A 72,089-nucleotide genomic window follows, 5' to 3' on the forward strand; every position below is an offset into this window, starting at 1 on the left:
CGTTGCCGGTGGCGGTGGGATTTCTCCATATGTAATGAATTCCGCCTGGGCGTGAATGACCGCCTCACTCATGATATGGTCATATGCCGCGTTTGGATGGTTGTAGTTGAGGTGATAGAGGAACGGTCCCTTGAGGAGTCCCTGCTTGAAGGCCGCCGATGCCATCGACTTGTCTAGATCGCGGCACTGAGATGCTGCCGCCCGCCACCTTGTGACGAATGCCTTTAGTGATTCGTCCTCTCCCTGCTTGACGCTGAACAGCTGACTTGTGTTATGATGTCCGGCGGACAATAAGATGAACCGGGAGAGGAAGGTATGTGATAGTGCGTGGAATGAGTCAATGGATCCCGGCGGACACTCGAAGAACCAATTCATTGCCTCTCCGTCCAGTGTTTCGCTGAACAAGTGGCACAGGGTGGGGTCGTCAAATCCCTTGTTGTTGGTGACCTTCTTGAAGGTGTCCATATGGACGAAGGGGACGGACGTACCGCTGTAGTGTGACATCTTTGGAGTTTTTGCGTACGCCGGCCTGATAGCTTGCAGAATTGCAGCGGTGAAGGGCCCTGGTCTGGACGTGAAAAGTGGACTTTGAGTTGGCCCCGGGGCACCCGACTCTGCCCGTACCAACCTCTGTTCCAACTGTTGCATCCTCTCCAGAATTTGGACTGTTGCGTCGCCGGCGGATCCGGCATATGTACTCCGCTGGGCCTGCCTACGCCTTGGCGCAGGCGGATTGCCCTCAGTTCTTGCCCTAGCTTCCGAGCGGTTGGTGCGCGGCACTGACTCTGCCTCCTGCTCCAACATGAGCTGGGGGATGGGTAGTGGTCCCATCCCCAATAGTTCAGGTGGGTCCAGCGGAACCTGCATCTGTATGACTGGTCCTGGTGCTAATGTGCCGGTGTTGGGCTGACTACGCATGGTGCTGTGTGAATTCCCGCTTTGCGCTGGATTGGCGGCTCTTTCCAACGTCCTTTTCAGGTCATCAACACGTGATATCAGCGTAGCCACCTGTTTTTGGGCCTCAGTCTTCTTTCTGCGCTCCTCTTCACGCTCTCTGTTTGCCTTGTGAAGGTCTGCCAGTGCCAGCTCGTACATGGCGGCGAGGTCCTGGCCTGGTGGGCGGCTGCTGCTTGGATTTGCCTCACCGCCGGGGTTGGCCGGGGTGGTGAATAGTGCGCGGTTAACACCTACCGCTGGATTGGAGGGTTGGGGGATGGCGGATTGGTCTGCCTGCTCCTCAGCGTTTCCCCCGCTACCGCTAGTCATGGTAGTTGTGATGGGATGACCTTTTGTTCAAGGATTCCCACAGACGGCGCCAATGTTAATGCTCAAAGTCTGGCGGTAGCCAAACCTCCGTTTAACGCAGGTCCGGTGGGCGGACCGCTACTCTGTATACTTGATGATCTTCACTGGCTACCAAATGAAAGACAGGGCGTCAGAGGGAGACCGCGTTGGGCGGTCTTCACTTCTCCGATGCCTAAGTCAGTTGACACATATAGGCAGCACAATAATAAATGAGTAGTTAATGCGTAATCTTAATGAAGAGAGAGAAGAGGACCTTTATAGGTGAGGAGAGGTCCGATCTTCTCCTTGTTTCCGATGTGGGACTGAAGTGCTTCAGTTCTCAGTTTCAGTAGCTTCTGATGCCGTCTTGGCGCAGCGCGTGGCGGCGCGTCAGCGGTGATCCCGGGGTAATCTTGTGCTCAGGCTGTAGCCCGCCTGGCTGCCTATCCGTGGGTCACTCCCTTGGCGGTAGTTGGTACCTCTGGCGGTACAATGAGCGTGGCTCATTATAGCTAATTATGCTTTGCAAATGTACATGTAGGTACAGTGAGACACTGGAGGTTGGGATGGGTGAATCCCTGGCGGTACAGCTTGCCATTCTGGATGTTGTAGCGGGTTGCTCTCCACTTAAGCTGCCTTGCCTCGACCTTGTCGGTTGGTAGTGTTCCATTGCTCTTGTACTCGATGATTTCATCCTTCCAGCTGGGATTGACCTCAATGTTGAAAATCTCCGCCAGGGTATTTGTGATGCTTGGCTTATCAAGGTATTCCACCCTTGTGTCCGCTGGACTTTGGTGTGGTTAGGCGGTTTCTAGTCTTGCCATTCTTTTCCCTGGGGATCTGTGTGATGGTGTGAAATTTGAATTTTTTGAGGAGCGTCTTGACGTATCCCAAGTACGCTGCTAACTGCTGATCTTTGGCCTGGAAGCTGTCGTTGACCTGGTTAACGACTAGTTGGGAGTCGCTGAATATGTTGACGCTGTCAGCCCCTGAGTCGATGGCGAGGAGTAAGCCTGCAATGAGCGCTTCATACTTCGCCATGTTGTTTGAGGCTGTGAAATTGAACTTTAACGCGTATTCCACGTTTAGTCCCCTTGGTCCCGTCAAGATGACTCCGGCGCCGCAGGCCTTGGAGCAAGCGGAGCCGTCCACATGGAGGTTCCAGTCTGACTGCTGTGGGGCTGGTTCTTCAGCGGTTACCATCTCTACGCTGGCCTCTACCCTTGGGTTGGGTTCATCCTGACACTCGGTGAACTCAGCGATGAAATTTGCGACCGCCTGACCTTTCATGGCGGTCCTTGGTTTGTAGTCAATATCGAACTCGCTGAGCTCGATGGCCCACTTGCTATGGCGCCCAGAGTGCATAGGGTTCTGCATTACCTGCCTCAGCGGTTGATTTGTTAAGACATGAATTGTGTGGGCCTGAAAGTACTAGCGGAGGCGTCTAGCGGCGACAATGAGTGCGAGGGCTAGCTGCTCCAGGGGTATATCTTGTTTCTGCCCCATTCATGCCTCTGCCGGCGTAGAATACTAGGAGCTCTTCCTAGCCCTCCCGTCGAACAATGGCGCAGCTTACCGCTGATGGGGATACCGCTAGGTAAATGTATAGTACCTCACCTTGTACAGGAATGGAAAGAAGTGGGACTGCCGCCAAGTATTCCTTCAGGCTCTGGAATGCCACCTCGCAGTCTTGGGTCCAGTCAATTTCTTTCTTGTGGGTCCTTTTCAGAACTTTGAAAAATGGGAGGCATCTGTCAGTGAGTCTGGAGATGAACCGAGAGAGGGCGGTTAGCTTTCCCTATAGGCTCTGAATGTGCACCTTGTATTCCGGGGCCTTCATGTTGAGGATGGCTTGCACCTTGTCAGGGTTGGCCTCTATTCCCCATTCACTAATGATGTAGCCCAGAAACTTGCTAGCGGTGACCCCAAAGAAGCATTTCTCAGGGTTAAGGCGCATACCATAGGCCAAAAGAATGGCGAATATGATGCGGAGGTTTGCCACGTGTCCACTGGCCTTGATGCTCTTGACCAACATGTCGTCCACGTAGACCTCAATAATTTTGCCAAGGTGCTCCGCAAACATGGCGTTCATCAGTCGCTGGTATGTTGCCCCAGCGTTCTTCAAACCGAAAGGCATGACATTATAGCAGTATAGGCCCTTGTCGGTTGTGAAGGTGGTGCATTCTTGGTCGCCTGGGTGCATCTTGATTTGATTATAGCAGGAGAAGGCGTCCATCATGCTGAGCTGCTCGTGTCCAGCGGTTGCATCGACCAGTTGATCGATGCGGGGTAGCGGGAAGCTATCCTTGGGACATGCCTTGTTGAGGCCCTTAAAGTCTACGCACATCCGCCACTTGCCGCTAGGTTTCTTGACCATGACCAAGTTTGAAATCCACTGAGGATAATTGACTTGGCGGATGAATCTAATGTCCTGGAGCTTGGTGACTTTTTCCCCTATTGCACGATATCTCTCTTCGTCAAAGGCCCTTCGCCGCTGCTTGACCGGATAGAAGGATGGCTTTATGCTCAACTTGTGTGTGATGATTTCAGGGGAGATGCCTGACATATCAGCGTAGGACCATGCAAAGACAGCGGCGTTGTCACGTAGAAATTGAGTGAGCTCTGCCGCTATCTCTGGGGCTAGCTGAGCGCCTATGCGGACTGTCCGCTCAGGGTGGTCGTCGGAGATGCTGATAACCTTCAATGATGTTTCGGGGTTGACAGGCTCCTTTTTTACATATTTCTCCTCGTCATCCCTAGGGTCCTCAAAAAGATCTGGTGTTGGTGCATGGCTTCCATGGCTTCCATGGCTTCCTACTGTTAAGATCTCATGGCGGCGTGTCGACCGTGACACAGTCGTTGAATAACATTCTCGTGCCAGATGTTGACTTCCCTTCACACAACCTGTCCCGTTGGGTGTAGGGAACTTCACGAGAAGCATGTACCTTGCTATGATGCACTTTAGTTTGTTGAGCGTCGATTGACCAATGATGACATTGTATGAACTGAAGCAATCGACAACGATGAACTCTGTATGTATTTCCGCTGTGCATGGGCTAGCACCGATGACCAGGCGCATGTAGTCAGAACCAAGCGGTTGTGTGACGTCACCGGAGAAGCTGAGCAGTGGCTCATGATCCTGGAGCAACTTTCTATTCCGTTGGAGTTGGTTGTAGCAGCCATGGAAGATGACATGGACAGCGGAGCTGCTGTCAACAAGGACCCTTCCCACGGACCATTTATCGAGCATGGCGTCGATCAAGAATGGATCGTCGTGGGGTAGGTGCACTCCGCGCTCTTCTTCCTCCGAGAAGGTGATGGGTTCCCAACCAGATCGTGGGAGTTTAGCGGATCTCTCATAGCGGATGTTGCAAACTTCCTTAGGGTGGTTAGCGCGTGCATAACTCTTTCTTGCCCTATGAGACATGTTGGTGATTGGAGCGCCGCAGTCGATGGTGTTGATGTGGCGCATAGGTCGATGTTGGCGACCACAGGTGGCGGCTGATGCACCTTGAACTGCTCCAACTTACCATCACGATACAAAGTCTCAATTGCTGTTTTGAGAGCGTTGCAGTTATTGGTGTTGTGACCGCTGTCCTCGTGGTACTTACACCACTTGCCAGTGTTTCTTGGTTTTCCCACTCTTGGGCACTTTCTTGGGGGTGGCGGTGGGATCTGGTCTTTGCACTAGTCGTATATCTCTTCGTACGAGGTTGTGAGGACTGTGAACACTTCATACCGCTGGGAGGACTCCGTCTGTTTTTTACGGTTATCCCCCTGGGATGAACGGTTGCCCTTGTTGTAATGTCGGTCATTTTGCCGCTTGCTCTGGTAGTTGCCCTGTTGCCACTCTCTCTTTTTATCAGTTGGCGGCGAAGCAAGGGTCTTGTTAGCAGTCTCCTGATGGCTGGAGGAAGGCTGAGTGGCCTTTGCTGGTGTTGGCGGAGGTGGTGGGGTTTCTCCATATGTGATGAATTCTTCCTGTGCATGGATGACGGCTTCGCCCATGATGTGGTCATATGCAGCATTTGGGTGATTATAATTGAGATGATAGATGAATGGTCCCTTTTGGAGTCCTTGCTTGAAAGCTGCCAGCGCCATTGTTTTATCAAGATCTCGGCACTGAGACGCCGCCGCTCGCCACCTGGTGACGAATGCCTTCAATGTTTCCTCTGCGCCCTATTTGACGTTGAACAACTAACTTGTGTTGTGGTGTCCGGCGGCCAACAGGATGAACCGAGAGAGGAAAGAGTTTGATAGGGCGTGGAATGAGTTGATGGATCCTGGCGGGCACTCAAAGAACCAACTCATTGCCTCGCTATCCAACGTTTCGCTGAATAAGTGGCAGAGGGTGGTGTCATCGAACCCCTTGTTGTTAGTGACTTTTTTGAAGGTGTTTTAAGAGGCACCTTTTGACTGAGTGCTTTTTTAAGAGCATAACACATCTATATTAAACTTGGCCTCTTCTTCCTAGTTATATCTGATTGCCTTGACTAACAACCAAAAGAGGGTCCGTAGATCTAACACAATTAGCTCCATGTACGGCACATATATATGTGTGTGTGTGTGTGTGTATTCTGTCTAGCTCTAGGTGTCATTAGTTGATCGATATACTCTTCTGAATATATATGACTTCAAAAGACTGATGAGAACGAGATTAAGATGGAGGCTAGGGAGTAATAATTGAGCTTTTGTATTATCGATCTGCAAACTAGATATTCATGTATCTTCATTATGTCATCATTCTTTAGCTTAATGTATTGACAGGTGTATAAGTTTACTTTCCAATTTAATTACCATCATTTAGTAACACTTATTTCTCTGACTAACTATATTATCATTTTTTCCTAGGACATTGACTACATTTAACAACTTCAATCCAAAGAACTTGTTGAGTTTGCGTGTTTTTTTAAGGTAAGTTATTCAACATATAAACTACTATGATAAGGCAACTTGTATTTATTTACATATTCATTTAGAAACATATATACAGGTGTTTTATAGTTTACTTAAGAAAACTAATCATGCTTTGCTTGTAACATGAATCTGAAAACTTAGATAAGTGATGCCCTGTAACATGAATTAAAAAAGAAGAAGATAGTAATGCCTCTAATATTTCTGAAAACTTGGATAACTTCTATTACATGAATCTGAAAACTTATTAGACAGGTGAAAAATGTTCTTTAAGATGCATATAATAAACTGTAATATAGATAAGTAATGCCTCTATAATGTTTCTGAAAACTTAAGTAACTTATGTCTATTACATGCATTTGTTCTTATGCCAATTAAACTGCTAAAATGCATATAATAAACTGCATGTTGGTTATTACATATCCATGCATATTGATCATTTCAATCTTGTTTAGATTGGAATTAGGTTAAGATGGATAGGGAATGGATACTTAAGCAGGACAAATTCAGTGAAGAGTATAAAGAAGGGTTTAGATCTTTTATGGAGGTTGCAAAACATCATGTGAATGAGAGGAATGAGACAATATGTCCCTGCATGGAGTGCTTGAATAAACGTTGGCAGCCTCTTCATGCTACTAATGCTCAAAACAGAGATCAACAGGAAAGTACCCATCGGGGTGGTGCACCATTTATTCAGCATGCTTTGATGGGGTGGTGCACCATTTATTCAGCATGCTTTGCAAGCAGCAAAGGTAATTAAATAATAGTCGCTCGTGTGGCATTCTATTACGATAAACTCTTATATATTGAACTGTATGTTTTTTCAAGTGCAGGAAGGTGGTAAGCTTGTATCATTTATAGACAATTATGAAAACATGTATCAGGATGCAGAGCATAAGTGGGTTAGTGAGGCTAAATGAGTGAGACATGTAAGTTATCAATCAATATCTTAGTTCAAATATAAGTTTTATAAAATAGAAATAGAAGATTTAGAATTCAAGTGTGTGATTTGTATCCGTATGTCTACACATGTACAGTTCCACACTGATTGAATTATATGTACAATGTCTTGTATCTAGATTTGTATTTTAGAAAGTGATGTATGTCATATATAGTGCATTATATCTAGTCTGACTTTGTTAATATCTAGGGTGTGTGTGTGTGTAATCATATCATTCTTTTTGTTGCAGGAGAAAATGAAGCAGAAGAGGGAAGATGTCAAGACAAAGTTCATTGAAGAGGCACCAGAAGGTACTCCTATTGAATCAATAGAAGTGGCTTTGAATGACGAGATTGCAATTATGGTTGAGGAGTGTGGGAGAAAAGGTGGCAAGGTTCAAGGTTTAGGTGCTTTCCCTCGCTTGGATATCTCGTCTTCTTCTTCTTCTTCAATGCCAATAAATTCTGAGTGGAATGAGATGAAAGGTAATCTACAAAAGCTTACATCCACTGTAAGTTGCTTGGAGTCTGAAAATGCTAAGTTGAAATCTATGTTGCGAGCAATATTTAGCAAATTGAATGGGAGTGACGACATTAATTGTGTTGTTGATGATAGCTCTGCTCAAGAAACTGATGGTATTGAAGGAATTGATGACTTCTCTAATGACTAGCTTGGTATGGAGGGTTAGAATGCCTTGGGTTTCATGAAATATTTAGGAATTATCTTTCTCATATGTAGTTAAGGAACTATTTAGTCCTGAACAATCGGTCCTAGGTTATTTTATTTTGAATATATCCTTTTGGAATTGCAATTACTGAACAGTAATATGTTGGTGACTAGCCTAAATTTAATATAATTTTGTAGGTTTTGTAAGTCATTTGCATTTTCCCTTTGTCTCTATAATGAACAAGCATAATTTTAACTATGACGAATACACATTCCTTGCAATGTCTAATCTATGAGGAAAATGTGTTCCTCACATTTATTAATTTGCAGGGAATATTTGTCCCTCACAATTATAAATTTGTGAGGAATCTTCATTCCTTGCAATTATTAATCTGTGAGGAATCATCATTCCTTGAGATTAATAATCTGCGAGGAATCTTTGTTCCTTGCGATTATTAATTTGCGAGGAACACATATTCCTCGCAATTAATAATTTGTGAGGAAATCGAAAAGCCTCGCATATAGTAATCCGTGAGGGGGTTTAAGCGAGGAAAATTTGCGACGCACGAGTTTCCTCGCTCATTAGTTTAAACGAGGAATTTGGACATTTTGTGAGGAATTCCATTCGTCACATTTCTTGTTTTTCCTTGTAGTGCTAGATGTAGCCCTGCGCCAACGCTACTCCATTAGACTGGTGTAAAGACAATCTTTTGATACTTAAAAGGTACGATAGATATGGACTTGTTCTATCCCTATAGAGAGAAAAGAATGGACAACAAGATGGAATCTGAATCCATAGGTCCAAGAGACGTCGTCACCGTCGCCATACACGACAACGCCATTGCCACCAAGGGTGGCCGACATCCTCCTTCCCTTCGTCAAAACGATGGTGATGTTTTGATGGGTTTTGCTTATGCAGGGTACCTCTCTGACTCATACAAAGGTCGTTCCTAAACTGGTTATGTCTTTACCATGGGAAGCACCGCGATATCTTGGAGGTCTACAAAGCAGACTCTTGTCGCTACTTCTTCGAATCATGCAGAGATTATTGTTCTTCATGAAGCAGTTCATGAATTCATATGGTTGAGGTCCATAGTTGCACATATTCGAAGAACTTGTGGTTTGAAGTCTATACCACAGATGAACCTACATGCATTTATGAGGATAATGCAGCATGCATTGAACAAATGAAGCAATGTTTCATCAAGGGCGACAACACCAAGCATATATCACCTAAGTTTTTTATAATCAGCAATAACAAACACTTCTAAAGATTGAAGTGAATCAAATCCGATCTGAGGATAATGTAGTAGATTTATTTACTAAGTCGTGTTACCTAAACCCACTTTCGAGAAACATGTGAAGAGCATCGGAATGGGTAAATTATCCGAACTCCCACGATTGTAGCAATTAGAGGGAGGCATGATGTCTACATGTTTGATCTCGAAGAGTGAAGGGCATGTTGTACTCTTTTTCTCCTCCTCGAGGTTATTTTTGTCCTATAGGGTTTTTATTACTCGAGCAAGGTTTTTAAAGAGGCAACATTTAAAGCGCCATGGTGTCACGATGACATCACGTTTGGACGACACAAGGGGGAGTGTTGAAGGATATCAGGATTATGTGTGCCTTACCAAACTAGGAGTACTTTCTATTGTTGTAATAGAAGAAGATTGTTCTAGATTCCTAGTTCAAATTAGAATAGGATTCCATGTACTCAAAGATTATGTACTTGTATATATAGAGGTCCTATTATCAATGAAAGATACAACTATTCTCCCAATTCTCTCACAAATTCTATTTTCCTTAAACATGATTAACATTTTTTTTTTATCGAAGGTGAGAGGCATACAATACCTAATGTGTACCATTTGCTTCACGGAAAATATGTCTAACCCGAAAAAGGTGAAAAAATGTCAAATATGACTTACAATCATCCATAATGCGCCCAATCTCAGATCTATCCTCCATGTTTTGCTGCAAAATCGCAACAACTAGGGAGCAATCACTCTCCAACTCAAGGGCAGTCATGTTCTGATGGATAGCCAACAATAGCCCTGCCCGACATGCCTCCACCTCCATGTGTAAAGCGGAAGAAGCATGCGAGAAATAGCATGCCAAAGCTACCAAACAGTCACCGTGTTCATCACGGATTACTAGCCCCACACCACCGTCACCATGGTCAGCCCTATAACTGCCACCAATATTCACCTTCAGTCGCCCACTAAGGGGGTTTTGCCATTTCGTCTTTTCCCTCCTTGCTTTAGTACCTCCAGCGTTATGAACTGATTGGTATTCCTCAAGGAGCTTAATTACCCATTGAGCTGCACTAGATGCACAAAGAAAGTGCCCTTCCATAGTACATTGTTACGATAACCCAAAGGCCATGTTTGGTAACCAGAAAGGAAAGGAATCAAATTCCTTTCCTTTGGGAAAGTGTTTCCAGAGGGGGAGGGGAGGGAACCAATTTCCCTCACTTTTTCCTTTCCTTTGGGAAAATGTTTCCCTTCCCTGGCTGTCCCAAACGCAGGAAAGGAAACATTTTCCTTTTCCAATACCCACTTTCCGGGAAACAAACATGGCCAAAGAGCCATGAAGAAGATACATCTTTGGCTACAATTGAGTATGTCAATCACATTCAGTACCCAGTCAACCATATTAGCACCAGCCACCTTTTTAGCTTTTAATCCCAAAGTAGTGAGCAGCCAAAAATAGGACGTGACATCACAATCTCTAAACAAATGGAGACCATCTTCAATTGATTGATCGCAAAAGACAATGATTATCAGGGAGACTAACCTTGTGGGAAAAAGCAGCTCTTGTTGGTAATATGCCTTTTAATAGTCTCCAAACGAAGACCCGGACTTTGGGTGGAATATTGGCTCCCCAATCCGAGCGCATGATAGCCACTTCCAACTCCATAATTGCCTCTTTTGTCAAAGTGCCATAGCAAGGTGTCATCAGCTCCTCTAATGCTTAAGGGATACTAGCAATAATTGCAGCCTCATACGGTGTAAACAAGTCCTCTAACAATGGAATATTCCACTCATGCTCTTCTTCCATAATCAAATCACACACTTTCAACTCTTCAAGTCCCACAGCTGGTTTGGAAAATGGTTTGAAGCTGTTAGATAGTTCACTAGCTTGATGTTATCAGTCGTCCGTTCATGTTGATGTTCACTTGAATCTCTTTCTCCCGATCTGTAGCCGACCTTGTTCATTTTTTGAAGTTTCTTAATTGTTGTACAGCAACCTTCATTTCATCTATCTTTTTTGTCCTCTTTACAAAACCTCAGGTTTAACAACACCATAGATCAAAAGCCTCGCAATATTTTTACAGCACATTGTCTCAGTTTCCCACCAGGTCTTTGCCCTATTGGTGGTGCTGAGAGATTGTAGGCAGAGAACGCTACTAAGAAGATTTGGGGTAGAAGTCAATATTCCAAAAAAACTCATTAAAATAGAGACCATAATCCCATGTGATCCCAACACCGCATGACATTTGCATCAGCTCATCAAGGGGACACTAATGCACATTCATGCTTATATAAAGAAACTCGGAAACTAGTCTCATCATTCCTCAACAACACCCAAAGAGACTTGAACAAAGCAGCATGAAGCTTTCAAACTCTCCATTTTTTTCCCTGTTTCTTTTTATATTGTTTTCATCTTCATCGGCAGAACCACCATCTCCAAAACAAAACAGTTTTCTCCAATGCCTCTCATATCATTCTAACGCTTCTATTCCATTCTCTAGTACCTTTTTCACTCCAAACAGTTCTGCATTCACTACCGTCCTAAATTCAACTGCACAAAACCTCAGGTACTTGGTCCCTTCAAAGCCAAAGCCAGAGTTCATTTTCACACCAACGCATGATTCCCAAGTTCAAAATACTGTTATTTGTTCAAAACAGCTTGGGATACATCTCAGGGTCCGAAGTGGAGGGCATGATTATGAAGGTCTCTCGTATGTGTCCAAAATTGAGACACCTTTCATTGTTGTAGACCTTGCCAAGCTTCGATCAGTTAATGTTGATATCCAAGCCAATAATGCATGGATTCAAGCTGGAGCCACTATTGGTGAAGTTTACTACAGAATTGCAGAGAAAAGCAGAACCCACGGCTTCCCAGCTGGTCTTTGCACAAGTTTAGGGGTGGGCGGCCATATAACTGGAGGTGCATATGGTACTATGATGAGGAAATATGGCCTTGCAGCTGATAACGTCCTGGATGCCCGAATAGTTGATGTCAACGGCAGAATTCTTGACCGAAAGACCATGGGAGAAGACCTGTTTTGGGCAATCAGAGGTGGTGGAGGAGCAAGCTTTGGAATCATCCTGTGGTGGAAGATAAAGTTGGTTCCCGTTCCATCAACTGTGACGGTTTTTACAGTTTCCAAGACATTGGAACAGGGTGCCACAAAGCTCCTCCATAGATGGCAACAAGTAGCTGCTACTAAGCTCGACAAAGATCTCAACATTAGAGTTATGATACAACCAACAGTAGCTGACAGCAAAAGTGGCAAGAGAACTGTCACAACTCTTTACCAAGGTCAATTCCTTGGAGGTGTTAAAAGGCTCCTCAATGTTATGCAAACAGGGTTCCCCGAACTGAATTTGACAAGAAAAGATTGTACACAAACGAGTTGGCTCAAGTCTGTGATGTACATAGCAGGTTACGCAACTGGAACTCCGCCCGAGGTTTTGCTACAAGGAAAATCCATATCCAAGATCTACTTCAAAGCCAAATCAGACTTTGTCAAAGACCCGATTCCTGAAACTGGGCTTGAGGGGCTTTGGAAAAGGTTGTTGGAAGAAACCACTCCTGTGATTATTTGGAATCCATATGGGGGAGTGATGAGCGAAATTTCCGAGTCAGCAATACCCTTCCCGCACAGAAATGTTCTCTTCAAAATTCAGTACATCACTGTATGGCTAGCTGAAGATGAAAACGAGGCAAAGCACATAGATTGGATTAGGAAGCTCTACAGCTACATGGCTCCTTATGTTACAAAGTCCCCAAGGCAAGCATATGTGAATTATAGGGATCTTGATTTGGGGATAAACAATAAAAAGAACACTAGCATCACTGAAGCAAGTGCTTGGGGTAACAGGTATTTCAAGAACAACTTTGACAGATTGATAAAGACTAAAACCAAAGTTGATCCTCACAACTTCTTCAGGCACGAACAGAGCATCCCACCTCTTGCGCTCTAGGCAAGAACAACCAGGAACTAGTTATGATGGTAACAGTAAGTCAGCTAAGACTGTTGAGGTTTTTTTTTTTTTTTTTTTTTTTTTTTTTTTTTTTCCACTTTCTTAAATAAAATCTCTTTGCCAAGATAACAAGAGAGTAGCCAAAACATGGGGTGAATAGAGACCAACTACTCACCGAACGGAAGGCCTTAGCATCTAATTTTCGGCTAGTCTTGAAATTTTGTTCAAAAGACTGTTATTTCAAGAGTAAACTTTTGCTAGTTTTGAGAAACCTCAAGGCCTTGATTGGTTTTCAAAGTGCGTACTCTGGTACAGAGATCATAGATGTTTCGCACTTTCACCAAACTTATATGAATGGAAAATAATTCTCAAATAATGTAGAATATTCTGTAAATATTTACTTTCCTTGCAGGTGTAGATTACGTTTTCTGTATAATTGTAGGAGATGTTTTCCTATTAGGACTACTCTTGTATCTCTTTATATACCTCCTATTTTAGAGATCAATAATACAATCGAAACATTCCAAACACATTGAATTCTTATTTTCTACTTGATATCAAAGCCAGGTTCAATCCCTGCATTGTAATCCTCTGAAACCCGAAACCTGAAACCCGAAACTTGAATCTCGAAGTATTTCACGAACAACCCGGTCAAATTTATTTTTCCATCACCCAAGGCTATCTCAAAATTGCCATAGCCAAGTAGCCAACCTTGAAAAATTGCAGCATAGCAAATCATCAAGAAAAAAAGTAGCAGCATAGCATCATACCGTGGGACCACAGCATTGCATAATTTAAAAAGTAGCAGCATAGCATCATACCGTGGGACCACAGCATTGCATAATTGTTTAAGCCTAAAGCATGCTACAGTACATGGATTCTTCTTTCCATCTGCTACAACACATTCACGTGGGTCATCCTGCACAATTGTTTAGGCCTAGCTCGGGTCCCACGCAGACAAGCTCTGCTGCTCTAGTCTGCAATTCTGCTGCAGCCGACAAAGCCAAAACCCAAAAGCCGTTCCCTTCTGCTCAATGGATCCATCCTCAGGCTTCTCAACTCTTCCACCACGCCGTCCTCCAGGTAAAACAAATCCATATGCAAATACAAAGTGTCCGCTTTGTGGAAATTTGGGTCATAGCAAGCAACGGTGTTATGAAATAATTGGCTACCCTGATTGGTGAGATTTCACCAAGAAACCGCTAAAGAACCTTGGAAAAGCTGTCATGGCTGCTGCAGAGGAAGTGCACCTAGACACTACCTCCGCTAATATAGCGCAGTCAGGTGTGAAGGGTAAGGTTACTTTTAATAGTACATGGATAATTGATACAGGTGCATCTGACCATATGACCAATGACCCTAGTCTTGTGAAGAACCTTAGACATTCCCCTCAAAATGTTGTCTCTACTGCTGATGGTACTCCAACTCCGGTCACCGGAGAAGGTTCTATTGCTTTATCTGATACCTTAACCCTTGAATCTGTCTTAATTTTTCCATCACTAGCTTATAATCTCCTGTCTGTTGGTCAAATTATTTTAGCTCTTGCATGTATTGTCACCTTCTATCCTTCTTTCTGTGTGTTTCAGGACATTCTGACTCGGCGGATTCTTGGTTATGGTGTTAGAAGGGGGAAATTATACTACCTGGACTTGACAGAGACTGGAGAGAAACAGAAGCATCTTTTGGGACAAGCTAATCAGATCAACGGGGTAGAAAATGCGAAGGAAGCTATATGGTTATGGCATCGCCGTTTAGGTCATCTATCTTTTAGTTATCTTAAGAAACTACAACCTCATTTGTTTTCAGTTGTCAATGATCTGGATTTCCATTGTGACATTTGTGAACTGGCCAAGAGCCACCGTATTTCATATTCACCAAGTCTTCATAAAAGTCTTGTTCCTTTTATGAAAATTCACTCTGATGTCTGGGGTCCTGCGAAAATTCCTTCTTTTTCTGGAGCTCGATATTTTGTAACATTTATTGATGATTGCACTCGCATGACATGGGTGTCATTACTGAAAAATAAGAGTGATGTATTTGGGATGTTTACTGAATTTCACAAAATGGTGGCAACTCAATATCAACAATCCATCAGAGTGTTTCAGTCTGACAATGGTGGAGAGTTTGTGAATGGCCTTATGATTGAGTTTTGCCGGTCACATGGAATTCATCATCAAACCTCCAATTCTTATACTCCTCAACAAAATGGTTTAGCAGAACAGAAGAACAGGCAGTTGATGGAAGTTGTTCGTGCTTCCTTGTTTGGCATGAATGTACCTCGGTCCTATTGGGGAGAAGCAGTGAAATCAGCAGCATATCTTATCAACCGTACTCCTTCACGGGTGATTGAGTTTCAGAATCCTCATCAGAAGCTTCATACACTTCTGACCATCCCTTCTATGCCTAATTTGGAGCCCCGTGTGTTTGGATGCACAGCTTATGTTCATATTCCCAAGCCTCAACCCAGCAAGCTTGATCCCCGTGCCCGTAAGTGTATATTTGTTGGTTATGCTGAATTCAAAAAGGGTTATCGATGTTATGATCCTCTTACTGGCACTATGTATGTTTCTCTTGATGTTGCGTTTCATGAATCTGAGCCTTATTATTCAGGGGGAGTTTCCGAGTCTTCCCTTCAGGGGGAGAGATATTGTGAAGGAAATTCTCAGGATTTTTTTGCATTTGACGAATTCGAAGAATTAGAAGCTTTGGAGTCAAGATTTGGAGTTGGGACCTCTCCAATATCATTTGAAAACGATGGTGGTGCAGCAGGCAATGAAGGAAATGAAAAAGAAAAAGAAACTGGAAAAGACGGTGGGGCAGTAGGTGACGAAGGAAAAGGAAGAGAAACTGGAGAATTCAGCGCTGGACTTGATGGTGAACTGATGACTGTGGGGTCCTCAGGTGCAAAAGGTAGTGGACTGATGGAAGAGAGACAAGTGGGTGGACCCGTGTTGTTTGAAGAAAGACAAGTGGGTGGACCCGTGGGGCCCTCAAATAGCTAGATTTATGACTCTCCAAGCCAACGGCTTGGCTCTAGCCAAGAACTCGGCTCCAGCCGACAACCTGACAAGCAGAAGATGGCAGATGTACAACGCCAACATGTGCAGCCCCAAAGTGGCCATAACTTGTCAAATATCACACCCCAGGAAACTGATTCACAACTTAAGGGTGATAGTGATGAATTAATGCATTCTGAAAATTATGGAACATCACAGACGAAAGAATTATTCATTGAAAAGCCCAGCTGTGATGCACCTAGTAAACAGAATATTAAGAGCCCTCATCTATTAGAGTTCTTCCCCCTCTCTACATCGTCGACTGAAGAATCCGTTGCGAGTGTTCCTTCTCAGGTACCTTTAATTTCAAATAAATCATCTGGGGTAGGTAATAGTGAGTTTAGAAAATCACAGAGGGCTGCCAAGGGTATTCCTAAGAAGCAATATGAACCAGACATCAAAACCAAAGCTAAGTATCATATAGCTAATTATGTCTAACCATAGGTTGTCTGGGTCACATGCACTTGTTGTTGATCAATTATCCACTGTATCTATCCCTAGTAGTGTACACGATGCTTTGGCGGATCCCAAGTGGACACAAGTGATGAATGAAGAACTAGAGGCATTGCAGAAAAACTTGACCGGGGATATTGTGACTATGTCTGCTGGAAAGAAGACTGTTGGATGTCGATGGGTGTTTACGGTAAAACTTAAAGCTGATGGGAGCATTGATAGGTACAAAGCTAGATTAGTTGCCAAAGGTTACACTCAGCGCTATGGAATTGATTATAAAGAGACGTTTGCCCCTGTAGCAAAGATCAATACTGTTCGAATCTTGATTTCACTTGCAGCAACTAAAGATTGGCCTCTACATCAGTTTGATGTGAAGAATGCGTTCCTCAATAGTAACTTGGAGGAAGAAGTGTATATGGACATGCCACCAGGAGTTAAAAATTTACCTTATGACACTGGCAAGGTTTGTAAGTTGAAAAAGTCTCTTTATGGGTTGAAGCAGTCTCCAAGAGCTTGGTTTGGAAGATTCTCCAAATCCATGAGGGTGTTTGGTTATAAACAAAGCAACTCGGATCACACTTTGTTCATCAAGCGTAGTCAGGGTAGGATTATCGCTCTGATTGTATATGTTGATGATATGATTGTCACAGGGGATGACTTAAAAGAGATGGAGGCTCTACAAAAGTATCTTTCTAAGGAATTCGAGATGAAGGATCTTGGGCAATTAAAGTACTTTCTGGGAATTGAGGTTGCGAGGTCTAAGAAGGGGATTTCACTATCCCAACATAAGTATGTGCTTGACTTGTTAGCTGAAACTGGGATGCTTGACTGTGATCCTATTGAGACGCCGATCGAGATGAATCACAACATTGCCATCTATCCGGATCAAGTTTCAACTGATAAAGGAAGGTACCAACGTATGGTAGGAAGGCTTATTTATCTCTCTCATACTAGGCCTGATATTGCTTATGCTGTGAGTGTGGTTAGTCAGTTTATGCATTGTCCCAGTGAAGAGCATATGGATGCAGTATATCGTATTTTGAGATATCTTAATATGGCACCTGGAAGAGGTTTGTTGTTTGAAAAAAGGGATGAGTTGGAAGTTGTGGGGTACACAGATGCAAACTGGGCTGGTGATAAGACAGATAGACGATCCACATCTGGGTATTTTACATTCGTTGGAGGAAACCTAGTAACTTGGCGCAGCAAGAAACAGAAGGTTGTTGCTAGGTCAAGTGCTGAAGCTGAGTTTCGAGGTATGGCACATGGAGTTTGTGAGATGTTGTGGATTCGTAATGTGTTGAAAGATTTGGGTTTTAAGCTCAAGAAGCCTATGGATTTGCATTGTGATAGCAAGTCTGCTATTGAAATTGCTCATAATCCTGTTCAGCATGACCGGACTAAGCATCTGGAAGTAGATCGACATTTCATTAAGGAAAACCTGGACAGGAAGATCATCCGTTTCCCTTTTGTGTATACAGAAGATCAATTAGCAGATGTTCTTACGAAATGAGTGTCAAGGAAAGTGTTTGACAACTCGATTAACAAGTTGGGCATGATTGACATCTATGCACCAACTTGAGGGGGAGTGTAGAATATTCTGTAAATATTTACTTTCCTTGTAGGTGTAGATTACGTTTTCTGTATAATTGTATGAGATGTTTTCCTATTAGGACTACTCTTGCATCTCTTTATATACCTCCTATTTTGGAGATCAATAATACAATTGAAACATTCCAAACACATTGAATTCTTATTTTCTACTAATAACTGAAGAATGCTTAGACTAACATTCAACTGCAATGATGGGTTATTTCTTATTATAAGAGATAACTTAAAAAACCAAATCACCATTTTTATGAATATGAGTTAAACACAACAGGATAACTCTTTTTTCGGGAATATGAGTTAAACCAAATCACTATTTCTTATTTCGGGAATGTTTTACTCTTTTTTAAATAAGCAACTTAAATTTATACTTCTAACTAATGTATCTTTTTGTGCGTACTAAAAATGTCGAACCAAAAATGTTTTACTCTTTTCCAAATAAACACCCAGTTGTAGTTGTAATATATCTGTGTGTACCAAAAATGTCGAAACAAAACATAAACACAACACACTTCTGACTAATTAGTGTGTGCTCTGCAAGGATATCAAATCTAGCAATGCTATACGACATTCAAACTTGGATATTTCGGCCCAATTTTTTCACTTTGGCTTAAAGAGTTAAATTCAAAATGTTGTTTGAACTATTGAGTCAATTTCAATGTATTCCATCACAATATTGTTACGTACCCATTACGTAAGGGCGAATTTGACGTACATTTTATATCAATGGATCTCAAAGTACAACTTAAAACATATAAGTTGGATCCAAGTTGTGTAAGTGAGTATCAATAAACTAATATACAATGATGATATTACGCCTCAAGAGTGTTGCTATTGGGACCTCCAAATCTGCTTACTTGACCTCACTCAATTATGAATTATTAAATGACATATATAACATACTATAAAATGACTATTAAGGACAATAATTATACCAAAAAATATTACATTAATTTTCTATAGACTTTCCAATTCAATAATATTAGATTGCATTTATTATTTTCCTTATCTATTTTCATTTTCCAATTTCACTATATATTTTTTTTTGAACCAAATCATTCATTCATCTCAAACTAGAATGGCACGGATACATACCTTCCCTTGCCAACTCTAGGACAAGTTTAGGACGTGGTATGCTAGCACCACCCATTAGACAACCAGTGCTCACTTATTCAGCGAGCCTATGAACTATGAACATACATAGTAAATAGGCACAAAAAACAAAACAAAAGTGCATACGTCCCTAAAAAAATAGGGTATAACTTAGAAAGAAAAATCTATCTAATTTGGAGTCCAAACAGACCCAATAGTAGCCCTAGGACCAACACTTAGCCCAAAAGACAAAGTGAAGGTCCGGGCCTATAAACCGCAGCCCTACAGGATATGCAGCCAAGGCCCAACAGTGAAGCTCAGCCCATCATCTCTCCACAGCGCAGAGCCTCCGAGCCTCACGACGCCATCGCCGCCCGATGCCAGCACCGCCCAACGGTCAACTTTTGAAGTGCATCATTTTCTGTAATGGGTTACTTGATTATTCCTAATGGCAGTGCATGGGCGCTAGCACAGATTGAGCTCATATAATCAGTGGTGGACCCAGAATTTTAATCTTCTGGAGGCGAGGTTTTTTTTTTTTGTTTTTTTTTTTGTGGCTAATGAGGGATGTGAAAACACCAAATTAAATTATGTGTATGAATACATATAGAAAAAGTAGAGTTCTGTGTTCATAAGAGACGTGATCGTAGTTATAATTTTTAATTCATATAGAACAAGATTGTAGTTAATTATGACCAATTAATGTATCAAAGCCAGACTAATTTCTTTAAGTGGGAGCTGACCTTGATATTTTCTTATACTTTTCCATAACATGGCAAGTAATTATGTATGTAATTATGGGGGCAGACTAATTCTATATATGTAATTATGTATGCAAACGTTTGGTGAGTGACCGCGGCAGCCCCCATTGGGCACAACGTAGATCCGCCAGTGCATATAATCAATCCAAGGCAAAAACACATAATGATCAACAAATGATTTTTTGTACTTGGTTTACGTTCTTTCGGTAGGAACTGGTTGTTGTTTGTTATTCGCATTCATGGTACTTCTACTTCTGAGTCTCAAAGGGACAGAACGAGAAACTGAAATTAAAAATATACAAGAGACAAACTCACACGTCTGCAAGCAGATGCCTTTCAATAAAAAATAGGTACATACATCGTTGCTAACAAATAGGATGTTGGTAAACGACTCCCATTAGAAAAATATATAGGGGTGTTTTGCTAACTCCCATTAAAAAAAACAGAATACGTACACTTTTCCAACGAAGAGGTCGATAGTAAACACCTTCCTCTGGAAAATATAATGGGGACATACACTTTTGGTGATGAATACGTTGTTGGTAAATGTCTCCCATCAAGGCCAAAGAAAAAAAATTACAAGGACACACTTTGTGAACGAAATTTTTTTTATTAATAGCTAAGGGTGTGTCCTGTAACGTTTTGCAAAACAATTTTTTAAAAACTGTTTTATAAAACAAAAATGGGAAATTAAATTATGTATTTTCTGGATTTGAAAATGCGTTCGGTGGCTAAATTTCAAAATAGTTTTTTGAAAATGAAAAATAGAAAACGCGTCTGGTATATAAATTTTAAGTGTGACAAATTTACTTTAAGAAATAAATGTAACTGATAAATTTAAAATTATTTCCTCAAAATCTTCAAAACAAAGTTGTCATATCATCATATCATCCCAACAAAAATTGAATTAAAAATCTACTATCACCGAACTTCTAAGGGTGAGGAATAAAATCTTGCCACAAGTCTTCTGCAATTTCATTTCTAACATTAGCCATTTGTGCAAGGTTCTCTTGTGACATATCTAAGTTCGCTGGTGTACTGTTTTCCTCCTCAAAAATCATATCTTCTACATCAAAAGCTTCAAACAATCTGTCGCGACGAGCTTCCTTCCGAATAAAATTGTGTAAAACACAACATGCAATAGGGATACGTCGTTGTCTTCTTGGAGGATAATTAGGCATATATTTTAAAATTGGAAAACGTGCTTTCAGTACACCAAAACATCGCTCAATCACATTTCGCAATGAAGAATGTCTGTAATTGAACAACTCCCTAGGGCCTCTTGGTGTATGACGAGGTCCTCTGTAATCACGCAAATGATACCTCTCACCTCGATAAGGAGCTAAGAATCCTGGCATGTTTGTATATCCAGCATCCACCACATAATAATATCCTGTTTTTTATAATTAATTTGTGCATGTCAAAATCAAAGTAAAGCATATGTATTTTTCATTTAATTAGAAAGCTATAGAAAAAAGTAACGTAGTTTTATACCTTCATTTGGAAATGGAAATTTATTCTCTGGCCTGGTCACTGCATCTGCAAAGACCCTAGAATCATTCGCAGTCCCTTCCCATCCAGTGTAAACAAAGGTGAACATCATGTCAAAGGAGCATGCACACATGACATTTTGGGTAACAAGGACCTTCCTACCACGATACGAAGTTTGTTTCTGAGCCGGGGCCCATGCAGCGACATGTGTTCCATCAATTGCCCCAATACATTTCTGTCATAAGATAAATAAATATTAGAGAGAAATCTAAAGAAAAAAAATTTTTCATTCATAATAATTCCTTACCTCGAAATATGGATAAAACTTTGGATTGTTCAAAATTTCTGGAGGTGTTTCTCCTTGACTTTGAGGACGTATGATCTGTGGTGATAACTTACACAAGGCTGCTAATACACGCTTAAATTGTCGATGAATAGTATCTTTTGACCGTTGAAAGCGCTCAGCAGCCATTCTCATGCGCTCACTATGAGATACTATATATAAGAAAATAGCCACGGCCTCTTGAATGCCTACATGCCGATCATCTTTTAATAAATTTAAACTCTCAAGCGTGCAACACAACCTTTGAAATACATGTTTATCCATGCGAAATGAGTTATAAATTCTATCTGGATGTCCATTCAGCAACTCTTGCACATATTCAGCTCCAGATAATATCGATGTATGGCAAGGAACCTTGTCTATGTATGAAGACCAATAATCATAGATGTTCATACATATTATCATATGTTGTGCCATTTCATCTAGTTCTGAAGAACTATCTGAGTCACCATCTTCCATGTCTATAATCATCTTTAGTACCTACCGAAAAAGATTCAAACACATAGTTAATTCAGAATATCCCAATAACACAAAAGATGTAAAATCAATGAATAACATCGATCATTTATTTGATATCAAATAAACATAAACAAGAACCAAAATTTTACCAAAGTAACAAAAATGATTAGGAAATAAAATGATAGTTCATGCAACTAAGACAAGCAACAAGCAAGACAATGTAGAAATTCTAGAGATTAGCTAGCCAAGCTCTCCTTCTTTCATTTGACATGGTAAGGAAAAGCCTCCTCCATTCAACAACTATAAGCTTATCCATCATTTTAATAAATGTGGCATGATCAATGTCTCCCAATGTTTCCACAATTTGCACACACTCTTCAATGGAGTACTTCTCCTTATTCTCTTCAGCATTTTTTTCTTTTCTTTGTTGTAGCTTTTCTTTCATCACTTCACCACAAATTTCTAAGTAGGCTTCCATTTTGTCCCATTTTTTTGTTCGACGCTCTGAAGGTGGAGCCTCTGTCACAGCTTTTCTTTTCCCTCTGATCTCATTTTGAGTATTATTAACATTGAAATCCTCATCAAGATTGATGTGAACTCCATTGTTAAGAAACTTATTCTCTAACTCGCGCTCATCATCTGAATTGGGAGGGAGCTGGCTAGAGGCATAATGTAGTTGACCCGTTGCAGTAGTAGTATTGAATATTTCCCCTAAAGTTTCATACTGTTCCAAGCCTTTCTTACGATAGGGCTTCACTCCCGGTACTCTCTGTAATGAAAAATGCCATATTACATATAGCAAAAAAATTATATATTGAATGCTCAATAAACAAAAATTGGGTTGACACTAAATATACCTTAATATAAGTAGCCCATACTTCCTCTGATGCAGTAACAGTGTTTGCAAAAGTATGAATCGATCATGCCCAATTATTGTGAAACAAGAATAGCAAAGAACAATTCAAGATTTAGGGGAAGAATATCATACCTAGAGCAGTAGATTCCAGATGAAGTGAAGAAGATGAACACGACTTAGATGGATTGTCAAAGAACAATGAATCGATTAATATATAGAGTCTTTGAGCCAAAAATTGCCGCGCTCTCATCCCGTGCGCGCTGCATTTTTTTACTGAAAAAAGATCCCGCTCTTCTCTTCCTCGCATTAGTATCCCGCGTTTCACAAATTTAGGATTATGTTTTCAGAAAAAGAAGGAAACGCTGATATATCGTTTTGGAAAAGATAGACTAAAATTGATTCTGTATTTAAGATAGAGTTTTCATTGAATTAGGAATCTAATGCACCAAACGCGATCTCGGGCTATTTTTGAATTTGCAAAACAGAAAACAGTATTTAAAAACGGTACAGAACGCGCCCTAAATGTCTCCCATTTAAAAAACAAGGAGACTTTCAGCCTCTCATAACAAAATTAAATAAAAACAGACTGTATATTTGTCGACAAATTATTTATTGGTAAAGATCTAACAATCTTACTTTAAAGGTCCAATGGTTTGGTTCGGTTCTACTATTTGATATGCCGCTGTAGGTAGTTATAGAGGGTGTTGGAGCTTGAGCAGCGGCTAGATGGGATCAACTGGAATTTTGAGATTGATTTTATGGCCAGATGTGGCGCAGGGGTGGAAAAAAAAAAATAGGGTCACACGGGTACCCTGCTAGTAGTAGGGGCGGCCCTAAGGGTGTGCAAATGGTGCCGTCGCACAAGGCCTCTAAAAATCGGAGGCCTTCGTGTTTCAAACATATATATATATATATATATTGTTCTACCTATACATGCATGAGAGACTTTGTAATACGGTTGGTTAGGTGACATTACCTGAGAAAAGATATTTGTTTAATGACTTTTGTTTTGTTTTAAAATTATGTGAACAAGAACATAAAGATAAGTTCGGGAAAAATGACTCCAACTCTCTCTCGAGAGAAATATCGCCGGTCTCTTTCTTGGGAAAGCGGCGGCGACAAAACTACTTGTTTGCTTCTCTCTTCGGGTTGCGACGGCGACAAATCTTTTCGTCAGACTCTATCTTCTGTTAGAGGAGGCGTATTTGTTGTATTTGATGGTGAATGGGTTCTTTGAAGGAATGGATGGATTTCAAAACTTTTTAATTAGTGCGGAATTAGTTTAACCATTAAACTACTAACTAAACATAAAATCCATTCCTTTAACCCATGATCTTGGATTATTGTGATATGTATATAAACATAGCATGCATAGTAAGGAAGAACAAAGAGGGAGTTTATGTTCTACTCACCCTTGGAGCGTGATTTTAATCCGATCCAAGTGAACCACCAAAGTTCCTCTCCTTGATCTCTCCTTGTGTGTGTTTCCTCCACCTTGAAGCACCTTGAATTAAGAACTCCTTCTTGTACTCCTTGTGCTTGTAATCTCCTCCTTGATGTAACAAGTAAAGCCACAAAAATATATGGCCTCTAAGGATCTTCACCAAGTGAATCAAGAGATGAAGAAAGATGAAAGAAAAGAAGAAATTATGCAAGTGTTCTTCTTTCCTTTAATTTCTGAAAAATGGACCAAGAGAGAACTCTTTCTCTCTCTCTATCCCAAATCTGAAAATAATAGTGTGGAGACACACTTATTCTCTTTGTCCATGCTTTCACTTTTATATAATAGGAAATAACTCCAATTACTAAAAGAAAATATTGACTTTCATAAAGCCAATATTTTGGCTGGTCCATACTTGTTATTGGGCACTAAAAATGTGTCTTGGGCTTTCATTTAAATCTCATTTAGTGAAGCCCAAGTCCACACGAAAAGCCCGACAATCGTTTAGGCCCAATAGGTTCGGTTTTACCCGAAAAACCTAATTATGTCCAAATAATAAATCTAATTAATTATTTGGTCATAACCAACTCTTGTTTAATCTTCTTCATATACAATCTCAAGGATCCACTTATATGGTGTGCGATCTCTTAGGTTCTAATTAACAAGGCAGTGAAGTTTATAGAAACCATTCTATTTTGTTTACGAATCAAAAACTCCATTTTTGATTCTCCCTTGTTATTAGGATTATAAATGTTTATTAATCCTCGGGGACTTCACAAGTCATGAGTGACGTCTTGCAACATATCATGACTACCCTAGTTAATGTAGAATGACAAAGAACCTATTCAATTGGAATTACAATACAATACGGTCCTTCTCTAACACTATGTTCTAAATCACATCATCGGGGTATGGAATTGATATGTCAATCCCCTAATGTGATTTTCATTCTTATGTGATTCTTAGAATGTGATTAAAAACTCCTTTTTAATCTCATTCAATGCTTTGGCCAAAGACTCATTGAATCACATCTTTGAACATACACCTTATTTACTTAAGGATAGAGATTCCTTATTGTACACTCACATGTCTCTATGACTGAATTGATTATACCAATGAATGCATCTATTATATCCATTAAGGGACACAATGTTATTGCATCATCAAGAGATAATCCATTCACTCATAAGACAACTATGATGTCTCAGGTCAAAGGACTAATTTGTATTATTGCAATTTAGAGTTCAAGTTTGACATGTAAGTAAGACTCCATACAAGAACTCTAATGATCGCGTTCAGTGTACTCTTTAAGTTAAGAGCACCCACATACTTGTATTAGTGTCTCTACACAAATGACAAGAGACATATCATCCTCCATATTGAGCATACATAGTATGTGCTAGTCTTTCCGGATTATCAATGTCCAAGTGATAATCCTATGACTAGGAACCTTTTAGGATAAGAGTGTGAAAGAGTAAAGGTCTCACACATCTAACTCTTTAGATTACTTTCTCTTTAACTCATATTCCTTGGACCTTGTTCAATCAAATATTAAATATAAGCAATGAACAATAAACTTGCCCTTTTGAATAATAATAATTACAATAATAATTACATCAAAATGATTGTTTTAGGACACAATTCCTTCAATCTCCCACTTGTACTAAACCCAATCACCCATGAAACGTACACCCATCTTCTCAAGATGTTGTTCTAGCTTTGCTTGTGATAAAGGCTTAGTGAATGGATCCAATATGTTATCAACAGATGCTACTTTGAGAATGTTAACGTCTCCACGATTAACAATCTCCCTTATGATATGGAAACGTCTTTCGATGTGTTTGGATTTTTGATGAGACCTTGGTTCCTTGGCTTGAGCAATTGCCCCATTGTTGTCACAGTAAAGTGGAATCGGTGACTCAATGGTAGGAACCACATCAAGTTCATTGATGAACTTTTTCATCCAAACTGCTTCCTTTGCAGCCTCTGCAGCTGCAATGTATTCTGCCTCAGTAGTGGAATCTGCAGTAACGCTTTGTTTGCAGTTTCTCCAATTTACTGCACCTCCATTCAAGGTGAAGACAAACCCTGATGTGGATTTTCTGTCATTCACATCAGATTGAAAATCTGAGTCTGTGTATGCTTCCACTTGCAACTCTGATTGCAAATCACCACCTCTATAAACGAGGAATAAATCTTTAGTCATTCTCAAGTACTTAAGGATATTCTTAACAGCATTCCAGTGTTCTAAACCTGGATTGGACTGATATCGACTAGTTATGCTTACTCCATAACTGATATCAGGTCTTGTGCATAGCATCGCATACATGAGGATCCCTATTACAGATGCATATGGGATCTTGCTCATCTTTTGCACTTCCTCAATCGTTTGTGGGCACATTTTCTTAGAAAGGTGAATGCCATGTCTGACAGGCAGAAAACCCTTCTTAGATTGTTCCATGTGAAATCTATTCAGCACTTTGTCTATGTACAAGGATTGAGATAATCCAATTAATCTTTTTGATCTATCTCTATAGATCTTTATTCCTAATACATAGGCAGCTTCTCCAAGATCCTTCATAAGGAAGGTCTTGGACAACCAAACTTTAATTGAAGATAACATTCCTACATCATTCCCAAAGAGTAGGATGTCATTTACATAAAGTACAAGGAACACAACAGCACTCCCACTGACCTTCTTGTAAACACAAGGTTCATCCATGTTTTGTGTGAAATCAAAAGACTTGACTGTATCATCAAAACGGATGTTCCAACTCCTTGAAGCTTGCTTATATCCGAATAGATTTAACCATGGCAACAGGAGAGAACACATCTTCATAGTCAATGCCCTCTCTTTGCTTATAGCCCTTTGCCACCAACCTAGCTTTGTAGGTTTCTATTTTACCATCTGAGCCTATCTTTTTCTTGAAGACCCATTTGTTTCCAATTGGTCTAATACCAGGTGGAGGGTCAACGAGAGTCCAGACTTGATTGGTATACATAGAGTCAATCTCGGATTCCATGGCTTCTTGCCATTTCTTTGAGTCAACGTTTGACATTGCTTCATTATAACTAGAAGGATCATGCAGTTTTTCATTGTCACCAAGGAGATTTAACTCCCCAAGGCTTTCATGACACAAACCATACCTCTTGGGAGGTATCCAGATCCTACTAGATATTCTTGGAGTTTGTGTTATAGTTGGTTCAGGAAGTTGTTCAACGGGAAATGAAGTGTTAGTTTGTGGCTTGTTGGACACTTCCTTGAGTTCTACCATTTGCTCAACATTTCCATCAAGGACGTAGTCCCTTTCAAGGAAAGTGGCATTCCTGCTAACAAACACCTTTTGTTCTTCAGGTTGATAGAAATAATATCCTAAACTATCTTTAGGATATCTCACAAATAAACACTTGCTTGATCTAGCTTCAAGCTTGCCTGCTTCTAGTCTTTTTGACATAAGCTGGACAACCCCAAATCTTAATATGATTAAGACTTGGTTTCTTCCCATGCCACATCTCATATGGTGTAAGAGGGACGGATTTGGAAGGCACTCTATTCAACAAATAAATTGCTGTTTGAAGTGCATATCCCCAAAAGGATATAGGTAAATCAGTATAGCTCATCATGGAACGAACCATGTCCAACAAAGTTCGATTTCTCCTTTCAGAGACACCATTGAGTTGCGGTGTTCCAGGAGGAGCTAGTGAAGAAACAATGCCTTCTTGTTTGAGATAATCAATAAACTCATTGCTTAAGTATTCGCCTCCTCGATCAGATCTTAGAGCCTTAATACTTCTGTCGGTTTGTTTCTCAACTTCATTCTTAAATTCTTTGAACTTTTCAAAGGCTTCAGATTTGTTCTTCATAAGGTATAAATAACCAAACCGAGAATAATCATCGGTAAAGGTTATGAAGTATGAGAATCCACCTCTACTAATAGTGGACATGGGACCACATACATCGGTATGTATTAGGCCTAGGAGTTCTTTAACTCTTGTTCTTTGTCCACCATAATGTGACTTGGCCATTTTTCCTTTTAGACAAGACTCACAAGTAGGCATAGGATCAGATCCTAATGACTCTAAGTATCCATTTTTGGATAATTTGTGAATTCTATCTTGGCTAATATGACCAAGTTTAAGGTGCCACATCTTAATGGGGTTAACCGTTTCTCGAGTTCTCTTAGATCCCAAAGCATTTTCCTTCATACAGTTAATACTACCATCTAAAGCTAGATGAAAGAGACCATCAATAATATTAGCATGACATATCATGCGTTCATTAATAGATACAAAACCACTTAGTTTATCAAAAACTACTCTATAACCATCCTTCAAAAGCATGGAGATGGAGATAAGGTTCTTTATACATATAGGAAGATAAAGACAATTATTTAACTCCAATGTATCTCCTGATGGTAACTTCAAAATATAAGTCCCCACGGCTTTGGCGTCAACTCTTGTGCCATTTCCTACACGTAGGGTGATTTCTCCAGCTTTTAGCTTCCTAGCTCCCACTAGGTTCTGCAACGAAGTGCAAACATGGTTAGATGCACCTGAATCAATTATCCAAGTGGAAGTATTATTAACTGTAAGTATTGATTCAATCACATTGATCATACCTGCTGTTGAAGACTGGTTCTTCAAGGATGCAAGATAAGCTTTGCAATTCCTCTTCCAATGCCCATCCTTGTTGCAAAAGAAACAAACACCTTTTGATTCCTTTTGTTCCTTCTTCTTCTTCTTTTGGACTGCTCCTTTAGGCTTTGCCACTTGTTTCTTCTTCCCTTTTCCCTTGCCTTTGGACTTGGAAGAAGAAGCGACAATGGCCACACTCCCACTCTCTTTCTTGATTTGCTTCTCAGCTGATACCAGCATATTGAGAAGATCAGAAAGAGTATGATCCATTTGTTGCATATTATAGTTCATTATGAACTGAGAAAATGAATCATCTAGGGAGGATAGAAGAAGATCTTGAGCTAGCTCCGCATCAAGTGCAAATCCAAGGTCTTGAATTTGCTCAATAAGGCCTATCATTTTTAGACCATGTTGATGCACAGGAGCACCCCTCACATGCTTTGTCTTAACAAGCTCATTGACAGCTGTGAATCGCACATTTCTATTTCTCTCACCAAACAATTCAATGAGATGGAGTAATATAGAACTGGCGCTATCCATATTCTCATGTTGCGTCTGAAGTTATGAGTTCATGGATGCAAGCATAACACATTTAGCTTGAGTGTCATCATTCTTATGCTTTTGATAAGCAACACGTTGCTCATCGGTTGCATCTTGAGCCAAAGGAGTGTGAGGGGGTGCATTTTGTAAGACATAAGCAATCTTATCGAATGTCAATACAATTTTCAAATTGCGGAGCCAGTCATTGAAGTTTGGGCCCTCAAGACGATTTTCATTGAGAATTTTGGTGATAGGATGTCCTGACATATTGCAGTCTACATAACATAAAATAAAAGAAGTGAGATTGATTTTAAAACCAAGTGACTCGGGTCTTAAGAATCAAATGGCACCCTCTCACTATTTTAACAAATTCCAAATCCCTCAAAGGAATTCGAGAGTATAAATTAAAACTCTTAGTGAGTATGGAAGACTCATTTTCATTAAGCCAACCGCATCATAATAGAACTATAAGTCAACTTAATTTCCATGAGAGGATACTCTTATCCAATCACATCAAATGTGAATATCCATAACTTTGGCTTCTAAAGTAATTAAGTCTCACCATAATAGGATATTGATAAATTACTCTAGTTAAGCTATACCCAACATCTCATGTAAGTATAGAGATCAAAAATTAAATCTCATCATAATAGAATATTGACCAAGATTTGTCCCTACCTTACAACATCAAATGTTGAATAACCTCTCTTTAATGCTCCTAGCAAGAAATACCTCCGTTCGGAATGATATTCACATGCAAGAACATCTACTAGGAGATTACAATGTTGGAAGGCCACAAAGAAGCATTCATAATGACTTCTTCGTTTTTCAACTTAATATCACTTTGAGGGAATTTTAAGGTCTCATCTTTAATAATCTCATTAATAACAATCACATTGCATTTGCTTTGATCCTAATGCAATCACACATTCATTATACTTGATCTATAATAAAATACTCCCACTAATTGTTTTCAGAAAACAATTTGATTTCATCAAAAACATTTTTCAAATGGAATCATGGGAAATATAAAATTACTTGATCAAGTGCAATGAACATGCAATTATAATAGGTCACATAGGATGATTATGGACTTGTTGTTTGATCCAACATGAGCCAATATGTTGGATCAAGGTTATGTTTGGGTGGTTGATTTTAATTACGCGTAACGATTACGAGAATTAAATAACTAAGCTAAGCTATTACACTTTGCACCTGAACTCCTTTCAAGGCTTGATGACTTCAAACTTCTTCTTTGGATCATCCTCATGTGCCTCCATCTTCGATTACAAGAGTGGATGAGGGGCATACAAGCTCCCATTTAATTTAATCAAACTTGAATAAATTAAATAAGCTACTTAGTTACACAACCAAATGAATTAACTACTTTAATTACATAGCCCAAATGAATTAACTACTTTAATTACATAACCACATTCATTCAAAATGAATAGTCGGCCAATCTCATGCTCAATTATATTAGGCCATAGTCCATAATCATCCTTTAATTAACCAAGATTAATAAGGTTAATTAAACAAGCATAATTAACTTATTCAAAATAAATTAACCACTAAATTACTTTAATTTAATGCAAGTAAATTAATTGAGTGATTTAGGGGATGATGTCTTATATCATGCAACACTAACTTTTGGTGAGTAATTTAGGGGATGATGTCTCACATCACTTTTGATGAGTGATTTAGGGAATGATGTTTTACATCATGCATCACCAACTTTTGGTGAGTGATTTAGGGGATGATGTTTTACATCATGATTCACCAACCTTTGGTGAGTGATTTAGGGAGACATGTCTTTTATCTCATAATTTAGGGAGACATGTCTTTTATCTCATTCCAACTTTTGGTGAGTAATTTAGAGAAACTAATAGTAAAGATGACTAACTCTACCAACCTTTTGGTGAGGGAAACATGGAAATGATTTTATGTCATCATTAACTATTAGGTAAATTTGAATTCATGAATTTATGGATCAAAAGTGAAAAACAAACACCATGAAAAATTAGCTAGTTCATAACTAGATTAGACATGTTCCAAAGCTGGAAATAAAATTTCAGCTTTGTGTTCTTCCATTGAACACTTGTTTACTTCATCTTTGAAGCCAAAAATCATGCATACCCTAAAGCATATATAATCTAACATGTTTCTAAGATTAACACCTTAATTAAGAAACATATAGAATCCCTTAATACATATCTCATATGCATCAAAGTTTCATAAAACTTAAACCACTTCTTACATGTAATTTCCAGAAAACTTTTTCTAGCTATCATAAAATCTACCTTACATCACATGCTTCATAACTTTTATGATAAAGCAAATTTTATGATCTAAATTACATATTACTCTAAGCTTAAGAAAATCACATCAACCAACATACTTAGCCATGTTTATAACATATCAAAATTAAGTCAATGGCTCTGATACCAATTGAAGGAATGGATGGATTTCAAAACTTTTTAATTAGTGCGGAATTAGTTTAACCATTAAACTACTAACTAAACATAAAATCCATTCCTTTAACCCATGATCTTGGCTTATTGTGATATGTATATAAACATAGCATGCATAGTAAGGAAGAACAAAGAGGGAGTTTATGTTCTACTCACCCTTGGAGCGTGATTTTAATCCGATCCAAGTGAACCACCAAAGTTCCTCTCCTTGATCTCTCCTTGTTTGTGTTTCCTCCACCTTGAAGCACCTTGAATTAAGAACTCCTTCTTGTACTCCTTGTGCTTGTAATCTCCTCCTTGATGTAACAAGTAAAGCCACAAAAATATATGGCCTCTAAGGATCTTCACCAAGTGAATCAAGAGATGAAGAAAGATGAAAGAAAAGAAGAAATTATGCAAGTGTTCTTCTTTCCTTTAATTTCTGAAAAATGGACCAAGAGAGAACTCTTTCTCTCTCTCTATCTCAAATCTGAAAATAATAGTGTGGAGACACACTTATTCTCTTTGTCCATGCTTTCACTTTTATATAATAGGAAATAACTCCAATTACTAAAAGAAAATATTGACTTTCATAAAGCCAATATTTTGGCTGGTCCATACTTGTTATTGGGCACTAAAAATGTGTCTTGGGCTTTCATTTAAATCTCATTTAGTGAAGCCCAAGTCCACACGAAAAGCCCGACAATCGTTTAGGCCCAATAGGTTCGGTTTTACCCGAAAAACCTAATTATGTCCAAATAATAAATCTAATTAATTATTTGGTCATAACCAACTCTTGTTTAATCTTCTTCATATACAATCTCAAGGATCCACTTATATGGTGTGCGATCTCTTAGGTTCTAATTAACAAGGCAGTGAAGTTTATAGAAACCATTCTATTTTGTTTACGAATCAAAAACTCCATTTTTGATTCTCCCTTGTTATTAGGATTATAAATGTTTATTAATCCTCGGGGACTTCACAAGTCATGAGTGACGTCTTGCAACATATCATGACTACCCTAGTTAATGTAGAATGACAAAGAACCTATTCAATTGGAATTACAATACAATACGGTCCTTCTCTAACACTATGTTCTAAATCACATCATCGGGGTATGGAATTGATATGTCAATCCCCTAATGTGATTTTCATTCTTATGTGATTCTTAGAATGTGATTAAAAACTCCTTTTTAATCTCATTCAATGCTTTGGCCAAAGACTCATTGAATCACATCTTTGAACATACACCTTATTTACTTAAGGATAGAGATTCCTTATTGTACACTCACATGTCTCCATGACTGAATTGATTATACCAATGAATGCATCTATTATATCCATTAAGGGACACAATGTTATTGCATCATCAAGAGATAATCCATTCACTCATAAGACAACTATGGTGTCTCAGGTCAAAGGACTAATTTGTATTATTGCAATTTAGAGTTCAAGTTTGACATGTAAGTAAGACTCCATACAAGAACTCTAATGATCGCGTTCAGTGTACTCTTTAAGTTAAGAGCACCCACATACTTGTATTAGTGTCTCTACACAAATGACAAGAGACATATCATCCTCCATATTGAGCATACATAGTATGTGCTAGTCTTTCCGGATTATCAATGTCCAAGTGATAATCCTATGACTAGGAACCTTTTAGGATAAGAGTGTGAAAGAGTAAAGGTCTCACACATCTAACTCTTTAGATTACTTTCTCTTTAACTCATATTCCTTGGACCTTGTTCAATCAAATATTAAATATAAGCAATGAACAATAAACTTGCCCTTTTGAATAATAATAATTACAATAATAATTACATCAAAATGATTGTTTTAGGACACAATTCCTTCATTCTTGTTCACCGGATCTGGTTTGGTGGAAGATTTCCAATTGGCAGTGATGTCGATCCGACTAATTGTGCTGGAGGTTGGCATGCACAGAGCGATGGATCGACTGATTCCCATATCTGTTGGCGGTGATGATTGCGGAGGCTTCTGTGTCGACGACGGCAATTTGGTGTGGGCTACCAACGACGTGGTGCGATGCCCAGATGGCCTTGCTGGATCGCGATTGGTTTTAGGTCGAGGATGTGACTGGATCTGATTTTGTGGAGACGTAAAGGATCCTGATCTTAGAGGTGGCGCTGGGGTCGCGATTTTGGGATGGTCGGAGATGACAGCTAGGGATTGGGATGAGGAAAGCTTCGTTTCTCTTGCAGATACGGTGATGGCTTGTCCTACTGGATGGCAACTGGCAGAGTCCGTCCATTGTCATGGGTTGGCGGGGAAGCTTCTCACTCCGCGATCAAGCTGGATGGCGAGCGTCGATGTCCGATTTGGCAGGGAAGACGACATTGACCCGTCTGAGTTGGGCAGTAATGAAGTCGGCGGCGGCTGTGGGGTGTTTCCCTCGACTGGCGTCGGCGACGGCGCAGCTGATGGTTGGTGGCTGGAAGTACACTTGTGGGCTCATTGGGCTAGGGCTTTGGTTTACCCTACTCTTTGGGCCTGCTCTTGGTGTTGTTGGGCCTCCTGGGCCTTGGACTGGCTTGGGGCCCTTAGGTTTGGGTACACTGGTCTAGGTTTTCAAGTGAGCTGGATGGATTGGGTCTCTATGGCCCATAGTGCTGTTTAATTTTTGTTTGGGTCGCAAAAACCAGTACTAAGGTTGGAACCTTTTTATATAAGCTTCGAGGTTTCTAGGTTTTTGTTAGAATAAAAGTGCGTGATTTTGCCAAAAGGTGGGTGTACTCGGGATTTTTTGGGATTTTATTCTTCTAGAATAGGGTTTCATGAGGTTCTAAGGAACGATTCTTTCTGTCGACCCCATAAAGGTGTTTCGTTTTTGTACTGCTTGCTGAATTATAATGAAAGGGCTGACCTATTACCATAAAAAAAAAAACTATCTGAAACTTTTTCTCTCTCTACTTCCTTTCCTTTTTCTTTTTTTTTTAGCTTTCTTTTCAGGTCAGTCTTCTTTTCCCTTTTTCTTTGTCTCGTGTTTAACATTATTTGGAATTTTCTTAGTTAATCTTGATTAGCTGTTTGAGGAAAAGTTTTACAGTGTTGAATGATGATCTTGTCATTTCATTTTTTTTAAAGTCATTATCCAATGAACATAAGGCCTTGGTCAAATTTTCGCACTAAATCTCTCAATTCTCAGGACCGGCCCTGCTTGCTAGTGCTTATGCACCATAGGTGCATGAAATAGGCTTCGGAAGAAGTTGAGCTGAACATAAGCTTAAGCAAAAATGACCTATAGTTCAAGTTCCATTGAGCCAACTTTGGGTATTCAAACAGTAATTTTGAGTGCCCAAACAAGCCATATGTCATCGGTGATTATGTTTGGCAGATTTGACCTGGCCTGGGTTTGTGTTAAAGGAATGCCATTCTTATTTGTTGTTCTATGATTTGGATCTAGTACTTCTATGATTTTGTTTATGGCCACAATGATTCTTCTTCGTTGTCACTATATCACAAGCTAAAGATAGTTTTACATTGATTGATTGATATTATCTTCTAACACATACAATCTAGCAGAGTAAATAGTATAATATGTAGTGTGGCTGACAGTGAGATTATTTGTTCAATGTGAATAAGCATAAATTGTCCCATAAGAGAGATTAATTTTTTTTTTTTTAGAAGAAGGTCAGCCATTTTTATTCAATATGGAAAAAAGCAATATTACACATTGACCCGCCCCAGTGGGGCCATCAGAAAGAGACATCGCTAAACGCAATACCACTCTATTTATTGAGTGAAGTTTAGAGGGGAGTAAACTCATAAGAAACTGATAATAAAATTTTTCCACAGAATCTGTCAGTAGACTCGCTGTCTCACTGACAACCTCAGACAAATAATCCCAGCAGCTCTTCGCGGTATTGATCCCAATAAAAATAAAAAGGGGTCGTGACCACTTATCCAATTTTAGCTCAAAAATTGCCAACTTACTCCACCAAGAGTTTTTTAACCCCATTTACCCAATCTAACAGTGTTTGACAGTATTGCCCTCATTTTAATTAACAAATTACACTCATATCTCTCTCTCCTCCCCCTCATCGATCTCTCTCTTTCTCTCTCTTTCTCTAACCTCGTCTCAGGCTCTCTCTCTCTCTCTCTCTCTTAGCCACCACGCCCACCACTCCACCGTCGATGTCGGCCTCCACCGCCGCCGCTCTGTCCCACCGTCGGACCACCAGAGGGTGACGCCATCAAACTCCACGATCCCAACCCCTCTGGGCTTCGCCGGTTTTGTTCGTCAGATGTCCGGGAAGCTCTCCAAGCCGGAATCGGGTCTGGGCTTCGCCGGTTTTGTTTGTCAGATGTCCGGGAAGCTCTGAAGCTCCACGCCGGAATCGGGTCTGGGCTTCGCTTGCAGGTCTCGGACGACGTCAAAACTGTGGTCTATTAGGGGGCAATAGACAGATTATTGCCCCCCAATAATTTCTTAACAGTGGTTAATTAATCACTGTAATTAGAGTTTTGATAAGTTTTATGTTGTTTTGAGTTTATTAAAGTACAATAATCTGTCAATGATAGAAACTGGTGATTTTTGGGGTGGTCTATTGGGAGGCAATAGACAGATTATTGCCCCGCAGTAATGTCTTAACTGTGGTTCATTTATTACAGGTCATTTCAACAAAATGCTGCTAGATTCATTAACCAAAATAATTAGGTTTATTGGGGGGTCATAAAAACTTTATTGCCCCCGAATAATTTTTTTATAGATGGTCAGAAGTAACTCAGTTTGGTTTTAAATTAGTTTACAAAAGTACAGGTACTCAAATTCAATACTTGGTGAATTTAAGTCCACAACGAATTGACTTTTTTTTCACACTCTCCACTTCACTTGAACCGCTTCACCCTAGGCTTCCCGGGTGGCCTCTCAACAAGAATAAATGCACCTAACAACAAAAGGATCACCCATATTCCTCCAAAAAATAACAAAACAAATATATTATTGCTCCCCAATAAACAGATTATTGCCCCCCCCAATAATATATCAGAAATACCAAAACACATTAGAAGCAGTCTTTAAACACAAAGGAAAATATCACTGAACACAATTATAGAGACTTTACAAAAATTAAGACACATTATTGCCCCCCAATAGGAAGATTATTGCCCCCTAATAATCTCGACTCCGGTTGACGATTTTGCCCACAATTCCAGTCATTTTGAAACAATTCCGATTGACCATTTGCCTTCACACTGATTTGACTCCGATTGCAACGACTCCGGTTGCAGCCCGGGACCGGAGATACAATCAAGTTGCGATTTCCGTGATGATCAGTCGCCGGCGAGAGAGACAGAAGCAAATCGAAGACGTACCCGATTCTACTGGCGGTAGTCGATTCCTTCAGAAAGTCCAACCCGGCCTCGCCGAGCTTCTCAGCGACGAGGACCGTCGGCTTGGCATCGAGCCTAGCCGCAGAGAGCACGACGACGAGTTTCGGCGCGGCAATGGCGAGAGCCGGCGTCGTGGGTGACCTGCTGGAGGGATGGAGGGAGGGAGAGAGAGAGAGAGAGAGAGACAGAGAGACAGAGAGAGAGAGAGAGAGAGAGAGAGAGAGAGAGAGACTGAGAGGAGAGAGATTGATCAGGGCAAAACAGTCCAAAAATATGAAGAAAACAGGTCCAACTCATAGAGTTTTGGGTAAGTGGGATTTAAAAATAAAAATTGTTGTGTAAGTGGGCAATCTCTTAGAGTGTTTGGGTAAATGGGGTTAATTAACCCCAAAAATGGGTAAATGATCACTTCCCTGAATAAAAAATTAGGCATTGAAACGAAAATTGTCCTGAATTTTTTTTTAAAATCCACCGAGATCCTAAATCCGGATCCAGAACAAAATAAGCCCAAAAGTTGCAGCCGTAGTCAACCCATTAGGGCCCAAGCCCAAATCCAATTAGGGTTTGCCCTTGTAGCCAACACAATAGTGCCTCTGAGCTTGCTACTGCTACACCAACCCGCAAGCATACCGCCGGCTCACTAGTACAGCCAAACTAGAAAATCCGAGTATTGGATCTTGGCTCTCGTACCACCAGATGATCCAACCAGATAGAGGTCGCCTACATCAACACTATGAGAAGGCACATAGCCCTCGAGAAGCTCAAACTCCTGCAACCCTGCATTTTTCTCACATCTCTGGTAGCCTTGCATCTTCCCCACAACTTGATTCATTTGAAAACTCCCATGCCGCAATCCATGAAGGATGGATTCCATTCGAACCCGATCAAGTCGCTGCCCAGCTGCTGCCGCGAGAAGCCCTGGATCCTAGATCCTCCAGCTACCAACAACCACCAGTTTATCTGGTTGCCGAACCGAATTCAGCCTCAAAGCTTGGTACAGTACACTCTGAGAAGGAGAGAAAGTCCCTGATCTAGACTTCAACATGAAAAACGAAAAAATGGGAAGGAAGGCTTAGATCTTTTTTGGCAGCTGCGACACTAGAGGATGCGCTGTAATTTTTCTCCATCGGAGATGGAGTCAGGTGCAGAGATGCCTAGCTATGATTGCGCTCTCTCCCTAGCAGAGAAACTTCATATTAGAGATAATACAAAAACTTAGATTTGAGTCCACAAAAAACACATAAGCGAGATTAATTAGTTGTTGGTATCAAACCATGGAGTTTGCTGTAAGATGGTTTTATATTAAAACGATCAAAGTATGCTCTCTTACAAAAATTCTAGTAGAATTAAGAAGAGAAAAAAAAAATTAGTCAGTCACAAGTTGCATCTAGAAATAGTACGCGCTACGGTTAGCGACAACTTATCACCGTATTCTTCTGTTCTCGTTTGGTTGGGCTACAGCTTTGGAGCAGGCCTCTGAACTTGCAGGCTTGTGTCATGTGTGCGCTCGAACATGATATGGGCTCAGGAATTTAGTCTGGTGATCGGAGAATGGGGTGGAGTAGGTCCAAGCTATTTGGATTTCAGCTCATGGCGGTGACTGCAAGGGGAGGGGGCACACGGCAGAAAGGGGTGTCCGGCTATGTGGCGTCAGTCAGTCTTTCAGATCTTGCAGTAGGGATTGGGGAGGACGACGGTGGTTTTGGGAAGGATGATAATATGTGTCCAATTTCTTGTGTTTCTCGTCATCAAGGATTTGGGCACTCGAGTTTTGGGGGTGTGGTGGTGGAGGATCGCAGCTGCTGGTTCTCTGTCGGCGGCGTTTGTTTGAAGGCTATCGGGTCCAAGAGCAGCGGCGGAGCGACGATCTGGGAAATGGGAAGGTAGCGGTGGTGCAGCAACTGTTTTGGGCTGGATCTACTAATTGGGCCCTCTTTGCCCTAATTTGGTTGTGGGCCTGTCCTAGGCTTAGTGGTTTTTGGGTCTATGGTTGTGGGCCTGTCCTAGGCTTAGTGGTTTTTGGCTTCACCCTAGGTCCATTAGGGTTTATTTATTTATTTAATGTTATTTTTTATTTATGTTATTTAGTATCTACGCTCTTTTTGCGGGTAATAAGTCCCTACAGTAGTTGTGTAGAGTTAGTCGGGCTATATGCCTGTGTGTATGCACTCAAAGTGTCTTGTCTGCTCTAGGTGAGCGGCGAGTTTCTTGCTTCGTCAAATAGTCGCTACCGCCTAGTGGCATGGTGAAGCTAAGTGTCCTCGGGTCTATTCTCTAGTGGCAACATAGTAGGAAAACTAAGATTATAGTAATTATGCTACGTTGTAATCGGGTTACAGATCGAGTTATCTTTCCGTTATGTCACCGCTATATCAAAGCAAATGGAGTAGCTAGCCAGTAATGCACTCTTTGCTAGTTGATGCTTGTTAGAATACATGTCTTCTGTAGAGATTCCTAATATTATTTCGGAAAATACTCTAGATGCTTATTGTAATGAGGGGTTTAGGCTCAATATCCTCCTCCTTGTATTCAACATTTTAATTAATATAGGCTTGAGGACAGCCGCATCAGCCCTTTATTCAAAAAAATAAAAGCATAAAAAATGTGAAAATTTTATTGCAATTCCAAAGTCACGGTGTCTTATATTCGATTTCTTTTCGATCTCCAATTATTCTTACTATATTCTATGCATAGAATTAATATTAAAATTCTATGAACTACTACAGCAATCAAGACCGAATAATCGGTAACCATATATGTGAACTTTTAAAGTTTTTATATACAATATTTTTATAAGTTGGTTACTTTTTGTTTTCTTTCTATTTCATGTTCTGTTGCTTGTGAGATCGGCAAAACGTTGGCTGATATATTTTAAAAATGAGTTATGGTCATCGGCTTTAACAAGTCTTTTTTTTTTTGGGTACAAAGAAGCAAGTCTTGTTTCTGTTGGATACAAGAGTTAGAGATTTTCACAAATCAGAAGCAAGTCTTACTCTAAGGTCATTTGTGAATACTTTTCTTTTCGATTGTTATAAATTAATATTTTTAACATTCACTTTACGAACGAATTGAATTTTTTATAACTCGGTGTATGAATTTACACGAATTTGCATGTCGCCAACTTGATTGATGTATGTAAAAGCTAATTAATTAAGTAGTGGTCCAACTAATACAGCTATTTTCTTACTCTAAAAAACACTAATGCAGCAATTAACTCGATCTCTATTAACAACTCAAGTAATGTGATAAATAATTAATAAAGAGTAACCTCGTATTCTCACTCGTGTTTCATAGAGAATAACAGCCTTAGCCTTTGATGAGAGAGATTTTTAGGTAGCTAGTGTAAGCGTAACACGTGATGATACACCAAGTCAATTAATGCATATGCAGGGAGGTGTTTTGGGTATTTCATTTTAATCAAATATGAGTAGTTTGGAATATAATTAAAAAATAAAGAAACATGATTGACTGGGCATATCACATAGCTGGTACGTCTACCCAGATACGTCTGCCCTACTTGACAAACTGGTACGGTTTTGGGCTATCAGCGGAGGTGGAGGTGGAAATTTCGGAGCAGTTGTCGAATGGAAGATCAAATTTGTTATGTTCCTAATAAGGTGACGGGGTTGGTTCACAGGTGGCAGCAGATTGCTCACCAATTTGTTTTTTTTTTTTGGCAAAAGATTGCTCACCAATTAAGGCCCCGTTTGGGACAGCTTTGCTTTTAAAAAAATCAGCTTTTATCTAAACTTTCGGATTTTATTGTGTTTGGTAAATTAAAAAAAAAACAGTTTTTTTTGAAAATTACGGGTCACTTACAGCAGATTTTAGAAGCAGCTGAAAGGTTGCTTTTAGAAGCTGCTTTCACTCAAAACACATCTTCATAACTACAACCATGGCACTTCATAACTACATAAGGAGACATGCTGAAAGTGATAAACATTTTGATAAACATGGAAATGAGAATAGCACTATGGCTAATGAGACCACCGATATAGAGGAGGATACACAAGGAGTTCATCGTGGTCGTCATGATGCCAGTGCACAAGAAATGGAAGTATTAAGAAATAATATAGCCACAAGTTTAATGAATGCAATGTAGACATTGGGCTCTATCTGTTTGGTTTTTAATTTATTTTTGTTTTATTTTTTCTAGTTCAGATAGATATTAATTTGATTCTAAAGGTTGGTGATACTCAGATATTTTTTTTTTGATGATCTGCTATATATTATTATCGTAGTGTTTTATTTGTTAAAATAATTATTTACAATTTGTTGAAATAATTATTTAAGTTTTGGAGGGAAAAAAAATAAATGGACATGATCGATTTGTTAAAGAGTGAAAGAAAAAAAAAATTTTAATCATGTCCTTTATGGTCAATAAACATATCTACAGCACTTTTACTTAGAATTTACCAAACGCTTTGAAGTTGTTTTATGTACTGACAGCACTTTTAAAAGTATTGTTTATCAAACACGAAACTATTTTAATTAACAGCTGATTATTTTCACAGTACAGCAACTAACAGTTTTTTTTTTAAGTCACAGCAATCCCAAACTAGCCATAAGTGTAGATTTGCTCTTAAGAATCATGTCTCCGGTAAAAGATTCCAAAGGGGTAACAACATACAATTCAAGACAATATCAATGCATTGTTTCTTGGAACCATTGATCAATTAGTTCCTTTGATTGGCTTAAGCTTTCCAGAGTTTTGTTTGATGCCTGAGGACTGCAAGGAAATGAGCTGGATTCAATCCATTTTGTTCCGTGAAGGTGGAAACCCAAAGCAGCCTTATTCGGGGCTTTTATTAGACCGAAATCATGTTCAAGAGGGCTTTTTCAAATCCAAATCTGATCTTGTGACTGAACCCATTTCAGAAATTGACTTAAGAGTCCCTATGGAAGGTAATGCTGGAAGGTAGTGAAGCAGAAGTAATGCTGTGGGATCCTTTAGGGTGGAAAAATGAGTGAGATATCAGTCTTGAATTCCATTTCCACATAAAGCTGGGGTGTTTGAACAATATTCAATACTTCAGCAAGTGGCAAAAGGGACATGCAAGCTTTGGTTGAGAAGGAAAGATTGGAATGGATTGATAGAGTTTACAACTTCCTGGGTCAATTTGTAACCAAGAACCCAAGAGCTGCATGTCGTGAGTGGTAGAGAGATTAGTGGGAGACACTTTCATTAGTAGAGTTAGCACTATCTTAGTGGAGTTAGCAATATCATTAGTGGAGTTAGCATTTCCTATCTATGATTAGCAACAGATTTTTCTGAAAAACTGTCTATATAATCCTCTGTTATGAGGTGAATATCAATAAGAACAATTCATTCTCTCAAACTTCTTGACTTGTTATCAGAGCATAAGTTCCGAACTTTGCTCTCTTTGTTCGTTTCAGTTTTTCAGAATTTAGAAGTTTGTCTGCATCACTAGGCGTCCGTCAAAGAACGACCAGTGTCTTCTTCTTTGACTTCGGCGACAACATCTCCAGATTGGGTTCGCATCAGATCCGGCATCAAACCCAATCACCTTGGTCATCAGACCCGATCTTTCTGCATCAGACCCGATTATCTTCTGCATCAGAATCGTCGCGCTCCCAGACCCGCCGGTTTCCAGATCACCGTCGGCCTTCCCATTGCTCAGAATCATCACGTGCTCAGACCTGCAGGTTTCCAGGCAGTCTCCTTGTGATCGATCATCCTTGGCCAGCCGCCTTCAACCGACGTTGACCTCGTCAAGCCGACGTCGTCTGCTACTTTCCAACTCGCTTCCCATCTCGGTTCTTCACTCCGGCGTCGCCCAGATCGTTTTCTTCACTCCGGCGACGTTGCCCAGTCCCCGGCTTGTTACCCAGTTCCCGGCGAAGTTGCAAGGCACCTAGATTGCTGGTTCTCTGGTTGCACCCACTGTTTCTGATTCAACCCGTGCAACAGGTTTTAAAAAAAAAAAACCAAAAGAGAGAGAGAGAGAGAGAGAGAAAAAAACATAAAAAAAGGGGTTTCTGTTATTGTTATTTTGGAGCCTTCTGTTCTTCTTATTTCCGCTGCATACTTTGAGATTTGTGTGTTTTTCTTTTGCTACTGTACTATTGCAATGGGTGGTGATGAAAGTGAAGGTCAGAGTTCCAAAATCAGTGAGGTCCAAAAGGTTGAGGTTTCTGTCCGAAATTCAGACGGTGGTTCTTTTGGGGGTAGAAAACTCAATGGTACCAATTTTCGAACATGGAAGAAGATTATGTCTGTCCATCTTCGGGGTATACATAAGATGGGGCATGTGATTGGAACAACTAAAGCTCCTAGTGAGGAGGATGTGGATGCCTATACTAAGTGGGAGGATGATGATGGATCTGTGATGGGAATCTTATTCAAAGCCATGAATGAGGATGTGCTACAGTTGGTGGAAAAGTGTGAGATTGCTGAAACAATATGGAAGACATTGGGGGATCTATATACAAATGAGTCTGATTTTATACAGGTTCATGAATTGATGTGCAAAGCTGCAAGTATGCAACAGAATAGGCAATCAATAGCTGTGTATTTCACCAAGCTGAAGAATGTATGGGCTGAAATTGATCAGAAGCGTCCTTGCAAGATCAAGAATCAGGAAGATCTTGTGTGGTACCAGAAGGAGAAGGAACTTGAAAGAGTTCATGTATTCTTGAGAGGGCTTGATGATAAGCATAGCAATGCTAAGGGAGAATTGCTCAGAATGACAGACCCTCCTAGTCTAAACACAGCTTTTACATACATCTGCAAGGATGAGTCTCAACAGGACAGTATCAAACATGCACAGGTTGTAGTGTCTAGCCTAGCCATTCAAGCAAAATCACCAGCACCATTTCTCCAACAACAAAGATCAGTCCCACTTTATCAGCAAGGACCTCCACCAGGCTTTCCTAATCGCCCTCGTCCGCAATGTACTTATTGGAATGATGTTGGGTATGTTCGAGCGACTTGCTGGAAACTAAACCCACACCTTAAACCTCAAAAGCAAGGCTATCGTCCTAAGGCAAAAACAGCTGCTGTTCAATTGGTCCAATACCCAGATTTCTATGGAGTGGCTGGACAGGATCATCATACAGCAGGTGGGGCTGCTCCTACAACATCTATAGCTGGTCGTGGTAAGATTGGTATGGCTTTAAAGGTTTCTAACTTTGTTGGTTCTGATACATGGATTATTGATTCTGGTGCCTCCGATCATATGACTTATGATAAATCGTATTTTACTGAATTGTCTTCCCCTTCAGTGTCCTATGTCACCAATGCCAATGGTGAAGCTTTTCATGTGTTAGGGTCAGGGTCAGTGCGTATTACTCCCACTTTAGAACTTCATAATGTGTTATATGTGCCTGACTTGTCTCATCACTTGATATCTGTCCCACAATTGAATACTGAGTCTAAATGCTTCGTAACCTTTTATCCTGTGTATGTGATTTTTCAGGATCTTCTCACCAGGGAGTTAATCGGTCGGGGGTATCTGAGGGGCAGGTTGTTCCATCTGGATCAGACATACGCAGGGGAGAAACCAAGAGCACATTCCCGCGCCGCTTTGACTTCGAATTCTGATAAGCTAAGTGAAATTTGGTTGTGGCATCGCCGTTTAGGGCATCCCTCTTTTAGTCTTATGAGAAAAACCATGCCTACTCTGTTTATTGGTGTGGATGAGTCTGCTTTTCATTGTGAAACATGTGTCTTGGCCAAGAGTCATCGTGCTATTTATTCTCCTATTGTTTCTAATAAAAGTGTTATTCCTTTTGAGTTGATTCATTCTGATGTTTGGGGACCTTCTCGAGAACCCACTGTGTCCGGTATAAGATATTTTGTGTTATTTATTGATGATTGTACGAGATTGTCATGGGTTGCTCTTCTTAAAACCAAAGATGAAGTCTTTCCAGCTTTTCAAACTTTTCGTACCCTTGTTCAAACACAATACCATAGCACTATTAAAGTCCTTCGTTCTGACAATGGGGGGGGGGGGAATATGTTAATCATGTTTTCCAAGAGTTTTTCGAAACCCATGGGATTGTTCACCAAACCACATGTCCACAAACACCAGAACAAAATGGAGTGTCTGAAAGGAAAAACGGTCATTTACTTGATATGGCTCGTGCCCTTCTCTTTAGTGCTCATATGCCTAAGTATCTTTGGGGCGATGCTGTACATACTTCCTCCCATCTTATCAATCGTCTTCCATCTAGTGTCCTTCAGGGAAGAATTCCATTTGAGGTTCTTGCATCTCATGTCTCCTTACCTTCATTTCATAATCTTCCAGCTCGTGTCTTTGGTTGTGTTGCGTTTGTCCATATTCCTAAAAACCAGCAGTCTAAGTTGGATGCCCGAGCGCTTAAGTGTGTGTTTGTGGGCTACGGAGGTTATCAGAAAGGGTACAAGTGATATCATCCACCAACCAGAAAATACTATGTCACTATGGATGTTACTTTCTTTGAGGACATGAGTTATTTTCCCCCCTCAGATACAGCTCTTCAGGGGGAGAATTCATATTTTGAAGAGCTGTATCATGAAGAGGGGCAGGAATCAGGAAGCGGAGAAGATGTCGCACAGGCAGGAGGTATTTTGACCGATCCAGTTGAGAGCATTAGCTCATCACCTCCAGAAACAGAAGCTCCTGCCATCACTTCTACCTCTGACCCACAACTCCCTGGTACTGAAGATCACCCATTTGAGGTATGTCCATCCACTGGTACTAGCAATAGTGAGTCTAATGTTGAGAAATATGTGTTACCAAATAGGACCACTCGAGGTCAATCAGCCAAAAGATATGAACCTACTCTTACTGCCAAATCAAAATATCCAGTAGCCAATTATATGTCCACTAGGAGGTTGTCTAGGTCATATGAATCATTTGTGAATCAAATATCTGCTGTATCAATACCTAACAGAGTGCAGGATGCATTGGGGGATTCAAGGTGGAGGAAGGCAATGGAGGAAGAGATGGAGGCATTGCAGAAGAACAATACTTGGCAACTTGTGTCGTCACCACAAGGCAAGAAGGCTGTAGGTTGTCGTTGGGTGTTTACTGTGAAACATAATGCAGATGGATCAGTGAATATCCACTAATAGGATTTTTGCCTTAGACATCGGCCAGAAACCGATGTTAAAAAAAAAACCATCCGATGTCTTAGTGGGTGATGTTAAAGATCAGGAAATCCCAGACATCGGTTTTTAGCCGATGTTAAAAATGACTCTAGACATCAGTTTCTTATAAGCTCCCGATGTATAAAATGACTCTAGACATCGTTTGATTTATACAAAACTGATTTTGTTTCCTACTATGACATCGTTTTACATAAGAAATTGATTTATATATCAGTATTAGACATATGTTTTATAGATAGAACTGATGTCCTTTGTCATTTATAACATCAGTTTGTTATTTCAAATTGTTGTATGTTTTCGTTCTTTTTGCTTCAATTTCTATTTTAGAAGTGATTACTAAATCAGTTTCTTTGCTAGAGAAGTTTCACAATGAGAATACCAGTGGTAAGCAAAAGAAAATTCTCATTAATACTATTGATAAAAAGAGTACAAAGAGTAGGGAGAAGGGGACGTATGGCCTAAACTTCTCCATATACAACAGCAAAAGAAAAGAACAAGATTGAAGTCTTCTAAACTTCTCCATATACAATAGCTAATAATGCCTCTGCTTTGCTCTGTTCTTTTGCAAGTTGATCCTACAAAGAAAATGCAACCCCGATGATACACCTTATCAGCAATATCAGCCTAAGAAATAACAAAGTGAAAAACTAATTGGATTATCATTTTCCTAGATAACTCCTTATGATTATTCTACAACAAGTCGTTATACTGCACTTGCTGTTTCTCTACCTCTTAACAACCCAACATCCATATAGAATAGCTTGAGAAGGAAACTTAAGCTATTCATATAACACAAGGCAGTACATATCATGGTGCTTTTTGTCACATTGCATCATATTGAGGAGGAACAGATGCTTTACCTCTCAATTTGACTAACAAGGGAACTCAAGCAACTGCACGTATGAAGGGCCTTATTCTTCAGGTCGTCAAACTCTATCTTAACCTTAAAATCACCTAGATGACATTTTGTAGATCGAACCTCTTCTGTAAAGTGAAGACTCTGGGCCATTTTTAAAGCTTCTACCTGAAAAGGAAAGCAGAGAAGTATTAATTATATATATATATATATATATATATATATATATATATTCAAGAATAATGAACTGATAAACAGCATGAATTCCTAATAACTCATTTGGGATAACCAATAATAACTCTCATGAGCTACTCACTCTTTTAACCCAAAGCTACTATCATGGGCAGACATCCTTCTCTCTAGGCAAAGAGAATTTTCACAGCATTAGCCTAACAATATGTGTATGATATAGACTTCAAAGACCCTCTTAACATCTATAAAGCTTCAAGTTCCAAACCCAACATGTACACATCAACCAAATTTATTGTATAGACTTCTTTTATACTGTTGAAGTTTGAAAACCTGCAACTAAAAACAGCATCTCGATATCAGTTGAAGAAACCACCAAAACGGTAGACAACAAGTATCTCTTTTTATTTGGGCAAAGTATGGGAATAAATGAGAGAAAGATCCCAAATTTAAGTTTATTATAGTTATGGACAACCAAACATCAACTACCAACAAAAAAATTATTACAAAATTGAACTGAAATCTGAGGAATCTACCAGAATATATTGCAGAAAATCTAATAAAATACTGAAGCAAAGATCATATTGTGCTATTCCCTTTAAGAGAATCACACATGTTGTGCTGCATAAATGAAAATTTCTAAGACCCCACATGAAGAAAATATGCCCATAATATATAGACAAGCCCCAAAAGCCACTCTCCGTGTCAACCCCACAAAACCAAAGACCCCATTCATCAAACCTAAAGAGATATGCAACTATATCATACACTTGCAATTTGAATAAAAGAAACCCAGTTCCAAACTGGGAGCAATCAGCCAAAACTAAGCCTAGAAATCAAAACCCATATAGTATAACTGAGCAAGAGACCAATAAAGACACAAACTTGCCAAGCACAACTCACCAAAGTATGTGAAGCTTTAATCTAGTAGAAGTACTGCACAGCTTGGGACATTAAAGCTGTAAAAGAAAGAATCAAAATCCAGTTATTCGAATTACCAAATACATAGACATGAACTGTCTAGTTTATCTAAGAGAAATCAAACAAAGTTGGATACAAGCATTAACATCGTGAATGCAAACAATTTATTGACATGGACAAACACTAAATAATAAGCCAAGTACTCTGCCTGACTAGCTTACTCGACAACAACTTCCATTTATAAATTCTCATTTGGAGATGCCAACAATTTCCAAAACCTTTTGCTGCACCTCACGTTTATAAATTCTCAGACTTCCGCCACCAATCTAATGGTACCATAGGAAACAGCATAGCATATCAATTTTATTATCTAGGTGTGTATACTACCAAATGCATTAAACTTGAAACTGCTAGAGAAGAAACTAACAAATGATAGTATATACCTCAACTCCATTGTAAACCAAATGCAGTCTTTGATTGCGCAGGCTCACTTCACTGCATATTGCACATTGCACACACAACCAACCAGTTCAATATCAAGATTACCAAAACCCAACCAACATTTACACTCAAACAACAAAGAAATCCAATTTAGGGTGGATATGTGAATATACTCTGCAAGGGCTTTAATTATGATGTTGAGCGAACTGATTGAGCTTCCTCCCAGTTCCGAACTAACCAATCAAACAACAAAGCTGAAAATTGATAAAGGCCCAGAGATTTAACTGGATAGATTAGCTGAAATTTTTACCTCAATCAAAGTTAGGTTTCCGGAGAGGACCAGAGGACTAGACCAGAGAAAAGCACAGACAAGAGAGAGATGGAGGAGAGAGAAAGTGGATCTGGAGGACTCTCTCTCCCCCGTCACCGATCTCCGACCACCAGTGTGGACTCACCGCAGCCACCATCGTCTTCGCCTTCCTTCGACAAGTCAAGGCCAAGTTGCACGTCCTCTTGCGATGACTAGAAGCACGGCCACACATCTCCGTCCAGTCCACCTCCAAGAGGAGCTACAACGAAATCTCTCCGAATTCGTTCTAGGGTTTTGTGGTTTTGGCTCGATTAGGACGGGGAGAGAGAGATAGAGAGAGAGAGAGAGAGGGGTGAGGTGAAGGACGAGAGGGATAGGGTATCGGGGAAGAGTGAGAGTATGCGTGTGAATGTTGGAGATAAAGTGAGTGAGGTAAAGTAGGAAAATTTTGTTTGCCGCCTAGTCTTTCTGCGTTTTTGAAAATTTTGGAATCAAAATATAGACATCGGTCAACAGTAATAAACGATGTTAATTATATATATAGAAATCGGTTTTTCAGAAATCGATGTTAGAATATATTTTTCACATCACGTGTTTTCTGAACCGATTTAAATGACGTGATGTCTAAGGCCAAAATTCTAGTAGTGATCGGTACAAAGCACGCCTTGTAGCAAAGGGGTTTACTCAGACGTATGGTATAGACTATGATGAAACGTTTGCTCATGTTGCCAAGATGAACACTATTCGGGTTCTGCTCTCATTTGCTGCTAGTTTAAACTGGCCACTCCGACAGTTTGATGTCAAGAATGCATTTCTTCAAGGAGAGTTAACCGAGGAAGTGTACATGAGCCTTCCACCTGGGTATGTAGTTGCTTCTCCTGGTGATTTTGTATGCAAATTGAGAAAGTCTCTGTATGGTCTCAAACAATCGCCTCGTGCTTGGTTTGGGAGATTTTCACAATTCATGCGGAAGGTTGGTTACAAACAGAGCAACTCAGATCATACCTTGTTCCTCAAGCATCAACAAGGGAAGGTAACAGCTCTAATTATTTATGTGGATGATATGGTAATCACCGGCAATGATACTGTTGAGATGGATAGACTGCAGAGACAGCTAGCCTCTAAGTTTGAGATGAAGGACTTGGGTGAACTTAAGTACTTCTTAGGAATTGAGGTAGCCAGGGGAAGTACGTTCTTGACTTGCTAACAGAAACAGGTTTGTTGGATTGTAGACCTATTGATACTCCTATTGAGCAGAATCATTGTTTAGCTGAGTATCCAGATCAGGTACCTACTGATCGAGCTCGCTATCAGAGGTTAGTTGGGCGCTTGATTTATTTGGCTCATACTAGACCAGATGTTGCATATGTAGTGAGTATGGTGAGTCAATTCATGCATAACCCAAGTGAGAGTCACATGGATGCTGTTATGAGAATTTTAAAGTACTTGAAGTCAGCTCCAGGAAGGGGAGTATTGTTTTCTAAACACAACAACATCCTTGAGGTTTGTGGCTTTACAGATGCAGATTGGGCTGGAAATATTACAGACATGAGGTCAACATCAGGTTACTTTACCTTTGTGGGAGGTAATTTGGTTACATGGAAGAGTAAGAAACAGAAAGTTGTGGCACGATCTAGAGCTGAGGCCGAGTATAGAGGTATGGCTCACGGAGTGTGTGAATTACTGTGGCTGAGAAATCTGTTAAGTGATCTGGGTTTCAAACTCAAAAGTTCTATGCAGTTGTATTGTGACAACAAGACAACCATTGACATATCACAGAATCCAATACAACATGATCGTACTAAGCATGTGGAGATTGATCGTCACTTTATAAAGGAGAAGCTGGATGCCAAAATTATTAGCTTTCCTTTTGTTCCAACTGAAGAGCAACTTGCAGATATACTTACCAAAGGAGTTTCCAGGAAGGCGTTTTATGACTCACTAAGCAAGTTGGGCATGGTTGATGTGTATGCGCCAACTTGAGGAGGAGTGTCATGAGTGGTAGAGAGATTAGTGGTAGACACTTTCATTAGTAGAGTTAGCACTATCTTAGTGGAGTTAGCAATATCATTGGTGGAGTTAGCAATATCATTAGTGGAGTTAGCATTTCCTATCTATGATTAGCAACAGATTTTTCTGAAAAACTGTCTATATAATCCTCAGTTATGAGGTGAATATCAATAAGAACAATTCATTCTCTCAAACTTCTTGACTCTGCATATGTCAATTATAGGGATTTGGACATTGGGAGAAATGTGAATTGGACTCGCTTGGAATCCAAGGTTTGGGGTGAAAAATACTTCAAGGGAAATTTTGAGGAACTGGCAAATATCTAAGGTGAGGTTGATTATAAAAACTTCTTCAAGAATTAGCAAAGCATTGTACCATTTTTTCTTTGAGACTAGAGAGTGAACATCTTCGGTACGTTGTAGCAAAATTGGTACTCTACAAATGCTACATATAAAGACGGTACATGACAGAGGACATGTTTAATTTTTATTGTATTAATCTTCATGTAATAGCTTGTTTGGATTTGGACCTCATGACTCATGAGATAGAGGAATTTCTACTGCACTCAATCTTCACGTAATAATTACATTTGATTTGGAATCAATGATTTCGTTCTTTTTTTTTTTCCCTTTCTTACATAGGAGAGAATCAAATTTTTACTTAATCTCAAACCAATTTACTATTTTACGTCATGAAGAACATCAATGCTTATGCAAATCCATTAACGCACAGCAATGAATGGGCAATTACCGCACCTTGATTATCATCTTCATTTCTCTGATTATCAACTATTAATATTTATGTTCCTTAGTTGTCAATTGCTTGATCTTAGGATTTTTTTTTTTTTTTTTTTTAAATAGGGCTGGTGCGGCTGCCCTCAAGCCTTGATTAATGAAATTGCAGAATACAAGGGGGGGACGTAAAGCCTAAACCCCATATTACAATAAGCATAAAGAGAATATCCTGAAATAATCTCAGGACTCTCCACAAAATCTATGTATTCTAACAAACACCAATTAGCAAAGAGTGCACGAATGGCTACTCCATTTGCTTGATCTTAGGATCTTAATTGTATTGATTGTAATTGCTGACCTATAAGATCTAAACTGATCATCAGTCATATACTGTACTTATTGTAATAGTAGATCCTTAGGATCCAAATTGATCCTCAGTCCTGTATATAATTTGAAACACATCAATGAAAAATAATGAACATTTTCTCCCAGTCTTCTTTATGAAAAATCAGAGCCTCTGTCTAGCAACACCCTCTTACACTTTTTTTATTTCCCTTCCTCTAGATCAAATGGCCGCTCCAAACACCACCACCTCCAATTTCCTCACCATCAAGCTCCATCGGACTAACTATTCACTATGGGTAGCTCAAATCTTGTCTTGTGCCTTTCTCCAGAATGAAGTTAAGAGCCGCAACCTCGTGGGTTTTGTTGATGGCTCAAAACCTTGTCTTGATGCCTTTCTCTAGAATGAAGTTGGTGATTTAACTGAGGCCGTCAATCTGACGTACGAAGAGTGGATGACTACTGACCAAATACTGGATCAATGGCCCCCTCACACCCTCTGTTCTTGTCGCCGTCTCCTTCACACACCACCTGGACGTCACTAGCAAAACGCTATGCTTCTCAACATCACAATCTAATTCTCCAATTTCATAGCAATCTGCTCATCACAACCGGAGGTGATTTGTCCATGTCTGATTATTAATTTAGACAAAATTAATCAAATTACTAATACTATTTCCTTATCTGGCCATTCTTTTAATGATTCTGATTTATTCTCCATTATTATGAATAATGTGGACCATTATATGAGAATACTATAAGCTCTACTCAGGCACGTGAAACTCCCATTACTTATGATGCTCTTGAGGCATTGCTATTGAGTGCTGAAAGCCGCTCAAAGAATCAGGCTCTTGTAAATGGGCTAGAAAAGGAATTGCGACCATAGGCGTTAGGGCAACTTGAGCGTCGGTGAGGTCTAGGGAATGATCCATGTCCACGAGTTCCACCAACAAGATGTTTGTGAGTGAGGAGGACATTGGTGATGGACTCCAAGCCAACAAGAGCTTAATTCTTCAAGTGGCTTTCAACACTCAATAGCAATGCCTCAGGAGCATCAAAGGTAATGGGCGTTTCACATGCCTGAGCAAAAGTAAGCTTATAGTATTCTCATATAAAGGTCCAACATTATTCATAATAATGAAGATTAAATCATAATCATCAACAAGATGGCCAGATAAGGCAAGAGTATCAGCAATTTAATTAATTTTGTCTCAATAATCAGAAATAGACAAGTCACCTCGAGTTTTGCGGAGCAGATTAATTCCGCGAAGTTCGAGATTTCGATTGTTGTGTTGAGAAGTATAGCGCTTTACTAGTGACGTCCAGGTAGTGTGCGAGCTGATGGAGCGTGAGACGGTGGCAAGAACAGAGGGTGTGAGGGAGCCATTGATCCATCTGATGATCATTTGATCAGTAGCCATCCATTCTTCGTACGCTGGGTTAACTGTGTCAGTTAAATCACCAGCTTCATTATGGAGAAAGACATCAGGACAAGGTTTGTGCCATTAACAAAACCCATGAGGTTGCGGCTCTTGAATAAGGGAGTGATTTGAACTACCCATAATGAGTAGTTAGTCCGATCGAGCTTGATGGTGAGGAAATTTGAGGTGGTTGTGGTAGTGGTGGTATTTGGAGCGGCCTTTTGATATGAAAAAAAAAAAAAAAAAAAAGAGGAAGAGGATGTCGCTAGACAGAGGCTCTGATACCATAAAGAATATTTTTCATGATTTCTCATTGACGTGTTTCAACTTATATACAGGACTGAGGATCAATTTAGATCCTAAAGATCTGCTATTACAATCAGTATAGGACTGATGATCAGTTTAGATCCTATAGGTCAGCAATTACAATTAATACAATTAAGATCCTAAGATCAAGCAATTGACAACTAAGGAACATAGATACTAATAGTTAATCAGAGAAATTAAGATGGTAATCAAGGTGAGGTAAATGTCCATTCATTGCTGTGCATGAATGGATTGCGTATCATTGCATTCATACTTTGACCATCTTCCTGGACCACAGTAATTGACATAATCTTATTATGTACCGCATCAGTGAGATACTTTGCACTCTGCTTGTACTCTTATAGTCCATCCTTGTGGTGTGATTGAACTTTTGAAATGTGCCTCTCGGTGATTTATACCAAGTAACAATCATCTCCTCAGTTCTAGTAGTAAAGGATTAGAATTGAAAAGCAATGAAGACGTTGAAGTGCTCTTGTGATCTGAAATAGAACTAATACCACCAGAAACCAATATAGCAGTAAATCAACGAAGAGACCCTTACAGGGACAATGAGAGAGATCAAAATTGGAATGAGATAGAGGACAGGTTTTTTCTGTATCATCTTAATGTAATAGCTGGACTTGAATTGGATTGATAAACCTTTTTCTTCTTTCAGTTTCTTCTGTACAAGAAAATGGATACTAACTTGAGACTTTGATCTCTGTCATCAGTGTCATGTATATTTGCATAGTTAGAATCCATTAGTCTTTTGATTTTAGTATTAGTAATAACTAATAAGGATTAGAATTAAGAAAGAAATGAAAGGCAGCTCCACCATAATTTGGAAAGCTATATAAGCACTAAAACTACATACAGAGACTTTAGATCAAAATTGATGGTTAGTCGACCATGTGGACAAAATTATCAAACAGCTGTATGAAAATCCCTCTTTTGGGTGTGTGCTTACATCAAAGCAATAATTCCTACTTCTACACTTCTACCATTAAGAAGTAGAGCAGGTCAAAAATGTTGGAAAATGCTTTGATTATAAAATTAAGACAGAAGCCTTGCATATTAACTGACTTGGCATCCTAATCAGCTGCCACGTCACTATTGAAAATGTCAGCAGCATGACCAATTCACATGCTTGCTGGCCATAGGAGGCCAGAAGAAACCCAGAAGAAATAGACAGAGAGAACTAGTAGTGCATGTATATGCAATTTGACACATAGCTACTTTGCATGCAACACAAAGCATATGGAAGTCCCATAAGCTTTAACCAAATTCCAATGATAAAGAAGTAAGCAGCTAGCTACCTCAATTAATTACAGTAAATTGGTTTGAGTTACCGTGTTAAATTAGTAGAAATTTTTGACAGTTTAACTTATAAGGGCATCAGACCTTTTGTAGATCTCTTCTGGTGTAGATTGGGACTCGGTGATTGTTTAGCAATATCCATGAAAAAATGGCCAAAAGTACAAGAGGTTGGGGCAACTTACATGTTGACACACTGTGGGTTACTTGGCATTTGAACAAGGAACGGCTAGTGGTAACTTTAAATGCTGATAACCGACAGAAGTATATATAAAAACCCAAACTGGTAGATCCTTGTTTACTGCATAGTAATCATCACTAATTTCACTTTAGCTCTTTGTTTCTATGCAGTTTAGCAGAATAACAAGCCGAACTAATTAAGCATATAAGTGCATGACGCAGATATATGTGTAGCCAAACTGAGACTCAAAGCTCAATTCTGGAAGAGATGGAATTCTTAGTACTATTGCTTTCTTTGTTCCTGAGTTTAGTTTCATGTGCAAGTTCTGATCCAACCACTGAAACTCTCAGGCTGTGCATGACAACTCAACTCGGTGACTACACCGAAACGTCTCAAATCATCCACACCTCAAACTCATCTTCGTATTCATCTATCTTGAAATCCTCAGAACAAAATCCTAGATGGCTAAACTCCACATCAAAGCCTCTCCTCATTCTCACACCTTTCAACGAGTCCGAAATCCAATCAGCTGTGCTTTGCAGCAGAAAACGTGGCCTACAAATCAGGGTCAGAAGTGGAGGCCATGACTATGAAGGGCTCTCATATCTCTGCAAGACGCCATTCATCATCATTGACATGATCAACTTCAAGTCAATTGATGTCAACCTTGTAGATGAAACAGCTTGGGTTCAGTCAGGAGCTACGCTAGGTGAGCTTTACTATAGCATTGCGAAGAAAAGTGACGTCCATGGATTCCCAGCTGGGATTTGTCCAACTGTTGGAATTGGTGGTCATTTTAGTGGTGGTGGATTTGGGACCTTGATTAGGAAACATGGCCTAGCAGCTGACCATGTCATAGATGCTATTTTAATTGATGCTAATGGGAAAATCATGAACAGAAAAACAATGGGGGAGGATCTGTTTTGGGCCATTAGAGGAGGTGGAGGAGCAAGTTTTGGGATCATAGTTTCATGGAAGATCAAATTGGTTCAGGTCCCAAAAGTTGTGACTGGTTTTACAGTTAACAAGTTAATATCACAAGGTGGAAGTAGCCTTGTGAATAGGTGGCAGTACATTGCAGACAAGTTCCATGAGGATCTTTTCATGAGAGTCATCCTTCAGAATGTTGGGAGTGGGAGTCAGAAACAAGTCCAAGCCGCTTTCAATTCTTTGTTTCTAGGAGGGATTGAGACACTAATGCCATTGATGAAACAGAGCTTTCCAGAGTTGGGTTTGGCGGCAAAAGACTGCATTGAAATGAGTTGGGTCCAATCTGCTCAGTACTTTGCTGGGTACAAAAAAGAGCAGCCTTTGGAGGTCTTGTTGTCTAGGGAGGCACTCTATAAGAGCAATTTCAAGGCCAAATCCGACTTTGTAATAAACCCTATTCCAGAAATCGGGCTACGAGGGATTTGGGAAAGGTTCATGCTAGAAGAACTAGCTTTTATGATACTGGATCCCTATGGTGGAAAGATGGCTGAGATTTCGGAATTCGAAATTCCATTTCCTCATAGGAAGGGGAATCTGTACAACATACAGTACATTGTGAAGTGGGATGTGAATGAGGTCAGTGAAGCCAACAAGCATATGAATTGGATGAATATGCTTTATGGGTTTATGAAGCCCTATGTTTCAAATTCTCCAAGGGGTGCCTACATCAATTACAAGGATCTTCAGTTGGGGACCAACAACAAAGGCACTAACACAAGCTACATAGAAGCGAGTAGTTGGGGGAGAAAGTACTTCAAAAACAATTTCAAGAGGCTTGCACAAGTGAAGAGCAAGGTTGATCCACATAACTTCTTCAGAAATGAGCAGAGTATTCCTCCTCTTCCTGGTTTGTTTGGCATTAAAGAAGTTTAATTAATCAGGCCAAGAGTTCCTTCTGCGTTTGATTAGGCCAAGAACTTGGCTTTCTTTCAAGATAATGTAGCTTTCAGCTTATGATGTATTAGTGTAACAACTGTACCATATATATACTAGATAATCCCTATAAATGTCTACATTTTGCATGCAATTCCAAATCAATTTCTGTTCATGGGACCCTGACTGAACTAATGCAGGAGAAACATGACTAGACGAACTGCAAAATGTGACTACTATTTAGAAACTAGTTAGAGATCCCGCGCTTTGCTGCGGGTATATCACTTCGTTCAAGTTATATAACAATTATCAATTGCTTTCTAACTGAACTAACAACTAATAGTAATCAAATGAAGTTCTCTAGTTCATAGAGGGAGGGAGCCCAAGTACTTTTACAGTCTTCTCCATGTTGTAACCATTTAACACATTCCTCCTGCACATAATAGAAGATACCAGCAAAGCAAGTGTGAGACTTTGCTCAAAAAGATTCCAATTCAACATGATTTAAATTAAGTTGAAGAGACTTGGTGTCAATTATAAGCAGTGAGAAAAGCATTGACATATCAGTTATAGGACCAGTTATAATCAGTGAGAAAGGCTAATGAAATATAATCAATGAGCAAGGAGCAAAAAGGATAACATTGTTCCAACAAACAAAGTGAGGAGTCCAAAATTTCATCTGTCAACTCTTTGCTAACAAATCATGCATATATGTTACTACTTAGAACCATAGTGGCCAGGCTAGGGACGGAAAAGAAGTGCATCCATTCGGAATTAACTCAAACATAGAACACCGATTGCAGAACCAACCAATTCAGAAATTTAACCAACAAAACTCAAAAGCATAAATAAGAATGTCAAATTTGTTGTAGTATATATGAAACATGTTGTATTGTTCATTATATAAAATGTCTATGTCATGTATAAGATAAGTATTTGAGTGAATAGCATAGGTATAGTGACGTGTGAGTCAAGCTTTATGCCAATGGGGAACAAGTGTGGCAATCATCATCACAAACCACAATGTGGAGCTGCAAATGGAGATGCCACAATGGAAGGCTACAAATGAAGATGCCATCAAGTTGTATCATTATTTACTTCAAATGTATCCCTATAAATACCTCCTATTGAATGAAATGAAACACACACTTGAATCTCTATTCCCTCTCTCTCTCTGTCAATTTTGCTTGTCCTTAAACACGTTATCAGCACGAAATTGCTCTAGAATTAGAATCGAAATTGAAAAGAGTAGAGGAGTTCAAAATCCGATCGAAGTCATTTTTCCAAACCAACAAAAAACCTCCAAACCCTAGCTCATATCAAAGCCCTTGATCCAAGAAGCCCAGAACCGGTTTTAGAACCTCCAGAACCGGCCGGAAACCGCCTGAACCGGCCACCGGAAAAATTGAACCGCTGCCGGACCGCTGTCGAGTCCTGCCGAAGTGCTGCCGAGCAGTTGCCGAGACCTGCCGAGTCCTGCCGAGCCCCTGCCGAGCAGCTGCCGAGAACTGCCGAGTCCTGCCGAGCCCCTGCCGAAGTGCTGCCGAGACCTGCCGAAGTGCTGCCGAGCCCCTGCCGAAGTGCTGCCGAGCAGCTGCCGAGACCTGCCGAGACCCCTGCGCAGCACCTGCCGACAGCACCTGCCGAGTCCTGCCGAAGCCCCTGCGCAGCAGCTGCCGAGCACCTGCCGAGGACCTGCGCAGCAGCTGCCGAGCACCCGCCGAGGACCTGCGCAGCAGCTGCCGAGCCATCTGCCGAGCAGCTGTCGACAGATCTGTCGAGTAACTTTCCGGCAACTCTCCGGCCACTTTCCGGCCACTTCTCCGGCAACTTTTCCGGCCACTCTCCGGACACTTTTCCGGCGACTTTTCGACAACTTTTCCGGCGACTTTTCCGGCCATTTTCCGGTGACTTTTCCGGCAACTTTTGGGCAACTTTTTCGGTCATTTCCGACAACACTATTTCAAGGTATTCTTTACTAAAAGTTCCCGCTTTTGAGTTTTTATTTATTTTTCTCCTCCTTTTTCTTTTTGGGAACTTACAATTAAAAAGCGGAATTATAGAAATTCACGCTAAACGAACTAAGAGCGTTCGTAGTCAATGAACTAAGAGTGTTCATAATATTCGGACTAAGAGCGTCCGCAAGCATCGACTTATGACCCTATTAAACATCATTGTTTCGGTCTAATCCAAATATTCTTGGAAATTGATTTCTTGGTAGCATAGCTCGGAAATCTTATTGTTTTAGTTTTTCGTGGAAGTTTTAAACTCCGAAACTAATACATCTTTTTCTTCTTATATTTCAAGGATGTCGAATGAACCTAGACTCGAATTTCAAATCCTTGACTCAACTGGTTCGGATTACCATAGTTGGAAAACTGACGTTGAGAACCATCTCACATCAAAAGGGATATTGCCCATAATCCAGGCACCAAACGCGGGCCTTGTGTTCCAACGAACACCCATAAAGCATGCACAAGCAATTATCTTGATGCGACGCCATATGGACAGAGCACTCAGATTAGAGTATATGTCCATCAAAGATGCAAGGGACCTATGGGTAGCGCTAGAAGAACGCTTTGATAATATCCAAGATTCCCTCCTCCCTGACTTGAAGGTTCAATGGAACAATATACGCTTCTCCGACTTCAAGTCTGTTGCTTAATACAATTCAGAAGCTCTTCGGCTAAAAGCCATGCTGAAGTTCTGTGGAAAACCTCTCACAGAAGAAGAGCTAATTGAGAAGACTCTCTCCACCTTCCCCGTCGCAGCAATTATACTATCAAAGCAATATCGCACTGAATTTAATGCTGGACGACTTACGAAGTTCAATGAGCTTATCAATATTTTGTCGGTGTCTGAGAAGCACAACAATATCCTTGTGAAGAATTATAATTCAAGGCCCGTAGGAACCAAAAGCGTTCATGAGGCAAATTATAATGCACCCAAGAAAGGGCGCAAGGAGCGGTACCCTACTAATAAGGGGCATGTATACCCTAATAACAGGGGACATGACGGACGAATGGGTCCATACAACCGCCCCAATAAGGAAGGAAACCGCAACTTTGGAGCGGGCACACGTGGTGGCAATTCCACACGTGGGAAAAGAGAATATAACAACACCATGGGCCGTAACACTGTGGGCCGTGGAGGTCGCATAATACGCCGTGGTAGTAGCAGCAACAACCCGCCTAGGGAATATCCACAACGTGCACCTCAAATAAAGAAAGTCAACCACAATGACGTGTGTCATAGGTGTGGATCAATCGAGCATTGGTTTAAGCAATGCCAAGCAAGAAATCAACTAGCTGCACGCTACAAGGAGTACAGGGAAATGAGGGAGCAAGAAGCTCACCTTGCTGAAGAAGAAGATGGTGAAGATGTTATTCTCACCATAAAAGACTTCAAAGCTGAAAATGAAAAGCACGAGGATGCCGCAGACTTTGATTAAAATAGTCTTTTCTATTTTCCAATAAAACGGCAAATGTGCCTTAGTCAAATAACAATTGAATTGACTCTTTCTCATGTGGCGTACCCAATGAAGTATGATGTCTAGGCAAGTAATTGAGATCGGGGTATTTAAGCGAGCCTCGCTCCACCAACATCTCTCTACTTACCTGGTCATATTTTATTGGAATTACCAAACGGATTGAGCAATTACAATTTGTATAAAGTTTAATTTTATATTGGAATAAACTTTGGAAACTTTGATGTAATCATTGACTATTTTCCCTATTAATAAAGTATCGCATTATCAATGTCATTGACATGTGTTAATATTCCGAACTTTATTTTTTCAGTATGTCTTCGGGAGAATTGGAATGCCTTCTTGATAGTGGCACCACACATACTATATTACGACATAGGCAATTATTCTTATGGATGACTCCTAGTCAATCTTCAGTGACCACGATGGCAGGACCATCTCAATTGATTCATGGTCGTGGACCAGCTCAATTTCTATTGCCGAATGGCACAAATATTAATGTCGCCGAAGCTTTATATGCTCCAAGGGCTGGAAGAACCCTATTAAGTTTTAAAGATATAAGAGCCAATGATTTTCATGTGAAAACACATTGTGAGAATGGACAAGAGTTCCTTTACATCACCTCTAATAACTACGGAAATACACGAGTATTAGAGAAACTCATGTGTCGCTCTAGTGGATTGTACGCAACCACTATTAGAGTCATTGAATCCAACCATGTCATGAATGAAAATTTATGGGATTCTGACACATACAAACTTTGGCACGACCGTTTGGGACACCCAGGTCGAGATATGATGCTCCGTATATTAAAAACTTCACACGGACATCCATTCTTTAAAACAAAAGGAAGTACGAACCAAAGAAAGGTTCAAAGAATTACTTCTGAAGCATATCATTCGTTTTGCAAAGCTTGCTCTTTAGCAAAAGTAGGATCGAGACCATCCTATGCAAAAGACATTAAAGAAAATATACCATTCTTGCAAAGAATACAAGGTGATATCTGTGGACCTATACATCCAACTTGTGGACCATTTAGATATTTTATGGTGTTGGTTGATGCATCGACACGTTGGTCACATGTCATGCTCTTATCCACAAGAAATGCTGCATTTGCTAAACTCCTAGCACAAATCATTAAGTTAAGGGCTCACCACCCTGATCATCCTATTAAGTCAATTCGTCTTGACAATGCTGGGGAATTTACATCAAAAACTTTTGATGATTATTGCATGTCCATTGGGATCGAGGTTGAACATCCTGTCCCTCATGTACATACCCAAAATGGTCTCGCAGAAGCTGCCATTAAAAGACTTCAAATGATTGCTAGGGCATTGGTTATGCGCACCAATCTCCCTATTTCTGCTTGGGGCTATGCAATATTACACGCAGCTGTGCTTATTCGTCTAAGGCCCACTGCCACCCAACCTTTTTCTGCGTCCCAGATGGTAACTGGGTATGAGCCTAATATCTCACATTTACGCATATTTGGGTGTGCAGTCTATGTGCCAATTGCGCCACCACAGCGCACTAAAATGGGTCCTCAAAGACGATTAGGCCTTTATGTTGGCTATGACTCTCCAACCATAATCCGCTACATAGAACCCTTGACAGGTGATCTATTTACCGCTAGATTTGCGGATTGTCACTTTGATGAGACAGTCTTCCCGCCTTTAGGGGGAGACATGAACACTAATGTTCATCAAAAAGGACAGGAATTGTCGTGGTTTGTCCCCACTTTGTCCCATCTTGATCCCCGAACCGCACAATCTGAAAAAGAAGTGCAGAGAATTCTCGATCTTCAGAACGTAGCAGAATCGATGCCTGATGCGTTTTCTGATATCGCTAAAGTGACGAGATCACACATACCTGCTGCAAATATACCTGCAAGGATTGATGTCCCTAAAAGACATAATGCCATCTCAAAAATACATGAGAATGGCGCCAACGTTCCCTCTATGGGTGACACATTGGCTAGGCCCATGGCTCCTGCCAGGAAGCGCGGGAGACCTATAGGTTCGATGGATTCTCGCCCAAGAAAGAAAGCGAGTTTGGCACAAAATAATCCATTAATCATAGATATGAATAATCCATCTCACGAGAATACTCCGGATTATGGTTATGTCCAAGAGACATCATTGGGGGACGCTCCAATGTCAGAACCAACTCCAGAGAATAGAGAAATCTCCATAAATTACAATAGTGTACATGAGATGATGGATAGAAATTCTATGGCAATTGATGATGCGTTTGCATATCATGTTGCAAAAGGAATCATAGAATATGATGATATCGAGCCTCGCTCTGTTGAAGAATGTCAACGAAGAGCGGATTGGCCTAAATGGAAAAATGTGATCCAGACTGAATTGGATTCACTAACAAAGAGACAGGTATTTGGGTCTATAATGCTGACACCACCAAATATAAAGCCTGTTGGCCATAAATGGGTCTTTGTTAGAAAGCGTAATGAGAAAAATGAGGTGATGAGATATAAAGCCCGCCTTGTGGCACAAGGTTTCTCACAACGCCCTGGAATCGACTACGAGGAGACATACTCTCCCGTAATGGACGTTATAACGTTCCGCTACCTTGTCAGTTTGGTAGTTTCCGAAAAACTTGACATGCAGCTTATGGATGTGGTTACAGCATATCTCTATGGAGATCTAGATTCAGAGATATATATGAAGGTTCCTGATGGACTTCAATTACCAAAATCAAGTGGTTCTAAACCACGGAGCGCGTTTTCAATAAAATTAAGACGCTCACTATATGGATTGAAACAATCCGGACGGATGTGGTATAACCGTCTAAGTGACTACTTGATTGGAAAGGGATATGTTAACAATGAAATATGCCCTTGCGTGTTCATTAAAAGAACAAGTTCCGGATTTGCAATTGTAGCAGTTTATGTCGATGACATGAACCTAATTGGAACTCTAGATGAGTTAAAAGAAACTGCTAAATATTTGGAATCCGAGTTTGAGATGAAAGATCTTGGGAAAACACGGTTTTGCCTCGGAATAGAACTCGAGCACCGTAGTGATGGGATTATGATCCATCAGTCAGCATATACTCAAAAATTACTAAGGCGCTTTAATGAAGATAAAGCAAAGCCTGTAAGTACTCCCATGATCGGCCGAAGTCTTGAGCCCACAAAAGATCCGTTTCGTCCAAGGGATGAGGACGAAGAATTATTAGAGGCTGAAGTACCCTATCTAAGGGCGATAGGCGCATTATTGTATTTAGCTCAATGCACAAGACCGGATATCTCATTCGCAGTGAACTTGTTAGCTCGACATAGTTCTGCGCCAACACGCCGCCATTGGATTGGCATAAAGACAATCTTTCGATACTTAAAGGGTACGATTGATATGGGCTTGTTTTATCCCTACAAAGAGAAAAGAAAAGACGGAAGCATGAGATCAGACCCCATGAGGCAAAAAGCCACCTTCCGTAATGTAGACGCCGGCGACACCATCAATGGTGACCGACGTTCTCCTCCTCCCCTCCATCAAAATAAAAATAATGTTTTGATGGGATTTGCTGATGCGGGGTATCTCTCTGACCCCCATAAAGGTCGCTCCCAAACAGGTTATGTCTTTACCATGGGAAGCACGGCGATATCTTGGAGATCTACAAAACAGACCCTTGTCGCTACTTCCTCAAATCATGCAGAGATTATTGCTCTACATGAAGCTGTGCGTGAATGCATATGGCTAAGGTCTATAAATAGACACATTCGAGGAACTTGTGGTTTGAAGTTTACCACAGATAAACCTACATGCATTTATGAAGATAATGCAGCTTGTATTGAGCAAATGAAATTAGGTTTCATCAAGGGTGACAATACTAAACATATATCACCGAAATTCTTCTACAATCAGCAACAGCAAACACTTCTAAACATTGAAGTAAATCAAATCCGATCAGAGGATAATGTAGCGGACTTATTTACTAAGTCGCTACCAAAAAGCCCTTTCGAGAAGCATGTGAAGAGCATCGGATTAAGAAGGTTATCCGAACTCCCATGATCTTCAGGGGGAGAATAAATCAGGGGGAGTATCTAGAAACATACTCCACACTTAATGCGCGTTGCACTCTTTTTCTCCTTCGACCAAGGTTGTTTTTTCCCACATGGTTTTATTACTTGGCAAGGTTTTTAACGAGGCAATTTCGAAGCGCACGGCTTAGACAAATACTATCGACATGAAATATCCAAGGGGGAGTGTTGTAGTATATATGAAACATGTTGTATTGTTCATTATATAAAATGTCTATGTCATGTATAAGATAAGTATTTGAGTGAATAGCATAGGTATAGTGACTTGTGAGTCAAGCTTTATGCCAATGGGGAACAAGTGTGGCAATCATCATCACAAATCACAATGTGGAGCTGCAAATGGAGATGCCACAATGGAAGGCTACAAATGAAGATGCCATCAAGTTGTATCATTATTTACTTCAAATGTATCCCTATAAATACCTCCTATTGAATGAAATGAAACACACACTTGAATCTCTATTCCCTCTCTCTCTCTGTCAATTTTGCTTGTCCTTAAACAAAATTAGGATAAAAGCTAAATGATTTAATTCGCTAATAAAAATGCCATGCTGTTACTCATTCAAATTTTAAAATAGTAATTGCTGCAGGTCCATATGTACAACATATGCAAAATCCGGAGAGGGCATAACCAATAGCTAAGCTATTAGCCCTATGCCAATCTCTCTGCCAGACATCCTAGTAGCCCAAAACTCTGACTCTGCCCATGTAAGCAAGTCTATCTCGATAAGTTTATCCTATAATTAAAAATGTCAGTGTCTCTCCTACATATTTAGGCTATCTTCATTACCAAAAGACTCAAGATTGTACTGCAACTTATAATAGCTTGTTTGCAACCACAAATTTCAAAATTCAGTATCTTTTGCTATGGCTCTCTCTGTAATTGACAAATAACAGACTGACTCTACAGTAACCATTATCATGATCTCAAGATGTTTGTAAAGACAACATCTTGAAATATACAACAAAATTTACAATTCAAAAAAAAAATAATAATAATAATAACATAAAAGCAACAACGTAAATGAATTGAAAAGAAAAATCAAAGTATGCTGATTCCCTCAAATTCATGAAATTGCATAAACAAAACCTATTTCAGCCGAGAATCAGCAACATAATTTACTGGAGAACCAGAAATCGGGCAAACACAGAAATAGGCAGAACCCAAGCAATAATCCGATTAGAGAAAGCTCAGAGGAAGAGGAAGAAACACTACCTTCAGTACCTTGCCTGGCCAAAAGCAAGCAAACACCGAACACCGATCAGTCTGTCATTCTAGCTTCGGTCAACAACCAATGGCAGAAACTCTGAACTCTCTCTCTCTCTCCCAATTCCTTCGTCTTCTAAGCAGTAAGCACAACTCTCTCTCCCAATTGCAAACTTGTGTTCTTTGATTGGTGCCTTCAAGTTGAAGCTTCTGGGCTTTCTTCAAAAACCAATTGAAATTTGAAAGATCCGTATGGTTCAAAGCGAGGAGGGGAGTAGGAGAGCGAGAGAAAGGAGAAACAATTCGTTTTAGGTGAAAGAGAGAGTGAATGGCAGAGGCGTAAAAAAAGATAAAGTGAGGACAGAACCGTCCTTTCGTCCCTTATGAACAGTAATCAATCCAACTCACTGTTTCGATGCTAATGGACTCTTGTTATGATTCTACCATGTGTTTGAACTCAAAATTAATATTTTTTTCCGACGAGGGGGACTCAAAGAAAACTGGGCCAATATCCGTGGCCCAAGCTATCTATTTTCGATAAGGTTCGGAATATATTATTTAGAGGTTAAGTAAGGCCTACTTGAAGACCAAGTAATCTTAAGGCAAATCGTGATCTTATCGGTTTACTATTAATAATCAAGATATTTGATAATTAATAGTGGTTTACTTAGCTACGAAGACGGAGCATATGGAAAGATCTTTGCATTGGCCTCATGGTTGTATTTGGCTAGGATTCTAATGGACATATTTGGCAAACGATCAACCAGGAGTCCTGGTTACGTGCATGTCATGGCTTTAATCAATTAAGGAAGCTGAATCTCCTTTGATTCTCCTTAGTTGCATGAAAGATGCCAATATACTCACATATTTGCATGCGTGAATTAAGGAAGCCTTCATCCTTAATTGCATGAATCTATGAAAATATATGCGAGCACGTATCCAAGAGATTGGTTCCCAAGAGGCAATTACCTTGCCTAGAGAATGACTACGGCGAACAGGCAATTAACCTTGCCTACCGAATCTAGCTACGACGGAGTTAATGTATTATTACCTACGATAGTTATCAAAACTAGTAAGTGTTTTGATTTGATTCAAGGCCAATAACTATGGCCTAAAATATAGTAATTCATTCATATTTGAAAAGTGAATCTACGAGCAGCCTATATATAGAGGCTAAAGTGATACAACAAAACACACAACTCTTCAATCAATCAATCTCAACGATTATCAAAGCCTCTCCGGAGCAAACCTACCTTCAACCTAGTTGAAAACCAGCGAAGCAAGGGTAACGCCCTCGCAACCCAGCGAAGCTAAAGTCACGCTTTAGCAAACCCGTGCTTTCTCCTACTTCCCGGTGATTGCTCTGCTTAACCTACGTACAGCGTTAAGTATCGACTTGGTGACGCAATAGATCACAACACAAGTCCTTATCCGTAAGGCAAGAAGTCATTTTCCGAAAGGCATAGTCTTCCTTGTGACGAGGTTAGTGCTCTCCTCGTCCACATCGTTTGATTCAGAAGTCAGGTCAAGGGACTCCCCGACGACTGCACCCCACGGTGCTGGCACGCCTGCACACGCTCAAAAGAGATTGTTTGCAACTAGACTGATTTTGGAGCCAAACACCATGGACAAATTATTTTTATCCTTTAAAGTGACCAGATCATAACATGTTACCATAGGGTTTGATGCGTGGGTGTCAAGGAAAATGATACAGAAACTAAATATATGGATATGTATTTAAAGAAGCTGAAAAGTAATCAGTCCATATTTTGATGCACATGATTACTTGATTAAGGAATCGTTTGAATGTTTGAAACGAGTCTCCGAATTTAATTTTTCATTTGGCAACGAAAACTTTGTTAACAAAAATATTTTTATTTTTGAGACCTTCGCCAACCAAACATTTGTCGGTATAAGTAGTTTTAATTTTTTTTAGAACCATTTCCGATGCACTTTAGTCGTAAAAGAGTTGCTCGTGACAAAATTTTACTAACAAAATTTTTCTAGAAAAGTATCTTTGTCTTTGTCTTTTTGTTTTTGTTCCAAATCCGTGTTAATATCTGTTTTCGTTCAACTTTCGTTGGAAGATGGGATCTCCTGCTATATCAGCAGAAACTTGTTTTTGGTTCATGACCTGAAAACGAAATAAATTGAAGATATAACATTCTCTTTCTATGCTAAAAGGGCATACACGTCTAGTCAAAGACCAGAACTATGCAAGAGATATCGTCGTAGCTTTTCCTGGATAATGCTTTTTGAGTCAACTTCTCTGCTGCTTCTTGAGCATCATCTATACCTCTGATGCAATCAAAAGCACCTTGGTTCGACATCACCTTCATGATCAGATAAACTTTTTAATCAACTCGATTAATCTAATGTTAAGCTCTAGAAAAGAGAGAAGTCATAATGTATTTAATTAGCTTACTTTCCACAAACCATCACTTGCCAATATAATGAAGTCTACTTCAGTGTCGATTTTCTCGATGCTGATATCTGGTTCTGAAGTTATGTGCTCCTTTAGGTCACCATCGCCAAATGCCCGCGACATTGCGAGTTGTGCATCCACACGTGGAACATTTCCTAATTTATCACAACACAAACTTTGGTATCATTTATCAAGACTAACTGGAGAAAACGATAGACGAGAGCCCTAACCCCTGAAAGATGCATGGTTTCTAGTAACGAAAATGTGTGTTAGGCCAAAAGATAATAAACATGTACTTTAAGCAAAGAGGTAGATCAAGTGCTCCCAAAATGGAGGCCTAAGTAAAGTACCTGGCAGCTTAACAACACAACCACCTCTGCTTTCAACAAGATCCTTCTCCTTCTGCGGGTCGTGATCTACAGTTAACTGATTCGCCACACCATCTCTGCATAAAACTGCCCGGGAGTCGCCGACATTGGCTACAATTAGCATCTCTCCATTGATAAGTATTGCTGTAACAGCTGTAGATCCGCCTCTTGAACCAGCCACCTTTTCCAAAATCTCATCATCTGTAGCTTTATAAGCTCTCTTAGTTGCTTCTTTTGGGTCGGCCCAGAAATCAGGCTGAAGAAACAAGTTTCAAAGTAAAACATATGATGCAGATAAAGATCACAAAGAGGAGAGTTAACAGCAGTGAGTATCAAATATAATACCTGACTTAGTATTTTATCAAATAGATGAGCTTGCAAGTATTCTGCAACTTGTTGACCTGAATGGCCATCAAAGATTGCATATAAACCCAACTGATGGCCGTTTACTTTTCTAGTTTCTGCCGCAAGATAATCTTCCATTCCATGGTCCATTTGTCCACTCACCAAATGGGATCCATGGCTGACTTTACGACTACTGAGCTTCTTATCATCATCTTCATCTTCCCTAGAAAATCCATGTCCTGCTTTGTGCTACATATACACACATGCATTACCAATTTAGATATATCTCGATCAGTGACGTTAGACTTCTCTTGCAAAGCATATAATCACATATAGAGGACATACCATCATGTTGTTTAGTAATAAAGCTTTTGAAAGTCTTGTGATCTGCAGCAAAAGTATATTGTCCGAAATTAGTAAATGTATTTGAACTTTTGAAGATAATCATTAATCATATTGGTGAACTAAGCACATACCTACCTTCAATTTACGAGAGTCATCAACTTTCAAGCTTTGCTTACTTCTCTGCAAGCAGAATAACGCAGTAACTATTAGTGTATTATGAAAAATGAATGAAACGTTTATCAAGTATAATGGCTTGCCTTCATCTCTGTTTGATATTCTTCCTCAAATCTCACTATGGTTTTATATTATTAGCCAGTGAGGGTGCATAAATTAAGAGAGGAAAAGCTAGCTAGCTTGTGGTTTTGTGCATACGTGTCAACACAAATGGCAAGAAAGCGACACCTAGGCAGAGATGCAGAGGGTTTTTTTGAAGAAGTGTCCAATACCGCTTGTGGAGGAGACTACAAGTGGCCATCGTCTGTTGTGGAAGTGCACAGAAAGTTTGGATGTAAAAGCGAGATAAAAGAAACCCAAGCAAAGAGGAAAATTTGTCAATTCAGGATCATATTGATAATGTGAGAATGTAAAGTGAGACTACTTGCTCTAGTGAATACTTGCACCTTCTCAATTTAGATTGCATAAACTATTCACCATTTATAAGGAATTCAATGTCATACCTATCTTAATGGTGAAAGGACAACAACAATTTACTGATATGGAACAGTTTCATTCTCATAGGAAAATTTACAGATGAGAGCTAAAACAAGCTGAATACCAATGGCTGGCTAAGGAATATATACAAGAGTTTCTTAGACAAGTAAAATGCCTTCACTGGCCGTCTTCGATCCTCAATTTCTTCTGACATAGAGAAAAATACTAACCCTACTCTCTTTTGGTCATGAACCCTACTGGAATGGTAAAAAATTGACCAAAATCTCCTACCCTCAATCCGCCCACAAAAAAAATTCTAAGATGGCCACAACATGCAGAGAAAGGATTCTCCCCTTCAGGTCACAGAGCATCCTTGCAGTTTCAGAAAGTATCTCAGTTCTTATCTACACTAGCAGCTTGTAAAAGGCTGAATGACGGTTCCTGTTGTTTTTTTGGCAGCAAGGAAAACCACTTTCTTATCACCTGGGCCGCATCAGATTGACTTGAAATGATGGAAAGATTCACGTTACTCTGGATAATTGTTTTGAAATCAAAAGACATCAGACCCAGCATAGATGTGACGGTGGCAATTTGAGTAGGAAGACCTGCACTGGTCCCAATGTCACGACATAAAAAAGCAGACAACTCATGCCTCAAGAATTCCACTCCTTTATCTTCATAGCCAACAGAATCAACTCCAAGCCTACAAATCAGAAGCACATTGTTAGACTTAGCACATGAAAAACAGATTGTAGTACCATGACAAAGTTTAGCCTACTATAAGATTGGATAATTCAAAGGAGCTCACGCAAAAAGCGGTAAATGAAAACAGCTAATGAATCCATATCATATGACGCCAGAAAACAACAAAGTTTCAGGCAAATTAATCAATAAACATACCTCCCAAGTTGACCAAGGAGGACAACAATTCCAGCAATAACATTCTCAGCATTGCATGATTCCAAAATTTTCATCAGCTGAGGAACAACTTCGACACTGGTCCATGTCCAGCTCTACAATTAAATAGAGAAACTTCCAAGCATCAGTCTCTAAGAACAAGTGGTTAGAAAAAATATTAATAACAAAACAAAACAAAAAGTCTCTAAGAACCATTTGAAGGAGTAAACTCCTCAATACAATCACAAAACACAAAAGTTGTAAACTCCTATGGAAAATTAAGTGAAGTAATAATTATAGAAATTAAGTTGCCAAAACAATATTCGTAAAGATAGAATCGACATTTTGAACCATCCAAACATAATATAAACATCAGCAACACATTTTTGATCCATCTACTTCAATCCTATGTCAGCTTTATACAGATTACATTTCAATGAAACATTTTTTTCGATTTCCTATGAAACATTTCCATTGAATACTTTCCTCAACCATTTCGAGAGCACAGCACATTACACTCAAAAGTTTAGCAACTTCAAGTGATCGACTGCTAAGCACAACACAACAGGAAATTGTACAAACGATCTATCCCTAGGTCTTGGACAACATAATAGGAAAACAGTATGAAAAATAAACTCAAAAAGGTATTAGCAAGTACCATGTTGGACGCAACCAGCTCCACCAACGATAGGAGATCACAGAGGTCGCACAGTGTGATATTTGTATTTGAATTGACTGATTGCACCA

The 72,089-nt window shown here is 40.0% G+C and overlaps 5 protein-coding genes and 1 long non-coding RNA gene across 7 annotated transcripts in view; 2 read left to right on the forward strand and 4 right to left on the reverse strand.

The window, feature by feature from the left end:
• Positions 1 to 10,889: 10,889 nt before the first annotated feature.
• On the forward strand, positions 10,890 to 13,547 carry LOC133729091 (monolignol oxidoreductase AtBBE-like 13). Its single transcript, XM_062156558.1, has one exon. It carries the CDS (start codon positions 11,416 to 11,418, stop codon positions 13,015 to 13,017), a length of 1,602 nt encoding a protein of 533 aa, XP_062012542.1. The 5' UTR covers positions 10,890 to 11,415; the 3' UTR covers positions 13,018 to 13,547.
• Positions 13,548 to 20,819: 7,272 nt separating this feature from the next.
• On the reverse strand, positions 20,820 to 22,069 carry LOC133728656 (uncharacterized). Its single transcript, XM_062156081.1, has 3 exons — positions 21,786 to 22,069; positions 21,482 to 21,713; positions 20,820 to 21,380 (listed from the first exon to the last, which is right to left on the reverse strand). The coding sequence occupies exons 1-3, from the start codon at positions 21,954 to 21,956 to the stop codon at positions 20,920 to 20,922; spliced, it is 864 nt and encodes a 287-aa protein (XP_062012065.1). The 5' UTR covers positions 21,957 to 22,069; the 3' UTR covers positions 20,820 to 20,919.
• Positions 22,070 to 47,065: 24,996 nt separating this feature from the next.
• LOC133728471 (uncharacterized) lies at positions 47,066 to 49,324 on the reverse strand. Its single transcript, XR_009855864.1, has 4 exons — positions 49,079 to 49,324; positions 48,857 to 48,961; positions 48,618 to 48,673; positions 47,066 to 47,693 (listed from the first exon to the last, which is right to left on the reverse strand). It is a non-coding gene; the product is annotated as an uncharacterized LOC133728471 (long non-coding RNA).
• Positions 49,325 to 55,946: 6,622 nt separating this feature from the next.
• On the forward strand, positions 55,947 to 57,990 carry LOC133732859 (berberine bridge enzyme-like 22). The gene has a single exon (XM_062160462.1). The coding sequence runs from the start codon at positions 55,962 to 55,964 to the stop codon at positions 57,555 to 57,557; it is 1,596 nt and encodes a 531-aa protein (XP_062016446.1). The 5' UTR covers positions 55,947 to 55,961; the 3' UTR covers positions 57,558 to 57,990.
• A 10,516-nt stretch (positions 57,991 to 68,506) lies between these two features.
• Positions 68,507 to 70,057, reverse strand: LOC133731223 (probable protein phosphatase 2C 28). The gene is made up of 7 exons (XM_062158648.1): positions 70,052 to 70,057; positions 69,930 to 69,974; positions 69,795 to 69,836; positions 69,450 to 69,698; positions 69,087 to 69,360; positions 68,737 to 68,891; positions 68,507 to 68,644 (listed from the first exon to the last, which is right to left on the reverse strand). The coding sequence occupies exons 1-7, from the start codon at positions 70,055 to 70,057 to the stop codon at positions 68,507 to 68,509; spliced, it is 909 nt and encodes a 302-aa protein (XP_062014632.1).
• A 419-nt stretch (positions 70,058 to 70,476) lies between these two features.
• The window catches only part of LOC133729095 (nucleoporin nup211), a 7,192-nt gene continuing 5,579 nt past the window's right edge, over positions 70,477 to 72,089 (reverse strand). For both annotated transcript variants that reach the window (XM_062156560.1, XM_062156559.1), the window contains 3 exons: positions 72,001 to 72,089; positions 71,346 to 71,458; positions 70,477 to 71,148 (listed from right to left, as the gene is read on the reverse strand). The exon at positions 72,001 to 72,089 is cut by the window's right edge and continues 600 nt beyond it. In XM_062156560.1, coding sequence (XP_062012544.1) covers positions 70,839 to 71,148; positions 71,346 to 71,458; positions 72,001 to 72,089 — 512 coding nt within the window. In that variant the 3' untranslated portion in view covers positions 70,477 to 70,838. The remainder of the gene's footprint in view (positions 71,149 to 71,345; positions 71,459 to 72,000) is intronic.

Source organism: Rosa rugosa, chromosome 2 (assembly GCF_958449725.1).
Source record: "Rosa rugosa chromosome 2, drRosRugo1.1, whole genome shotgun sequence".
NCBI lineage: Eukaryota > Viridiplantae > Streptophyta > Magnoliopsida > Rosales > Rosaceae > Rosa > Rosa rugosa.

Coding starts and splice junctions, on each gene's coding strand:
- LOC133729091 (XM_062156558.1), top strand. CDS start 11,416: ATGAAGCTTTCAAACTCTCCATTTTTTTCCCTGTTTCTTTTTATATTG.
- LOC133728656 (XM_062156081.1), bottom strand. CDS start 21,956: ATGAGAATGGCTGCTGAGCGCTTTCAACGGTCAAAAGATACTATTCAT. Junction 21,714..21,785: donor AGTTTTATCCATATTTCGAG/GTAAGGAATTAT, acceptor ATCTTATGACAG/AAATGTATTGGGGCAATTGA. Junction 21,381..21,481: donor ATTTCCATTTCCAAATGAAG/GTATAAAACTAC, acceptor TATAAAAAACAG/GATATTATTATGTGGTGGAT.
- LOC133732859 (XM_062160462.1), top strand. CDS start 55,962: ATGGAATTCTTAGTACTATTGCTTTCTTTGTTCCTGAGTTTAGTTTCA.
- LOC133731223 (XM_062158648.1), bottom strand. Junction 69,361..69,449: donor TTGATAAAATACTAAGTCAG/GTATTATATTTG, acceptor TTGTTTCTTCAG/CCTGATTTCTGGGCCGACCC. Junction 68,645..68,736: donor CAAGTGATGGTTTGTGGAAA/GTAAGCTAATTA, acceptor CTGATCATGAAG/GTGATGTCGAACCAAGGTGC.